This window comes from Dermacentor albipictus, chromosome 2 (genome assembly GCF_038994185.2).
Source record: "Dermacentor albipictus isolate Rhodes 1998 colony chromosome 2, USDA_Dalb.pri_finalv2, whole genome shotgun sequence".
NCBI lineage: Eukaryota > Metazoa > Arthropoda > Arachnida > Ixodida > Ixodidae > Dermacentor > Dermacentor albipictus.
The window spans coordinates 113,705,937-113,778,025 of NC_091822.1; the positions used below are offsets into that span (position 1 = coordinate 113,705,937).

General features: G+C 44.9%; 2 protein-coding genes across 4 annotated transcripts; one reads left to right on the forward strand and one right to left on the reverse strand.

The window, feature by feature from the left end:
• Positions 1-344: 344 nt before the first annotated feature.
• Positions 345-20,580, reverse strand: LOC135910931 (uncharacterized). 3 transcript variants are annotated; one of them, XR_010567169.1, is made up of 3 exons: positions 20,527-20,580; positions 836-1,322; positions 345-497 (listed from the first exon to the last, which is right to left on the reverse strand). XR_010567169.1 is itself a non-coding variant. In XM_065443003.2 (3 exons), coding segments are annotated over exons 1-3 (678 nt in total). In that variant the 5' UTR covers positions 20,074-20,195; the 3' UTR covers positions 345-495. The 3 variants fall into 3 exon arrangements, 1 of the variants encoding a protein (XP_065299075.1); XR_010567168.2 differs by lacking the exon at positions 20,527-20,580 and adding an exon at positions 20,206-20,259; XM_065443003.2 differs by lacking the exon at positions 20,527-20,580 and adding an exon at positions 19,885-20,195.
• Positions 20,581-41,125: 20,545 nt separating this feature from the next.
• On the forward strand, positions 41,126-43,459 carry LOC135910930 (uncharacterized). Its single transcript, XM_065443002.1, has 3 exons — positions 41,126-41,161; positions 42,473-42,935; positions 43,311-43,459. Exons 1-2 carry the CDS (start codon positions 41,153-41,155, stop codon positions 42,875-42,877), a joined length of 414 nt encoding a protein of 137 aa, XP_065299074.1. The 5' UTR covers positions 41,126-41,152; the 3' UTR covers positions 42,878-42,935; positions 43,311-43,459.
• Positions 43,460-72,089: the final 28,630 nt, after the last annotated feature.

The following is a 72,089-nucleotide window of genomic DNA, read 5'->3' on the forward strand; positions in this document are numbered from 1 at the left end:
CTATCTGATTCATATCCAGGAATTATACAGTTACTCTTGTTCACCTTCTTGTGATCACCCATTTGCCGCTACTCAATAAAGACCACTCACGCCTGAAATGGAAATGGTGGAGCTACTTCTATGTGTACAGAAAAATCGCGGGCCCACACATCAAAGCGTCGCTTGTGTATATTAAGGAGACGCAATTTCTCTTTTTTTTTCATTGCTTGAGTAGTCTTTGATTACTTCGACGCAAGTATCAGCGGTTGGCTGCGCGAGGCAAAGTGTTAATTGATCGTCAGCAAGGACGGAGGCCAAAAATGCTCAAGGTTGGCTGATCCGAAAGGCAGATGGTTGAGGAAATATTGTTTATTTTTCTGAGGAACTCATCCCTACGACAGAAACACAGAACGACAAACTGTACAGGGACTTTCACCACATCAGTAGCAGTCGCTTCTCGAGTTTCGCATCTGTTCCACGGAAGGTGACGTTGTCGCTAGGTGCTGGCTTTGGCGTTTCTGTAAAGAAGACAACAATGACATCGTTCTCAATAAACAACATGTTGAACTCCCTTAACGTTACCTGCAGGCCTAATATTTTTTTTAGTGTTAGGAGAAAATGATATTTACAGGTTCTTGCAAGCGGCCGCACTGCGCACCATCTATATTTATTCGACGGCCTATTCTTTGCAGGCAACGACTAACGATAGTAGCATAGAAAATGCTCTGTTTCAATCCTTGCTGCCCTTACAAATCCAAGTTTATACAAAGAACTGGCAAGCAGAATACATTACAGGCAGTAATCAAGATGTTTTAAAGCTTAATGTGTGGTGAGAAGCAAAAAGTAGTGCTCTCACATTTCTTGACAGGGGAGACGTAGCCGAATGCGTGCAATCCGTAGCCATAGTTGAGACCATATGGGGTAAGGCCGTGGACGTAGCCGTAGCGAAGCGGTTGGTAGCCGTAGCGGTGGGCGTAGCTGTAGCGTGCAGGATAGTAGCCATACGTGTAGGCTGGAGCATGATGAACAACACCGGTCACCACAGTGGGTACCGAAACATGGACAGTATGAACGGCCGTGGCAGCGGGGGTGTAAGTGGATACCTTGGCCACTTTGTGTGGCACTCCCGGCTGTGTAGTCTGGTAGCTGGTCACTCGAGTGGCTTTGGACACGGCTGGAGTGTGTTGGACGGTGGTGGACACGGCGGGAACTGCGGCGGCTACGTAAGCCGGTGCCGCGACGATGGAGTGATGGTACGTTGTGGCGAGAGATGCCACCGGCACCGCGTGTGTTGGAATGTGTCCGGCGAAGGCCGTGCCGACCATAGCAATGACGAGGAAGAGCTGACAGTGCAAAAAAAAAGGTAAAATAGGAATGTCAATCGACGCAGTGACTAGGGGACTGCGCTCATTGTGGGCACTAAGGTTTGGAGAAAGGAGTAAGGGTAAGATAAAGTGTTTTTTACCTCGACATAACTTAATTCAACACACCTTTGAGTGAACATGTTCAAATGCCGCTGGATTTTTTTTAAACACTCCTTCAGAGAATCCCCGTTTCGCAATTTCGGGAGGCTTGCTAAACGCCTCTCTTAAATATCTTAACTTTAAGAAGAAATTCCAATGAATATGGTGTGCCTGCAAGCATCAAATGATTACTGGATGTGACGTACTGGCGTTGTAATTCTAAGAGAAGAAGCAATTGCGCTAAAAGGCTGACATATACTCAGTCATAAAAAACCCTTAATGCTGAATGCCTCTTCGGGTTTGCAAAAGAAGAATTTTACCATTTGTCGCTGAATTTGACCAACGAACGAGAAAGGCAGAATCAAAGCTAGAACGAGATTGAACTTACGGTGGTCATGGCGGTTGCTTTGGTGTGCTACTGGAGAGTCCGTAAAAGGATGAATTGCTGTCGTAGATACGGTCGATAGACCTTTATATACCAGCCGAGCGCCGCGATTCGTAAGTATTTTCGGGTGAAGTTGGGGAAGAAGCAAAACAACTTGAAAAAGTGAACAGCGAGCAGAAAGATTCATATAGGGAGCGGATACAAATATCACAAACGAAAAAGAAGTAAGGGGAGCAGCTTCATGAAATTGAACTGCAACGAGGCCCCAAGATGCAAGCTCTCTTGAATTAACTTGTGCAGGTCGACTTTCCGAAAGAAATGTACAAATAAGCAAACAGCCACTTCAGCCGCAACCACGCAAAGGCGAGCGTCGGCACTTTCGGGCCAAATGTTGTGCTCTTCGTGTTCAGTGACCTCTACGGTGTCTCTGCTAAGGGACAAGGACGCTTGCAAATTAGATTTTATGAGGCACAGCTGGTAATTTATATACTCTGGGTGAGTGAGTGGCTGCGGACACAACAACCGCAGCTCATCCATTAAGAGCGATCACTATCGCAACGTGGGCACTCAGCGGCTGTCTAGCGTTCGTGCATGTTTGAGGCTCTCGGCGTTCGCCTCTTATCTACCTCATTTTATGCGAAGCATATTAACGTAGGTTTCGGGCCTTCGTGCGAAGCCCGGCGGTGGCCACCATTGACCCTAAAGTGGGGTCACGTGACATGACATCACGTGATGACGCCACACAGGCTGCAGATGGGGCCTCATATCGCGCCGTCGGTCGCCTCCTGGCGGTGGCCACCATTGACCCTGAAGTGAGATCCCATGATGTGACGTCACCTGATGACGTCACACCGGCTGCAGATGGGACCTCATATCGCGCTGTCGGACGTCGCCCGGCGGAGGCCTCCACGCTTCGGTTCGCGCCGTCGCACGCAACGCGGCGGCGGCGCCACCATCGCTGAATCACGGGATATGTGACGTCACGCCAGGGATGAAGCGGCGCGCGCCCGCCGTCGCGTCAGTCTCTGTGCCCGCAACCGCGCCAGCGTCTTTGCGCCGGGCGTGTAAGGGGTCAAGATGCCTCCAAACGCAAAGGATACGCTAAGGTTAAGCCCAGTGGATGCTTCGCATCTACTGGGCTTAACCTTGATAAGCCTCCAATTTTTTTTACCTCGACTCCAGCGTTCGTCTACTTTTAGCTCGCCGTCACTCCTCTTTAACACAAACGGAAACAAATCTTCAGCTTAGTTTGTTTGTCTACTTAAACTTTATTTTCTACTTTAACATTTTGCTTCTAAAGCCCACGCAACGACATTGCCTTGTTTCAAGACGAGAAGAAGAATCTCGTATCGTAGGACATAACAGAAATTTCCTCTGCTACTTTTGAGCGATCTCAATGAACTTGTGAGGCGAATAAATATTTTAGGAAATCTAAGAAAATGAATATGAATATATTTGGCTTGTTTATTGGAACTTCAGAACTGGATATACGGATCTCCTTTGTCTGCATTGCGGGTCATAAAGCCTGGGGTTCAGATGTTGTGTAGGAGGAAAAAAGATTTTTGATGTTTTTAAACTAAAAGACCATAGCAGCAATGATGTATTACTCCTCGCATCAGTTACTATTCGCCGTTTGTAGCAAGACTTTATATAATTGGCTTTGACGGTGTCCTCGCCAACCACATTGAATACCACCGCTGAATAGATTGCTAGTGATGCACAGTTTATTTTTTCCCGCTTGTTGTGTAGACAAATCTGCTCGAGAAATAACACAATATTTTGAAGGCAGCCTCTCCTTGTCTGTCGTTGGCACAAATTCAAGTGTAATCGGTGCCACCCTAAATGATACATTTTTGGAAGCCAGTTCATAGCGAGTGTACACACTAACAGCTAGCTGTGTCTATAAAACCGTGAATTAGCGTAATTACCCATCACGATTACAACAGAAATACCTTGCGAAGGTTTGCTGTACAGATGGAAAGCCGACGCACAAAGATATGCACATACGCTGTAACGTGATACATAGTGATGCAAGAGGTGGCCTTGGCTCCTCACACTCAACTTCACATTACCCGCAGTCTAAAGTAAGAAATGCCTGTCTAGAATAATCGTAAACACTATAGTTGCCTTTAAATTGTGCTATGAAGTTTTCGGCTGTCTAACGAGTGACATACCGCAAACAAGCATGAGTGCCTGATAAAGAAAGGTGTAAAATAAAACTAGGTACAGCTCTGTCTTACGGTAGCGGTGAGTCTACTTTAGCTGCGTATGAGAAACAGCTTGCAATGAAATTCAACTTTTATTTGGCGGGCTCACCACGACGGGCTGAACTGCTACAAATGGAACGGCTTTATACGGCGTCTCGGAGCGAGGCATTTATTGGTAGTGATGGTGCGTTGCCATGCAATGTCGCGCAATGTCATCTAGAGTATTTGTTGCTCTACGATTGAGATGACTGGAGAAAACACTATGTTTGTTACTTCGTGAATTATAGGATTAACTGCAGCTGCACACTGACGAGCGCAAAAGAAAGAAAAGGGCGATGACACGGACATTATGTCCATGCAACTTTATTGGTTCAACCTTTTCTATAAGTCTTTGGAGCGGTAAATAGGTTCCTATTGATAACACACATTTCCATTGAATATTGACAAGCTTATTTCTTTTCTTGTTCAGGGTTCTTTATGTGTGTTCATGTGGTCTCTGTATCACGTGACTTTACTGTCGCTGTTTCTTGTAGCATATAAGTTTGCAACTTTTTCGAAACTATTCTTTTTGATAGCCAGCATTCTGTGTTTTTTCTTCGTCTTAAGTGGCGCTGTTTAATTAATTTCGCACTCTATCCCCAAGCCCAAATGTTTACTCATTCGTATACAGCAACTAGGCCAAGAATATTTACCTGCAGTTGCCGCAAGCCGTGAACGAACTTTTCCTCCAAAATGTGGAGGCTTAATACTGGCTTAACATTTCCCCACTTCACTTTGTGGTGACAAGGTATGACACACTCTGTAACACTTTTTCTTGCATTCTTTATAGCAAAGGCCTATTTCTGGTACCACTCCAATTATTTTATCTCGTCGACTGTAGCTGTTACATCCATGTAGACACAGACATATTTGATATTATAGAGCACGCTGCTGACACAAAGTCAACTGAGAAGATATTCAAATCCGACAACCAAACATGTCATCTTTCTTGACTTTCTACATTGCATTGGAATACCCTTATGATGTACATTTCGGACTATTACTCCGAAAATTACTGCCAGAATTTTTAGAATTTTTGTGGTTGGAAACTGCAAGATTTCTTCCTGATCCTACAGCGCTAGTCTGAAAATATGGAGCCTAATGATGACACGGACGCTAAATTGCTAAGCCGCCTAGAATTGTTTTGTTACATATACGCAAATAGTTTGTACAATACGTAAAAAATACAGCCTTAGGTGCGCTTGTTTTACCCGTCTCTTCCTCAAAAAAAAAGACAACACTGTGGGACATGCCATCATGAGCAAATATAGGACCAAGAAAAAGAGTGGAAACGATCTTTAAGAATGTTTTAATATATGCATGAATTCATGAATCTTGATTAAGGCGTGGAACACGTAATACATCTTCAACATGATTACCAATGTTTTTGAGTTGTCTGGTTGTGCACATGTGGCCTGTTGCAGCGATTTCCTTGTCATTGGATGCTGTCGCAATATTCACAGCTATTGCATGGTATGACATCTACGTGTACGCCGATCACTCTCCTTGCGATGAAAGCCTCAAGCTCTTCCTACGTGTGCACACGGAAATGTTACATCTACGACAGCTCCCTGTTTATGTAGATTTAATTATAACTCAGTATTGTGGTTCTGGCCTGTGCTTTTGCATCTCTAAGCCATCTTGTCACACACACACACACACACGCACACACGCACACACGCACACACACACACACACACACACACACACACACACACACACAGAGAGAGATTCTTTATTAGGAAAACAGAGATTTTTGCCGGCGCGTATACAACCGATGGCATGCTACTCTGTGTAGGGACGGGGAATGGGATTAAAAGATTCCAGAGGAGAGCGGGAAAAAGACAATCAAAATATATATGAAACGCGCATGTGGACCTGATACTAATATTTACAGGTGACATAGTGGGTAAATTTAGGCTTTTGTAAATGAAATATTCAATGTTGAAAGCTTTCCTAATATTAGACTAATTTCTGACAGGTACCTGAACAATAAATACAAAAACCGCCACTGTATTGAAGGGCCGGGCATTTGACCTAAGATGCTGGGTAAAGTTAACGGATCTCGTCAAATAATGTCCATATTTTGGTCAAAAAATTGTCTCTTCGCGGTACGCAGGGCATTCTAGTAATCTGTGCTTCGTTGTCTCTAAGTCGCCACAGTTATCACAGTAGCGGTTAGTGGTAAGCCCTATGCGCTACTATTGTTCGTGCATGCCACGTTCAGTCGAAGATCATGGGAGAATGTCTCTAAGCGTCGAGGAAGTGATCGTGTAATTTTGTTTTGTCACACTACATTTGGTACTAATTCTGACTAGTTCCCACCTAATCTAGTCTTTGCACGTTGACGTTATCTTTTATTCCATATCAGAACGTACTGCGAAGTGCCATAATTTTGCCTTTTTCCCTGAAATGACGACCGACTACTAAACAACTAGTAAGGCGACTGATGCAATAGAAAAATTGCGGCGAAAAAAAAAACGCAACCTTTCTTGACGAGATGAGTGGTCAGCATGTGGCTAGATCGTAAACAATACGGAAATGCTTAAAAATTTTCCGATGGGAGAATAACGAAAGGCACAAAAATCGGCAAATGTCTCCATCCTACTGAATCTTTCAAAAGGCTGGACTCGACTTGATAACCATCTAAAGGACTTAAGGGGAGATTTTCATCTCTCAGGGTGGCGACCCACTACGGATGTCGGCAAGAATTAACTGGGCGCTCCCGGATTGCAATTCTATTCATTAAGAATGCGCTGCCATGTAGGGGACAGAAGAATTTCTTTTTTCGCTAACACGAATGGACGTCTCATCGGAAATGAGGAATGAATAGTTCATTGCAATACAGAGACACTCGAAGTGCCTTCTATGTTAAGTTCGCTGCGCTGATAAGTCGCCAGGAAAGACCGGCAAGTGATGCAGAGTGTAATGCGCTTGAAATTCCACATGGAAACAGTCTCGTTCCCAGGCCAGTGTTCTACTTCAGGGATTATGGGCTGGCTTTGCAAAATTTTGGTGGTGACATCCCGCGTTCTTTTTTATTTCTTTTCGTTTATTTGCTGAAGGGGCAAGCAAGAACAAGAAAAGAGCTCGTTAGTCGTGCCTTAGGCAGGTATATAAGAGGCCAGCCACCACCTCACCATCACTCGAGTCATTTCTGCAGAGGCAACTTCAGCCAACCAACAAAATGGTCACTGTAAGCAAGCTTTCTCTGTTCTTAGAAGTTATTAGCGGAGCCGTGGTCGCATCCTTTTCCTCTTAGCAGGGCTTGAGCAACAAATGGAGTTTCCTACAAATACTATTTAGAAAAACTACGACGTTAATGTCTACAAGAGCTGCTAGTATCGCAGTTCCGCCAGCGTAGGAATGATAGCGCATGTAGTTGGCTAACTTAATGCTTCTGGCCTAAAACAACTTTACCGTTTTTCAAATTGAGTTACACTTGACAAAGATTGCGCACGTGTGCTCATAAATGAGTGCTTCGAAATTTCGAAAGATAAAAGTAAGAAGAAACAATTATGTCACATGAGTGTTTAAAATGACAAGCACGTAGGTTTATCTAAGTGCTAATCATAAATCCTATCATTGTTGAACGATGGCCGCGTTGGAATTCCCTATAGAGATCTTTCTAGGAACCTGTAGGGCACAAAGGACACTCTGGACACAGGATTTGAGAAAACGTCGAAGCGCGGAGCACCTTGTGACCACACCAGTAAAATCGTACAACGTTATGTTATTTTCATATACCAGTAAAAACTGGCGATACGAATTTTAGGCTCGGTACTTTGGCTGTGGAAGTCTTCAGATGCTTCTCAGCTCCCGCTGCTCGCGAACATTTCACGCCGAATGTACTCCATGTAATCTTGAACAGAAAAGAAAGTGTCTTCGATACTCTATGGCGTTCGATTTCAAGAACACTATTTAAAGCCACGCACATATTTCTTGCAGTCAGTCATCGAAGTTAAAAGCTTTTTTGTTTATTATACATGTAAAATATCCTGACGCTCTCTTGCAAATAGCCAATCTTTCGGCTGCTACATCCGACACCAATTCTACGAATATTGTGTACTACGATTCAGGCATTGTAACTTTTTTTGTAAGCAATTATGCAGCTTACACAGGTCTCAAATTTCTCTGCTCATCACGCGTTTGGTGCATGGTACGACCACCAGAAGTTCACTTCAAATATTTTTATAAACATATAACTACTTCTTTACGCCAGTAAATTTTGACAGCCACATTTTCTTAAGCCAATGTCAGCAATTTCCAAACAGACACTGTGCAGGAACCGTTTGACGTGGTGGTTGCCAACTTGAACGCGATCTTTTGCAGGTTCACTCGTACCTGCTCCTGGCCTTGGCCAGCACTGCTTTTGCCGGGTTTGTAGCCATGCCCGCATTTCCCACATCCACAAAAGTTTTCGCGACACGGACAGTGGTGGCGGCTCCTGCGGTAGTGGCGGCTCCGGCCGTGGCCACTACCATCCACCACACTCCTGCCGTTTCCAAGGCCACCCGAGTGACAAGCTACCAGACCACGAATCCCGGTGTGCCTCATACTGTTGCCAAGGTTTCAACCTACACTCCCGCTGCGACGGCTGTTCATACTGTCCACGCTTCCGTGCCCACAGCAGTGACCGGTGTCGTTCATCACGTTCCCGCCTACAGACACGGTTACTATCCAACCCGCTAGACCTATAGCCACCGGTACAACTACAATCCTCTACGGTACGTCTATGGCCTCAGCCCATACGGACTGAATCACGGCTACGGATTGGAAGCCTTCGGCTACGTCGGTCACGTCAAAAATGTGAGTCGCCTGCAATATGTCCTGGACGGAGATGAACGTGAACATAACGCAAGGTTATATTCCCGTTGGACGAGAGACGAACCTTTTTTCTTCGTGAGGAACTTCGCGCAACGATGTATGGAATCTGTGCACGTACATTACAAAAAAGAAGTGTGTCTTCAAACGGCGTATATTCTGCGGTTGCGCATAAGCTATTGAATTTTGTCAACGCTATAATAGACAAAGTGTTCCACACATTCTTCTAGTGATAACGTTCATAAGGGTTTGAGGTCTCCGTCTACTTACCTAACCTCACCTACTGATATGCAATGTAGACTTAGTGCTTGCTCGCATTGAAGGTGTGGCAGATCGCAAAACTTGTTTGTGATTATGTTTATTTTGCTCTTACAGAGATGATCGGAGCTTGTCCTCCCCCCCTGGGACATCATGGGTACCAGAAGGTACAGCAAAAGTAGCATCGTGCAGCACTTCTCTGGTCAAAGCGACACGACGAAGAAGGCTGAAGAATTCCTCGCAGAAATAAAACACTATTTCTTAAAATTTGTGGTGTAATATTCAATAATCTAGAAACAAGAGGCACTTGCTGACCGCACACGGCGAAAATTCAGGCGCTAGTACGTGTCTAAGAGAGCTGCCAGTATCGCTGTTCAGCGAGCATGGTAGCGGCAGGATACGTTGCGAAAACTCTACGCCATTCTGTTACGCGGTTAACCGGTAACATGCGCGTGTCATAACACCTCAATTAAGAGGGCTACTATGATTATCCAGACGAGTGTTTTCGAGTCTGAACAGGTACTGCACCATGGCTTCTTCATAGACTTATGTTTGTCAGCAATGCAGTGCAGAACTCAAGGGAGCGTCGAGTGGCTAGGTCAAGAAAATATTGTTGCCTTTGGTTGTTTGTACTACGATTGAGCGTCAATCTACTTCGTCACTCATTTGATCGGCTCACCTGAAATACTTGCTTTTGTTGTGGTAGTTGTGAATTTCAACAAAAGTAGTCGTCGAAGTAATCATAGCCCACATTCTACATCAAATTTCCCAGGTCTCTTGCTGTCACAGGCCCTCTTTGTTGAAATATATACCTCAGGCCACATTTACGAATATAATTCACCCGCATCGAGGTGGTTTTTTTTTTGCTCTTGTATGCAAACCGCTTTCATAAAATAGTGCTTGTGACCTTCATGAAACTTTGCCACAAAAGTCACACAATTGTAATAATCGCGCATCGTTGTGCACACTATAGATCAGGTTTATCTAATACTATTATAGTCTAGAGGCGCGACAGCATTGCAAATGAAGTACAGTGTTAGCGGACTCAATTTGAAGTCATAGAAAATAGCCTTATTAGGAAACTTCAGGGTCTTTTATGTTGATTGTTGCCGTCCAAAGTAGTTCGCGACACTGAAATCAAGGCAAAGATTTGGTGTGTTGCGAGGTGTTCCACAGTGGCGAATTCGCGGCTCAGCAACACTGTAAATATCTATTCCGCATGCTTCAAAACTAGACATATGAGAGGAAAACACTTAAGAAAAGCTGAATGGATGTAGCTCCTTTAACGAGCCTTCATGCGGCAGAGTAATTGCTAAATAATATCTGCCGCCACAGGAAAATGGAAGATAATAAGTGGCCGCCATTGGAAGCACATGAGCACCGAAATGCGAATGAAAAACAGGATGCGTCGCTGTTCCTTGTTAATGGCTTTCGTAGCATGTCGAGCAGATTGTAGGTACAAAATATTACCAAGTGCCCCGTTTTGAAGCCCTAGTCTTCGTCTTTCGTGCTACTACAGGCAGTATGAAGTTATAAATGCAGAGCGGCATATCGGCTTAGAAAAAATAAGCACATATATTGATATCAAGAATTTTTTTCATTAAGACTGATTTTTGAAGGAGCTAGGAGGTATGGTATGATTCATCGCCTCAGGAGGTGGCTCACTGTCAGTACTTTACGTTCTATTTGCTGTGCATTTAATTAGTGTTTGCATGCTTCTTTCTTTTTACAATCGACATGCCATGGATCGAAAGCTACCGGGTGCGTACGGCAATCAGAGGAGCCAACGTGCTGCAGACTGTGTAGGTCCGTGATGTATTGCTCTACAGCTGTAACGCATTCTCTGCGGAGACAGTCGGCATAACTAATGCGGAGTACAGACCCTTCAGAGTGGCCCTTGCCGGTGAGTCTGTCGACGCTCTCTATGACCGAAATTCAGTGAAAGGTGCAAAAGGCCGGTGGCGGTGCTACGAGTGCACTGTAAAGCGACACACGAGAAATATAGGACGTCAGAATTCATTCGTTGTACAGGTGAATTGGTTGTACTAATTACTTGGTTATTGTAACGTCTCTTGGCACTTGAGACGTTGCTCTACACGAGGAAGATAGGAATTTGGCCGGAACATACAGAATTCTGGTGAAATATCCGTAATTTTCTTGTAAAGGCGTTCGTTGAAGATGCGTATAACTGAAGATGCCTGTGCGGTGTTACACTCATGCAATGTATTACCACGTAACAAAAAAATTCGTTGTTGATATGACCAGAGAGACTAGTTCAAATTAGCTTGAGCAGGTTGGGCTTTCCGATTGCGTCTCCTCGCTCGTAAAATTCTGGAAACGCCTTTTCACGGTTTTCGCGTGGGCGGTCAACACATCTTGACACACTCAACAAAATGAAATAATGAATGAACGAAATAATAAATTAGAAATTACATGAATGCATTTTTGATACTTATTGCTTTACTGGCGAGCACTTCACGTGACCAAATCTCAAAGTCACCTTGAGGTAAATGCTTTTTCACATCCCGACTCGTAAAAAAACAGGTAAAAGTTTATTGCAGTAATTGTCTAAGAGAAAAAAGAAGTTGAAGGAATCCCAGCGACGGCTTTACGATGAGTATCGCTTTGAACAAACTTAGTTATTTCCCAAAATGTCTAAATGCACGGCGGTGGTGATGTGATGAAAATTAATTTTTTTTAGGTTCAGGAGGAAAGGGAACTGAGCGGCTGAGTTTTTGTCAGTAGCCGCCACATAAAGCCAACAGACAACGACAACAAGGAAAACATATGCGGAACACTTGCTTGTTTAAGTGAAGCGTAGAAATGATACATACATTAAATGAAAATCAAAGTGGAGGAAAAAACAAAAACAACTGGCTGCGGGTTGGACAGGTACCCACGCTTTCGAAATACATGCGAGATACTCTTACGAATTCAGCTGCCACGGCCCTGTTTTCCCAACCAATATCTTGGGTATTTATCTATTTTTACCAGAGTTAACCCTGGGAGCATTAGCGATCGCCACCACACATGGTGTAGGCGGTTCTTGTATGTTTGCGGTTTTGGATCTTCTACGTCCGCTGACGAGGCTGAAGTGGTGAATCTGGCTAATACTCGTGGGATTAATTCTAGTACACGTACATCAACACCCAAGAAAAAGGACGAGAAACGGCATCGTGCTAGTTCAGTTTTATTTATTTATTTATTTATTTATACAATACTGCAGGCCCAAATGAGGGCCCAAGCAGGAGGGGCAGAAAACAAATATTTGCGTATGCACGTACTTGTATATACATACAGACATGAAAAGAAAATACAGAAGCAATGCAACATATGTAAATATTATAAGAAAACAAAAAATGAAAGCGACGACTAATAAGATTAAGAGAGTGTACACTGAAGGAAGGCAACTTGACAAACACTAGAACAGTATCACACGCATATATGAGCACTGGCAACCACTATCGAGAGAGGGAAAAAAGTACCAGAAGTTGAACGAGCGCTCATTGCAAAATACTGAATAGAATAAGGACGATGTGGAAAGTATTATACAATATTCACGTGTAAAAAAAGACGAACAGTAACAAGGTTTGCCCATATGGCAATACCCTCAGTATCAAAGACAAGCGATCAATAGAATCGGTGTTTATCAATTGTGATAATGGCAGGCTGTTCCAATCTGTCACAGTGCGAGGGAAGAATGAAAACTTGAAAAGGTTAGTTCGGGTGTTATAAGGCGTCAAAGAATCAGCGTGACGATGCCGTGTTCGGCGCGCTGTAAGTGGTTTAACATAAGCCTGCGGCTGGAGGGACAAACAGTTGTTTTTAAGCAAGAAAAGAAATTTCAGTCGTTGTATTTTCCTGCGTAGTTGTAGCGTTTGGATATTATGTTGAATCATTAGGCTAGTAGGAGAGTCACTCAGTCTATATTTAGAAAAAATAAACCTGACAGCTTTACGTTGGACCATCTCTAAAGTGTTAATGTTAATTTTCTTATAGGGATCCCACACAATGCATGCATATTCCAGTTTCGGTCGGATGAGTGAAGTGTAAGCCAGTAATGTAGTACTAGAGGGAGCGTGCTTTAGTTTGTGCCTGAGAAGACAAAGTTTCCTGAAAGACGAGTTACATACGTTAGAAATGTGCCTATTCCAGCTGAGGTCACTGGTTATTGTGATTCCAAGATAGTTATATTGGTTGACCTTGGTCAGTGGTTCCGTGCCGAGGTTATAGACTAATGACATTTTATTTATTTTTTTGTTATGGACATATAAACAGTTTTTTCTCTGTTCAATTCCATGTCCCACCGACTGCACCAGGAAATAATGTTTTGAAGGTCAGAGTTAAGCATTAATTGATCATCGTGGCAAGTAACCTCATTAAACAACACACAATCGTCAGCAAATAGTCTAACTTGAACGGGATGAGAAATTTCGTTAGTGATGTCGTTTATGTAAATTAGAAATAGTAAAGGTCCTAGCACGCTACCTTGAGGTACTCCAGAGGTTACTGAAAGTTCGTTAGAAGAGTAATTATCAATTGAAACGAACTGCTTGCGATTAGACAGATAAGCCGCCACCCAGTTAATAATATTGGCTGGAAGATCTATTGACTAATTTTTCTATGAGTTTATTGTGAGGTACAAGGTCAAACGCTTTCTTAAAGTCTAAAAATATTACGTCAATTTGGCTTGACTTGTCAAGAGCACTTGCAATGTTGTGAATAATTGTGGTTAATTGTGTCACAGTAGAAAAACCCTTCCGGAAACCATGCTGATGAGGAGACAGTACGTTGTTGTCACTTAGGAATTTGGTTATTTCATTAGCTATAATATGTTCGATTAACTTGCAACATGATGAAGTTAATGAGATAGGACGATAACTAGTTACTAGGGTTCTGTCACCTTTTTTTGGTATGGGAACGACACGTGCAGTAAGCCAGTCTGTAGGAAGATTAGCCGTAGATAACGAGGAACGGAAGATAACAACAAGAAAAGGGGCTAACGCTTCAGCATATCTGCGCAGAAAAGCGTTCGGTATGTTGTCTGGACCTGGAGATGATTTAGCTTTGAGGTTCAGCAGCATCGACACTACACCAGGTTGCGATACAATATCAGAGGTCCAGTTGCATGACATGCGGTTAACGTTTATACCACCATCAAAATGGGAAAAAACACTCTGAAAATAATTATTGAAGTGCTCCGCGATGCGTTGTTTTTCGACAACGACATGGCCCTCGTGTCCAGGGCTACAGGGCCGTGTCGGGCCTGCCCGGGGGGCGAGGGATTTGCACCTTGATTGATAAAAGGCTGACTCATCTCACCCACGACCTCAAGCTTGCGAGGGGTAGAATTGAATACGTCATGGTTGAGATCCTGCTCAACGTACCACAGCAGAATCAGCGCAGAAACAGCATGTTCGTCCTCAATATCTACAGTAGCCCCAGGGACTCGCGCCAGCAGTTCAAGACCATCCTCAAGAAAGCGACCGACTTGGCCGGCCCTCGACCCTTAGTCGTCGTCGGTGACTTCAACGCACCGTACGGCATCTGGGGTTACGTCTACGACACTACCAAGGGGCGCAACCTGTGGCAAGACGCCAACGAGATGGACCTCACTCTGGTCACTGACAAGAATTTTCCTTCGCGCATCGGCAACTCCGTCACCCGGGACTCGACACCCGACCTCGCGTTCGTCAGGAACGTTGAGGACGTGGGCTGGGAGAACACCGCCATGGAGTTCGGCAGCGACCACTACATTCTCGAGACCAACTTCAAGGTGTCTCGGAGTAGGATCAAGGAATTCACGTTCGTCGATTGGGACCGCTTTCGCAAGATTCGCGAAGAACCCGGCAAAGACAGGGCACCCGCCACCCTCGAAGAATGGTGCGAAGGCGTCCGGAACGACGCTTCCGCGGCTACCAAGAAAGTAGAAACCGATCTCGACGTCGAGCGGATGGACAGCAGACTTGCCCACCTGATCGAGGCCAAAAACGCCCTGCTCCGCCGATGGAAGGGCCAAAGGCTCAATCACAGACTCAGAAAAAAGATCTCAGAGCTCAACAAGGTCATCGATGAACACTGCAAGGCGCTATGCCAGCAGCAGTGGGACGAGCTCTGCGAATCCGTCGACGGACAGATGCGCAACGGCAAATCCTGGGGTATGCTGAAGCACCTTCTCGACGAGAGCGGTTCAAAGTCAAATCAGAGGCATACGTTGGCCCGGGCCCTTCACGAAGCCACCAGGACTCACACGGTTGATGAGCTCGTCTCAAACCTCGTACAGAAGTACTTGCCCGTCTGTCGCGATGGAGATCCAGTGACCCAACTCCTGGACTACCGAGGCCCTCCACGCACCGAGCTCGACGAAGACTTCTCCGTTGCCGAGGTCAGACAGGCCATCTTCGCACTCAACCGCAAGTCTGCGCCTGGTCCAGACGGAGTCACCAACAGAATGTTGAGAAACCTCGAGGACACGTCGATCGTCTTCCTGACCGACAAAATCAACGAGTGCTGGAATAGCGGCGTTGTTCCTGCAGAGTGGAAGATGGCCTGTACGGTGCTCATTCCCAAGCCCGGCAAGGCCCCGAACATCGAGAACCTCAGGCCGATTTCTCTAACCTCCTGCGTCGGCAAGGTCATGGAGCGCGTCGTCCTCAACAGGGTCAACGGGTACCTCGAAGACAACGAGGTTTACACCTACAACATGATCGGCTTCCGCGCCGGACTCTCGACGCAGGATGCAATGAAACTAATAAAGCATCAGATTGTGGATGGCCGTTCCAGAGACGTCAAGGCTTTGCTCGGTCTGGACCTCGAGAAAGCTTTCGACAACGTGCTCCACAGCTTCATCGTAAAGACCATTTCAGACCTGGGTCTCCGTTACAGATTCCATAGCTACGTCAGCTCTTTCCTAACGGACAGGAAGGCCAAGCTTCGCATTGGGGACTTCCGCTCCAACGATGTGCCCCTCGGAGGGCGGGGCACTCCTCAGGGCGCCGTCATCTCACCCACCCTGTTCAACATCTGTATGATTGGTCTTTCCGAGAGGTTGGCACGCGTAGAGGGCGTCAAGCACACCATATACGCCGACGACATCACCTTATGGTGCCCCGGCGGCTGCGAGGGCAGAGTCGAAGAATCCATGCAGGAGGCGATCGATGTGATCGAGGAGTATCTCCGCCCCACCGGACTTCGATGCTCCCCCGCCAAGTCGGAGCTTCTGCTTTACAGAAAAGAGAAGGGAGGGAGACCCAAAGATTGGAAGCCAGTTTCCGAAAGCAGCATCAGTCTTCGTACTTGTGACGGGGGGGTGATACCCAGGGTCGACGTTATTCGGGTCCTCGGCATGTTTGTCGAATTCAACGGCGGGAACGGAACGGCTCTCCGCAAGATCATCGCAAAGACGGACAACGCTTTCCGCCTCGTTCGCAGAATAGCAAACCGGCACCGAGGAATGAAGGAAAACAATCTCCTCAGGCTTATCAATGCCTTCGTGCTATGTCACTTTACGTACACAATTTCTATGCACAACTGGCTCAGAGCGGAGCGAGACAAGCTCAATGCTCTCATCCGCAAAGTGGTCAAGAGGGCTCTCGGGCTACCCATCAGGACCCATACCGAGGATCTCCTCAAGCTGGGGGTGCATAACACTGCCGAGGAGATTGCCGAGGCCCAAGAACGTGCGCAACTCACTCGCCTGAGCACCACAGCGGCAGGTAAACACATCCTCGAAGAGTTGGGTTACCACCCTGCGGGATTCCCGATGGTCAGTACCCCGATCCCTAGGTGCATTCGAGAGAAGTTCGAAGTGGCCCCTGTGCCCCGAAACGTCCATCCCGTCCATAACGAGGGCAGACGCAAGGCCAGAGCAGCAGCCATCCTCAAACAGATAAAGCAGCGAGACATTAGAGCAAGCTTCGTCGACGCCGCGGAGTACAGCGATGGGAAGACCTTTGTCATCGTTGTGGTCGACTCCAGCGGCAAGATTTCTAATTGCGCCTCCATTCGCACTTCAGACCCCGGAGTCGCCGAGCAAGCCGCCATCGCCCTCGCCCTGCTAGACGGTCGTGGGTCCGAGATATATAGCGATTCTAAAACGGCAGTTAGGGCTTTTCAGAAGGGTTGCATCGCCAAGCAAGCTGCTCGTCTTCTTAGCAACTCGAATCGATATGCTCTCACGCATCATTCAATCCACTGGTTTCCAGCTTACGTAGGGTCGGTCGAGGGTGCTCCCCAGAACCTGAATGAGTCTGCTCACGAGGCTGCGCGTGACCTCACCGACCGCGCTTCCTCTGCAAGAAGCACCGACTCCCCTCCTCCCTACGGCCACAGGGACGCTCCCGCTACTCATAACGAGATTATTAAATTCTTCTACATGTCTAGAAGGGTCTTTCCACCCCCTCACCCCAGGTTGAATAGGGCGCAAGCCGTTTCTCTTAGGCTTCTGCAGACTAGTACGTATCCGTGTCTGTCCGTTCTCCACGAGGCTTACCCGGACGTGTATCGCGACGACGCCTGCCCCTCCTGCGGGCAGACCTCTACTCTAGCGCACATGCTGTGGGAGTGCGGGTCGACATACCCTAAGTTCATCAAGGAGGAGTGGGACTCGCTTCTGCGTAGCCCCGCTCTGGAAAAGCAAATCCTGGCTGTCCGGCGTGCCCGCGACCGGGCCGGTGGGCTAGACCTGCCGGTCCCGACGTGGGACTAGCCGGGTGGCCGACGAGTTCGCGTCCTCGCCGGACCTACAATAAATGTTTCTTCACCATGGCCCTCGTGAACAATTTGATTAATTGGCTTGGTTTTTGAGCTTAGAAAAGCCCAAAATTTTTGGGGTGCCGTTTGAATGAAATTTGGCAATATATGGTGAAAATACCAGCGCTTAGCTAGCCGCACTTCTTGGTTTAGCTTATTTTGGATTTCATGAATTGAAGCACGTGAGGCACATCGTCGTCTTAAGCGCTTAACTTTTCTATTAAGGTGCAAGATCTTTCTCGTTATCCAGGGAGTAGTCTTGGAAGTTTTTTTAGTTCTATTAGGAATAAAGTTGCTAAGGCAGTGAGCGATAATTTCTTTAAATTTATCGCAAAGCATAGTAGTATTGTTACTGCGAAAGTTATCAAAGCATTGCTCAAGACAATCCAAGACACTTTCGTCTCTGGCACGAGAAAAATCTTTAACAGTGGTTGTTTTACATTTTTTAGTGTTAAGCACTCCCAAAGAACAAGAAAAATATACCAGACTGTGGTCAGAAATTCCAGGCTCAACCGAAACAAAAAGTTTTCTAATGAACGACTTACAAAAACGAGGTCAAGTATGGTTGCTGACGTACCATAGGTGCGCGTTGGCTGTCTCACAACCTGGTGAAGATTGTGAGACAGAATGATGTCATGTAAGTAATCTAAGTGTGAATTAATCCCGGTGCAGAGAAACCCATTCTCCCAATCAATATCTGGTAGGTTAACGTCGCCTATAAGTAGTACTTTATCGCTTGTGAATGAAACCATGTGTTCAAAAAGATCATGAAAAAATTCTGGGCGCGAGTCAGGTGCTCGATAAACTGCAAATAGCAAAAATGATTTATCCCAGCAAGTAAGCTTCATTGTAACAGATTCCAGGTTATCGGCCTGACATAACAGAGTACCGGATATAGTTTCTTTTGTCAAAACTGCTACCCCGCCCCCTCTAGTACACCTGTCACGGCGATATGCTTGATAAGATGGAGGAAACACAACAGCATCTTCAATATTGTCATGCAACCATGTTTCTGTTATCATAACTACATGTGGATTGTAACCCATGATAGTTGCCTCAAGGCTTTCCGATTTATTAACGACACTGCGGGCGTTGATGTTTAAAATTCTCAGTTCTTTAACACCAGGGGAAGTATCAGCGAAGGCAAGTCAATCATTTTTGGAAGTATTTACATAGTCGTCAGTCTTGATCCTCAAGTTCTTACTGTCATCCCATGTGAAAAGCTCATTGTTAATACGCATCTTATCATTAATTAAGCGAACTTTCTTGCCTTGTTCTCTTTCACTTATAGCACTATCCCACAAGAGTTTACGTTTCCTTAGTGTGCTGCGCGAGTAATCGTTTTGAATCGATATTCGACTACCCTTTAGTTTGTACGCACTTTTTAAGACAAGCTGTTTTTCGGTAAAATCCTGGAAATAAATGATGACTGGTCTCTTGTTACCTTTGTTACCAAGACGATGAATTCGGCCGACAGATTTGCGAGGAACAGCAAGCTTTGCAGAAAACACCTCGTCAAGAACTTTATTTTTAAGAATAGGTTCAGTTTCGCCGGCATCCTCCGGAATGCCAAAGACTACGAGATTGGATCTCCTGCTCCTATCCTCTAGATCAGTCAACTTCGCCTCCAGTGACCTTACTGTACGTTCAAGGTCATCTACACGCGAGGCTCGTTTTTCTAATTCAACGAATCTGGCTCCCCAGTCAGCTATAACGTTTTTTCCACCTTATTCTGTTGCTCCCTGAGCGCAGTCACGTCAGCTGCCAACTTGCTCTGACCAGACAGCAACTCTTTCAGCATGGATTCGATAGAGGCCCCACTACCGTCAGTGGGGCCGGGATTTAACTCAATGTCGCCGCACATCAGCAGCAAGCATACGCAGTACACATCATGGACAATAGAAGCACACCGTAGGGGGCACGGCAAGACCAAAAGACCACGACAATCACTTCTAATCGTGCTATAGCAGTTACTAACCTGCACAAGGTAGCAGAACTGTTTAAGCCACATGCTTGTCGATGGTCCGCCGTGCCCACTGAAAGTGTAGGCCTGGAGCTGTTCCTTTATAAAGCGATGCGTCGACGTCACGTGAAGAATAGGTGGCGCCTCAAGTGACGCATCCCAAAACAGCGAAGGGTTGGCGTCATGAAAGCACTGACGTGGCATCGGTGTTGTAGTTGTGGTCCAAGTGCGCGTGGCGAAGTTTGGTAGATGGGGACGGTCGATTTCATTTCTTGAAGACTGGTAATGCTGCGGCAATTGTGGTAACGTTGGTCCGACCAGGCCATGAGCAAGCACCTGCACAAGGTAGCAGAACGGTTTAAGCCACATGCTTGTCGATGGTCCACCGTGCCCACTGAAATTGTAGGCCTGGAGCTGTTCCTTTATAAAGCGATGCGTCGACGTCACGTGAAGAATAGGTGGCGCCTCAAGTGACGCATCCCAAAACAGCGAAGGGTTGGCGTCATGAAAGCAGTGACGTGGCATCGGTGTTGTAGTTGTGGTCCAAGTGCACGTGGCGAAGTTTGGTAGATGGGGACGGTCGATTTCATTTCTTGAAGACTGGTCATGCTGCGGCAATTGTGGTAACGTTGGTCCGGCCAGGCCATGAGCAAGCACCTGCACAAGGTAGCAGAACGGTTTAAGCCACATGCTTGTCGATGGTCCGCCGTGGTAAGAGCATCGCACGCGTATTGAGAAAACGTGGCTTCGAATCCCACTTGCAGCCAGCTATACCTGCGTACGCTTTCATTTATTTAAAAATTCGATATTTCAATTGAAAGAACCAGTAATTATCCCATTGCTTTGCTTGTCATTTTTAAGGTTGTATGATTCCGCTTGTCCGCGCTATCTTTGATTAAGGTGGGCTGTTTATGGGGGCTTCTCATTACCTGGAAGTAGCCTTGGTTTACCTAGCATAGCCTGCTTTCACACTATAGCACGGAAGAGGACTAGGCATGAACATATACACTGGACATGCGAAGCGCTGCCTTTAGAGCGGGATTGGTTACTTGGTCGGGATTCACAGGTGAACTTCGACTTTACGGAAATCACACCTCTAGGTGAGTGGGAAAATTGTGGGAATGAATGCTCTCAGAGGTAGGTCCGTTTGGTCGGATAGCTTTACAGGTCTCTTGCGATGTTTAAGACAAAATTATTGTCATCAGTGCGATCACTTTGAGGAAGCTGAATCGCTTTGGAGCGCTATAACAAATATTATTGTGCCATTTCGTATCCCAAATTTTGTCTACCATGCACTACTATGCACTACCACAATCGGAACTGGCTGCCAAAGATTTCATCCTTCATTAACGGCTGAGGGCAAGACCATACCTCTTCAATATGTTGTTTGCTCACCCACAACTGGGCCGGATGCGAGCTTCAATCGTATTCCTATAGCTCACGTCGCATTGTTAATCATCGCAGTACGTCCCTGCAGCTTGGCATCGGCACCGTTGGGATAACTACGTTCACATCGAGTACACGCTAGCATTCTCGGCATCAAGGAGAAGGCACAATTGCCTTCAGTACCTCTGAAATTGTTAACATTGTTGTTACTGCACGAAGTCCACAGTGACCGCTAACGTGTTTACACCGATCGATCAGTCATGAATTTGTTCAGCTGCTGTAGTATTCTCCATTGTTGAAATTATTTAGATCTAATCCATAACGTCACATTTGACGTCGACAATGGCAGTCGAACTTGCAGCCCTGCGTGCAGCCCTTCAATGAACTGAGCAAAACACCCCCCCTCCCCCCCCCCCCTCCACGTAGCGCTATACCTTTTGTGATTCCAATTAAAGCAACCCTCCAGTTTTTACGCTCTGCGTCTCCGTCTGGTAGCTGGGAAGTACACGACATTGCCTTTCACTTGCAGCCAATTCGCTGTGGTGTCGTAGGAAGTGACTGAGCAGATGCAACCGCTAGAATTACAGCCCAAACAGTTTCGACTGCGTTGCCATACTGATGTCATAGCGGATGCAGCGGGAAAGTTCGGCGCTTTTGCATGTGAGCTTATGTCGACCCAATACTATTCGGTAGACGTTACATATCAGCAACTTTGTTCCTTAAATCCCGACGTAAAGCTACCCTTGGGATAGGCTCACCACCAGGTGACGCTAGTTTCCTATGTCGTCTTAAGCTTGCAGTAGCGTGGAATGATCTGCGAGTGGGCATGTTGGTAATCCATGAGTGAAGGTAGGCAGCGCACAGGGGAAATGATACGTGAAATAACAAGACATGACGAAGCACTGATTTTAATGAAAGTTAAATGATATGCGATGTAAATATATACACAGGGCAGTGGGCAAGTGCACGCACCGAAATCTGAAGGCTACGAGAAAACCGAATGAGCCCACGATCTGATGATAAGGCAAACTAACAGAGGCTAGCAAATGTAAACAAGCTGACAAAAACGCGCGTGAGCTTAAAAGTTGCCGCGTCGAATGCGCTTCGTCCCGTCTCGTCTTGTGCCTGTAGCTTCCCCTGTGCATTGTATATCTTAAATCTTGTACTATATCACTCGTAAGTGCATACTCCTTCGTCATCTTAATGGCGAGAGGTGCAGAATGTGGTTTTTGTTGCGTTACCTGTTAGTATTATGTTGTTAAACTGCGGCACCACGTCTGTGTTCTCCTCGTTTGAATGCATAATAAAAAGCATTGTGCACAACCATCGACAAGCTCGACCACCGTCTCCTAAGGGAAGAAGGGCCTGAATTCACAAAGCTTTACGTCCGTCAATGCTTTTTTTTTCATTGGCCTGCCACCTTAGCTAATAATACGTCCTGCACCAGGACTGGCTGGAACTTTCTGTTGCGAACAATAATAGTGTAGGAGCTTTTTGGGAGTACGTGCCCAGAAATCAAGGGCCCTTTTACCAGCGCAAATGCGTCGATTGCCCATGTTGCTCTAAAACGTTAGTGTGCCCTTTAAGGGCATCGGAGTTAATTGAAAAACAACAATCACTGTAACTTGCTTTCGTTTTGTTTATGCGGACAGTTTACCATCTCTTCTTTCATCCATTTCTTTTAAACCTTTTTATGTTCCCCTATTGCGAAGTAGCCAACTCTACAGTTAGATTGCTCAACTTGGCTGCCTCCCGTGTCCTTTACTCTTTCTTTCTCTTTACTAGAACCCACGTGCTGTCAGTTTCATCATGCCCGTTTACTGTTACGCTGCGTCCTCCACAGCAGAGCGGAGAATCGTTCATTAGGTAGCACAAAAATGATAATATTAAACAAATGTCAAGGTCCTGAGCGCATCTACAGATTATATTAGGTAACCTGGTCTACTATTGTATGCACTCGTACATTGCGAAGGCATCGAGTTAACAAAACAAGCAGGGGCTAATTTCACAAACCTTCCCATTTGTAAATTACATTTGTGATTGACTGGACGACTTCTCCAATAATATATCCAACATCACGTTACGCTAAAATCTGCTCCAATGCAGGCATGTATGGGGCGTGTTGGGCTCAATTTTGGGGCATGTTTGGACGCAGGCATGTACCCCGGGAGGGGGGGCTCCCTCCCGGGTACATGCCTGCGTCCAAACATGCCCCAAGATTAGGCGGCATAACCATCCCCTCACCCGCTTACACCACAAGCTCTCACACACATACCTAAAGCGCCACCCAGTGACTTGACAGGTATTCGGCGGTCAACATTTTGCTGCCTTTTTCCACTCCTTTCAGTTGGCGGTAGTTATCGGCATCTCCTATGGTTCGAAGGCCAGTTTTCTGGCCAAAGTTCGAGTTCGAACTTCGAAGTTCGAAGGCCAGAAGTTCGAAGGCCAGAAGTTCGAAGGCCAGTCTGTATGCTCGTGGAACGAATTGCGGTCGGAGAAAACGCCATTTGCGTTTAACTTTTCATTTTGCTTCATTATTTCCTCGAGTGACGCATCGCCGTGACGCTTGCAGATCGTCGGAACCATATACATGCGATGTGGATGGAAAATCAGATCATGTGATACAGCGTCCTGCAATAACTGTGAAACTCATGATCCATACTAATGTCACCCATTAACTCGTCTGGTTTTTCGCTCACTCTACAGCTTTTTTCGCGCAAAATCAGCAGCTGGAAACAAGCGTTGCAAGGAGTTGAGGAATTAAGCGATCTTATAAGGGCGAGAGCCGAGGCAACAGCGAAACAGGAAGCAAAAGCGAAAATTAGCACATATAACCGGTGTTTGTGTTGGGAAACCTCGTTGAAGCATCCAGTGTACAACCTAATCCAGAAAAAGATCGCTCCATTCGCAGTTTCCGTGTGCCACGTTCTCCTTCTGACGTGCGCCGCTTCGTCGGCCTGTGTCCACACTTTCACCGTTTCATCGAAAACTTCACCGATGTTGCTCGGCAATTTACAGGTCATCTAATGAAGAGCACGTCATTCACATGGGAACATGTCATCCACGATGTGGCGATGTGTACATATATACCGAGTGAAATGCGGTGAGCCTTTCTTTTTTTAACGTGTTCTTGCTTGAGTACCCATTTCTGTTCGTAGTACCATGCAGGCGATTGTGCCAGAAACAAGTCTGCCTATCAAAAAGTACATATTCTGGCGGTCCTTCTCTTGGGCCTTCGTCCTGGCCTCGAAAACAGTATTGCCATAAGATCTGCGGTTTGATCAGCGTTAGAAGCAATGTTTCTTGATTAGCTTCGATATTCCCCTTCAATACCATAATTTTTTGCGTGCCGACGAAGCCAGTGCCATCATTAGTGTAAATTACTTAAATTTAAACTACGGACGAGCTGCTTGTATTTCTTTACTGAGCGGTAAGCCACAGTTCATCGCAAACGCACAGCTTTAGGTAATCTTTTTCTTAGGTTTTCTCAAGTACTTGTGCTAAGAAGCCCTTAGAAATTTCTTGGTGACATCCCTCACATTCATGTTCACTGTATTTCTTGAGTTTTGCAATGATGCAGTGTGCAATGTGGAAAAGTGTGATTGCAGTAAATGCAATGTCACTCTTTCTATGCACTCCAAGGAGGTTGCATACCTTTGTTATTAAACGGGGAATATAACATTTTAGTGTAAATATCTTTCTGTATTCAAGACGTCTTCGTTTAGCTTTTTCAATACGGTCTTATTCAAGTGAAATCTTGGAGGCGGATGCAAACGCTTGAAAAGAAGGAATGTAGCTTGAAAGAAGGTGTTCCATCTGCAGTATTTCGCATATACATATAAGCAGCCTCTATCTTTTCCAGCACCATTAACAAAGGGGCTTCATCAACAGCTCCACCCCACTTAAGTGTGCTCAGCCACTCGATGTAGGACAGTAAACTGGGCTAGTTGACTGCAATCTTATCGCAACCACGTATCTGGAACAAGAAAAGAGCCGCGAAAACAAGGGGGGATGACTGTTTATAATCTCGACTTTCCACACGTGTTATACCATAAACTACCGAACTGCACAAAACATGCCATTTTGCCGCGAAATACATGGTATCAATGGGTAAAGGCATGAAAGGAGCTAAGGAAATTTCAGCTACTCGCGAAATTGTGGGTAGCGGGAAAGCCGATGACAAGTAAAATGTGACCCGCTTGTGTTCACATGACAAACAGTCCGTGAAGCGAAAGTATATTTTTGTCGAGGAAAGTGTCCAGAAACATCGCCTGCTTCTGCTGTGCATCCAGCCAAACGCCACGTACGAGAGATTGACATCTCGAACGCTCTTGGATTATCAATAAGCTAAGACGGACTGACGACCCACTGCGATTGTCAAAAGAAATTAGCGCGGCACTATTTGAGCGCGCTTTTAAGCTGGACTCCAAAGTGCAGCTTAAAAGCGCACTTTGAGTTCATAGCGCATTTGAGTTCATAGTCCCCATGACTCAGTTAAACTCCGTGTTTCTCCTCACCACGGCGCTCAGGTGCGACCATTCGCGTACGCAAAAGATCATTCGTTACTTCAATCTGAGCGATTTGTAGTCGATAGCAGGGCAGGACGATTAATGTCACTCAGGATCAGCATAACGAGTGCTAGGTGCCTGGTACAAAGGTCAATCTACGATTATGACGTGATTGAGCTGGTTTTGCAAAGTAAAGCTAGTAACCTCTCATTTTTTTCTGAGCGAAACATGAGAAAGAGGGAAAGGGATGACACTACAGCGAAGTTAACCTCGATAAGGCAGACTATATAAGGAACTGGTGGCCCCATCGCAGTCAGGCTGGTCAGTCGTTCGCAAGCCGCACCCACCAGTAACCGACCATGATCGCTGTAAGCATGTGTTGAACTGTATTTAGCGAGCAGGACTGTCTTACGGCTCTCTTTTCGTTTATGGAGCTTCGTGTACCAGTAGCGCGAAATATTGCAGTATTCTTCAGGGAGTAGTAAGAGACGTATGGGAGTTTGCTAGAGACACTGTTATTCTTATTATTACTGGCTTTTCTACTATTGTTATTGTTCGCCTTCTTTTCAGCACCATGCGTAAAAAGTCTATTGACGAATGTGTAACCAAATGGAGAGGAAATTCATGGTAGCTTGAAATGAAACATTTCCGACATCATCCAGCTCATTATTGTCCCCGCTTTGGTCAGGCAGATTTTTTTTTTAGTTCATGTGAAGCATAACATTAAAAAAAATATATTCTCGTATATGTGCACATTCTTGAAGCAATACTTTTTGTGATGTTCAATGTTGTTTAATTTGATGTTGTGAAGTTTAATAGAAATAAAAAAACGTAATGGCAGTGTTTGGTATCTACATTCTTTTAATTTTAGTGAATTTATCGAGTATGTGTTGCCATTTCACATAAACCAATCCATAACTAGGGTAATCTTACTTAACGTGTCAACCAGTAAACACGTTATTCTGAAGGTAGTGTCAAGCATGCGAGAGGTCTGGTGCGCCGAGGTCGAGGCACCGATAAAATGTCACTGATTCTTTGCAGGGGACTAAAATGCTTTCGTGCGAATTAGTTCTCGTAAATTATTTTGAGAGTGTACACTTAGGATGAGCTCCTTGCATGTGCGCATTCTTTCTCAGTGCCTCTTATCGAGTTTAACCTTAGTATATGAAGTAGTATAGGTGTAGTCAAAGCTAGTCAACACAGCTCTTCAATGTTGTAGCCGTGGCTCCGACGCACGTATATCCTAATTAGATACACGATCATGTTAGTGGAAATCTCTGTATTCACGTATCTTCAAAAAGCGCTGCGATTCAAGGCGTGCTGCTTTTTGTGAGACAACTGCCCTTTTTTTCATCCTTTCAAAGCCCACATACGTTTCAAGAAGGTATTTTTACTCTGATACCGTTCAACTGTCCTTCTAGCAGTTCTACTCCTGTATCGTTCTGGCCGTGGCCAGTGGTGCCTTCGGTGCCCGCAGTGCCCACAGTCACAAAGGTGTTCACTGCACCCGTGGTGGCGGTGCCGGCCGTGTCCACCACAGTCCACCACGCTCCGGCCGTTTCCAAGGCTAGCCGGGTGGTCAGCTACCAGTCAACCCACCCTGGCGTACCACGCACCTTAGCCAAGGTGTCCACCTACACACCCGCGGCCACGGCCGTGCACACCGTCCACGCTTCGGTGCCAACCGCGGTGACCGGTCTTGTCCACCACGTTCCAGCCTACAGCTACGGCTACTACCCGGCTCGCTACAGCTACGGCCACCGCTACGACTACCACCCGCACCCAGTGCGTTACGTGTACGGGGTAACCGCATAGGATCGTCACCACGGCCTTAGATTTGAAGACTACTGATTTTCTGTAAACATGAAGAAATGTGAGTCCTTGTTTTTAATATGCCACTAGTGTATGGCTTACCATGACAACTCTAGGCCTGTAAATTATTTCGGATGGCTCTTTTACTTGTTTGCCTCAATACACTTTGAATTTATGCTCTGAAACAGATATATATATATATATATATATATATATATATATATATATATATATATATATATATATATATATATATATATATATATATATATGTATATATATAGGTATATATACCAACGTTAGATTTTAGGCAAATAGAGAGATCGTAAGTGGCAACCTTCATGAAAATTTTAATGTGTCCGTGTCAGTTATCGGGAAACGAAAATTTCTGGACCCTTGTTTTTTGCTGCTTTGTGGAGTTGAAAAAACGCTTAGAAATTTATTCCCCTTTCGTGGGAAGACCAGACATGGGAAATATTTTATATTTGTAGGAGATGATGGCCGCTGTATGTGCGTCGTGTACGGAAAGCTTTAAATGTACACCATGACCGTTAACTTTCAAAACAAATACCGAATTATATTTTTCATTCCATTTTGATTTTCAATAGCAGGCATGTAATTACATTCTCCGGGTTCCTTGGTGAACTATGGGAGGTACAGTGTCTGTCTTTCTTTAAAAAAATGAAGCTGACTTTGAGTGTCAAGCAATAAATGTTAAAAATTTTAGGTTAAAGATAGGCTTTGTATAAGGTTATTTATTTATATGTTCCACAATGTTCCCAGAGGCATAAAACAAGACTACACGATGCCAACTTCACGTTCATTGAACATAGGGGAAACGTTAACTTTAATGCACGGAAATGTTTTCGTGCTACCTGCCTGATTCAAAGTGTTGCAAATATTTGCTGAACTCTCCTGTATTCCTTATTTTTGCGCGTCATAGAAGGTCAGTAGTTGCATCATAAGAAGTTCATGGTTGCATGCCCTTGGCGAAATAAACTAGAAACGTAACATAGCAGGCATCTTTATTGGGCCAGTTCGCATGCATTCATGGTGACAGGACCCGCAAGATTAATGGCGATAGAGGAACAACAAAACACAAAAGATGTTGTTCAACACGAAGCACAGGCGCAGTTTCTGTGTCCCTCTTTACCTTGCGCTAACCCCACCCCGACGAAAACTGTATATACTTGGAGAAAATATAGGGGGAATTTTATGTGTGATTTTCACTTGTAGTCAACAGCCTGTTAGGAATAAATTACCTTTATTGACAACGAACCGTGTTTTGCTTTCTAAACTTAACATTATGTTTCACCATATAGCACTTAATTCGCTTTGTGTATATTTCTCTGTTTAATGATGTTCCAATGAAGTTATGTATTCTCGTTGTTTAATTTATCTTTGCTAATACTGTTTCACTGATCTGCAACACCACTGCCTGTCTGTATTTGATTATTTTTTTTACTTTGCACAGGAGGTTCCCTCGGCAGTTCAAATTTTGGGACCTCCTTCTGTACTAATATTTACAATATACGGTCCTGAAGCCAAATATGTTTCAAAAAAACCTTCAAACCTCTAAGAGTTCAACGAAAACTGGTCGGAATTGTTCATATTTAAAGGTAAACGGAAGCCGACAAGAACATGAAAAGAAAACGAGACGTTTCGGTTCCCGAACTTGTTCACATTGTGAACAAGACCCCAAGATGGCAGCTGAATCTAGTAGTTTTCTTTCCTTTTTATGTTTTTTGTGGGCTTCCGTTTTACCTTTCACCATTTTTTGAGTAATATGTAGAAAATCAATCCGACACACTGGGAATCAATATAAGCGAGCTTTCTCTGCAGTTTGCGTTGATTGATGATAGTCAGTTGTAATTTTCACGGCGACTGCTTGATTTCTTCCGCGTTTAATGCAAAACGGCAGATATGGGTGGATGTTAAACTTTGCCTTGCGTACACCACTGCTGTTGGTGTGAGGAGTACATAGGACACACGCCTAAACGTGTTTGCTTGCTGGAATGTGGTTCGCCATTGTCGGTAACTTCAAATCACATCGTATTTGAAGTGTTAAACTTTATATGAATAATGGGGTTCTATGTGGCCTAACCAGAACTGAATTATGAGGCACGCTGTAGTGGTGGACTCGGGCTTCATTCTTACAATTCGGAGCTGTCTCCTCTGTATATAAATCAAAGTGCCTCAGTGTTTTTGTATTTTGGCCCCACCGAAACATGGCTGCGGTGGTCTAGATCGAACCTGCGACCTCGAGCAACGAAATGACCGTGTATTGTTTCAGACTGTTTGGCCCTTTTTGCCAGTGCGCAGTGATGAGCAAGACCGATAGAGAGTCATTTGGGAACCGTGTTCTATTGGGAACATTTAAAGGAAATCGATGAACCACAAAAAAGCACAAAGAAAGTTAATGAGCTGTGTAATGGCTGTCAGTACCTGCACACGAGAATAAACGGGTTAAAGAAGTCCCGCACTGAGATGCTCATGGTTCCGTCGCCATGGCACTCTAGAGTCCCGTGCTTGAGTCTGCTGCGACGACGACACGTTCAGGCCCTGTCCAGCAAGGTTTGTCGGGAGGCACGGCATCCTCAAGAGCAGCAGCGGCAGCCTGGAAACGCCATGTCCGGCACGGCCTTGTCGCCCGGTTCTTACGCCGTTCGCAATTCCCGTGAGGCGGTTGCACCTGAAGGTCCCGTCTAGCACAGCCACCTCCGGCACACGCATAAAGTGCCTTTACCAGAGCTTTGTAACCCACATAATTTGAGCTTTCTTTTTACTGTCGGTGACCTTTTCACTTGAAATTTCACTGGGCTAATAGCTTACTGCATGGTTGTTGGTGCAGATATGCACGGCTTAAATTCATACTTTCGGCTTATTTCTGCAAATCCTGACAGTAGGAGGACACGTGCATTAGAAGTACTAGCGGCGGCTGCCTCATGCGTATCTTCTTACTTCAACGTCGTTTGAAATTCGCAATGTATATATAATTTTATATTTCTGAAGGACATAGAGGTAGCCAATTAAAAATTATTTCTAAAGGTACGGATAGCCAATGCCCAGAGAATGAATATGTTGCTGTATGTTCACCACGCTTCAAATTGTTTGCGTGCTTTTTTCACCATGAAAAAAACCTATACACTTCAGTGACCCCTTCGGCAGTCATTTATTGATGACGTGTGAAATGCCCGTAAATGTGTGTGTCTCAGTATTGCTTCTCTTTCCAGTATAGCAATGCTAACGACTCGTGTAAAAAAAACCATTTCAAATGGTTCACAACAACTATTAGGGATGAAACTTCGTCAGTTGCATGCATGCAGAGGTCATAAAGATATACAGGTTGTCCCAATTAGCAATCATGCACCAAGATTAAAAAAGAAAAGCGTTAATCGAAGAAAACCTAGTGCATATTGCTTACAGTACAGTGGAGTGGCTGCCAGTAGTGTTTTCGTTACTGCTATATAATTTGATAATTAAAAATAATTATCTGACTCGAGACGTACTATCCTAATTATCAAGGTGTCAATGAGGCATTTGAAGGAACAGCCTAGAGACATATAACTTCGGTATTTTCAGCGACGTACTAATCGCGTACTAATTTTCTTTCCGACTGATAAATGGGCCCCGCGAAATACGGAGAACACCATGTGACTGCGCTCCCACCCGGATCATAAGGCAGCAACCTCGAACAGGCTACCTCTGAGTTATCCAGAACGAAATAAATGAAATAAAGAAAAACATCGTGATCGAGCTAGTGTCTTATTTGCCGCGCCGAATCCGAAGTAGCACGTCGCGTTTGGCACTAGTTGGAAACCAACTGTGGCAGCTCTTGTCTTAGCGTGCATAAAGTGCTCGATTTTTTTTTTGGGGGGGGGGGGGGTCACAATGCCTATAAAAAAAAAGCGAATTGACAACGTTAGTGCAAATGTTTAATGGTGCGTTTTGCTTCGTCCCAGTCGCCATCTCTCTCTCTAATGAGCAAAAGGTAAACATGATCCTGGCCTTGGGATCTGCAAATGGCAACAAGAAGCAGGTCACAAAGAAACATATCGGTCATGGAAGGGTGGCGGTGGATCAAACGCATCGACTATGATCAGAAGTTATTAAAACCTGATACCAACCAGCAGCTTCAAGTAGAAGCGGCGGGGTACTATCTTTGAGTCCGTGGCCGCCCCGGTACCAATTTCCACATCATCAGTGTGGAGGATTCTAAAAGGCGGCGTTTCACGCGTACCGCCTTAACCAGCACCAATACTTAGAAGTTAGGGACCTGTAGAATCGTCTAGATTTCTCGAACGGGATCCTCAGAAAAGCCGAAGAGTCACCAGACTTCTTGAGAAGCACCATGTGCACAGATAAAGCCAATTTTCGCACAAACGCTTATGTAAATTTGCATAATGCATACTATTGGACGGACTACGATCTATACTGGGTAAAGCGCATTTGGCACCAGTACCAGTGGTCCTTCAATGTCTGGTTCGGAATTTACGCTGGTGCTGTAATAGGTCCAGTCTTCTTCCATCACACATGGACTGGACAATGTTACGTGAATGAAATACTTGAAGGAAGTGGTGGATGAGTTTCTCAGCGATGTCCCGGGGTCACGTCTTCCACTTCTGTGGCATCAGCCAGATGGGGCACCAGCACACAGCAGCAGCCGAGCACGAAACTGGCTGTGTGCGACTTTCATGTGCAATAGCTTGGAAAGAACAGGCCTGTAAATTGGTCAGCTAAGTCACCTGACCTCTCACCGCTCGATTTATTTCTTTGGGGTTGTGTAAAATATTGTGCTTACATGATCAAGACGGACGTTAGATTAGCTCAAGGCAAGGATAACGGATGCCTGCCGTAGAATTCGAGCGTCGGTCATCAGGAAAGCCATTGCAGATGTGATCAAACGGACTCAGTACTGCATGACTGCAGGAGGAGACCTATTTGAACACATTCTCTAGGCAGCAGCTGGTGTTCAATAGGGCGTACGAATTCATGGATGATAAGGGCAAACTGGATTCTGATGTGTTTTTTTTTACTTTTCGTGCAGGAATCCCGATTGCCAATTCGGCTTGTTTAGAAGTGGTATATGTTTTCTTCTTGAACGCCTCGGTTTTGCAATTTCCCTACACGTAAGTCGCTTGTCGGCCTGTTTGTTTCGGTTTTATTTGTTGTTACACACATGCTTTTGCAGCGTGCATACACTTTCATGAAAAATAAAACGGTCACATTAATTTGGTTTCTGGCGCGTAAACAAGTTTTTGGCGCGAAATATAACTGCGCGCGCAATCTTTCGAAGCGGTGCTAGCAGAGCCGGGATATTGAAACTTTCCATGCCTATTCCATTATTTTTCGCGTTTCGTGTGTAGTAAGCGCGGCGCTTCAGCCACTTTATCAAGGGGCTTTTGTTATCAATGTGGGAAGTCGGCCTTAAGAGACGGACAATAAGTGTGTCTTAGAAATGAGAGGAAGGAATACCTGCGAAACGCGAAACCTACTGTTGGTGCTCCTGCCTTACCATTATCAATGTCATGCGCTGTCTCTTCGGGTTTGCGACAGGCAATGCAGTTGCTTTCAATAAGCATATTTAAGGGCGCTGCTTTCTGGATGCGGACAGGAGCGCCGACACATGGTATTTTTTTATATTTGGTGATATTCCTTTGCTCATCAGAAAAAAATTGTACGTAATTAGTACGTCGCTGAGAACGCCCAAATTAGATGTCATTTGGAGGTGCCTACAAATGTCCCATTGACACTTTGATAATTAGGACTGTACTTCTCGAGTTAGAAAAATAATTGAACATACTGAAATAAATATCACTAACAAAAAAATTACTGGCGGTTGGAGCAACGCTACTGCTCTTTTTCTTTAAGTCTTGGTGCATGATAGTAGGAGCAGCCTGTATAAATCAATCAGTAACCAAAATGAAGCCAAGGTGGATTTATTCGAAATCAGAATCAACAGCAGCCATGCGCAGCAGCCCCTATACTCGGACTCACAGAAAATCAAGAGTGCGAGAGAGAGGCGGCAGTTCCGCCGGAAAGGCGAAGCAATACTACTGTTGATCAGGTATACGACAATCACGCGAAGGAAGGTTAAACCGAGAGACGCCAGATTCGTGGTGGTGCGGGAAGTCTCAGGCTATGAAATTAAACTGTCTCCTACTAAGAGTAACTTCCTCTATTCTTCGACAGGATATATATATATATATATATATATATATATATATATATATATATATATATATATATATATATCGGTTTCGGAAAGCTGGTCACTCCGCCCCCTCCCCCCTCAGAAAATGGAAACTTACCGTTACCGTCTGTGGGTGTGCCAGTCAATGGTACGGGGCAAACGAGTATCGCGCATCCCTTATCCTCTCTGCCACGTTCATACACAATCTGAAACACGCTCCAACGCGGCGTGCAAGAGCGCGACAGCAGCAGCATCAGTGAAAAAGTGAGAGGCAAAAAAAGTGTCACTTTAAAAATTTGAAGTGTGTGGGGTAATTGCGGTTTTTGCAATATATTGTGTACGCGTGTGCTCCATAGCCTTAGGAGTGTATTTAACCAACGGGGCAAAATTAAGTAGGCTGCCCTGGCATAACTAAATTGCCAGTAAGACCAAACTGAAAAAAAATCAGAGGACACCTCAGCACTTACGTGTTGTCAATGCTAAAGTATTAATGTCGAATTGAACGCTGCTGAAAGGCCCTTCGAGTTATGAACTGCTCGCGGGCAAGCGAGCATGTTGACATGCTTGGCCACAAGGCCGGTACACTTCATTCCCTACGTCAAACTTTGCCCGACTGCCATAAAATCTAAGGGAGACACTTCCGAATAAGTCGTTGTGATTTTGAACTTAACGCTTTCTTCAAACTGAGCTTGGGAAAGGAAATTTTGATCCAAGTAGCATTATGCAATAAAGCACAGTAAGAGGGTTTCCTACATATATAGGGGCCACCGCTTAAGCCGCGTGGGTAAGACACTCGGCTTCCGACTGTGGGCTCGTGCTTTCGAAATTCAATATTATGGATGTTGTTTCATTTCAAGTATATTGTGTTTTATACATTCCTTTGTTTACGGCGATTACCGAAGCGAAGTTAGAACGCAGACGAGAGCTTACGCGGTCAAGGAACAAGCGGATAACAGAGAGAGAGAGAAGAGAAGAAGGAAAGGCCGGGAGTTTAACTAGACTGAGTCCAGTTTGCTACCCCACATGTTTGGAGGGGAATAGGGAGAGAAAGAGAGAGAGAGAGAGAAAACGTGTCTGTACTGCACTTTCCCATGCACTAAGTTGGGACCAGTATGTTCATAGTCGGGCACTCAAGTCTGTTCCCTTCAGGTAGTCAAGACGCACTCGAAGTGCTGTCTGGGCTAATGATCTGTGAGGCCAGGCTCCCAAGCGCTTTGCTTCTGTAAACGGCCAGAGGTTTTCGAGAGTGAGGTTGACGTGGCGTCGGGACGATGCCGTCTCCCCTCACGCAACACATGGTGCGCCAGTGAGGTAGCAGGTGTTGCCTTTCACCCGCTTTGCTTTATCGAGGCTCGCATGTCACGTGGAGTCACTGCCAATGGCAGAAGTGCCGTTTCCCTGCTTGAGAAGCCGGCTTTTTCTCTCCATGGGCCATTCCATGCTTTCACATATAATAAAACATGCTGCTTATTACTACCGAGAGTTTACGTGCAAATTTGGATGCCTGTGGATGCCTGTAGATGCCTGTCTGCCTCGCAATATTTTGCCCCGTCTGTTCCACTTCACCGTATTCCAATATGAACTACAGTATTTGCCGAAAATTGCTTAACAAGGGTTAGAATATTTCACACGGCTGTTATACCAGCGAAGTTTCTTAACATCATGAAAGAAGTATGTTGCCTTACACAAATCGTTAAGTTCACTTGAAATGGAATCACTCTTAAGCGCAACGTATCGCGAAATTTCCACGTTCCCAGCGCTGACATAGCACTAAAAATATTTATTGAACTCTTGTTTCCTTTTTTGCATTCGTTTTATCGGCTCACCCCGGTATCTACGGGGAAATTAGAGAAATATCTTGTTTACCTTTGGTGAAAGTAAGTAGCAGGTAACGAGCGACGATAGGGGCAAAATTTGAAGTTTGCGGGTCTAAGATACCTCGACGTAACATCCAGCTGATATCACCTAGAAATTTGGTAGCGGTATATGCATTGTGCGGCGAAACGGTAGCGTTCCTGGCCTAATTAGAAGCGTTGAAAGTAATTATCGATCATTGGCTCTCTTTATGATCTACAAGATGCACGTAGAGGATTTCCCGGTGTCCTCAATGAATGGAACATGGCGCATTGAATGTATTTGTTTAAAATCATGCGAAGGCTGTGCGTAATGTGTAACCGAAGTTGCAGGTGTGTCGACTGCTTACAACATTCACAGTAAACTACGTATGGAAGAAATTGGGAGTGCTTCAGGTGCGATTTACGAGCAATGCAGAATTTACTTGCTGCCCTGGTATAACTGCGATCGTAATGAAGATTTAACTTATCGGGCAAGAAAGGGAGGGGGGGAGCTGAAGCTTGGATCTATGGCCCATCTTTCGGCGATGTAAAATGTGTGGGGATGTATTACTGCGTTTGTAAAGATTCCTACAAAAGGGGCCGAAATAATTCAATGTCGTCATGGTTACCAGCGGACCGGTCAGGGGCAACGTTTTAACATAAGGTATTTAATTACAGGCAACTGAAATTCTCTTTCCAAACGTAAAAAAAAATAACTGCTGGAAATCTGACTGTGAATATGCGAGATTGCACCAGGCGTCTACATTCACTCGAATTAGCCATTTGTTATGCGCCTCTAGGTGTGTGCCCGTTATTTGTCTATTCCCCGAGATCGCTTTGTGCCATTGTTACACCGAAGGCAAACAATCTTTAGATGTGGTTAGATACACGTACGTGTTGTACATCTCGGTACCTAACCCGTCATCGCCAGTGTTCCCTCAACAATCACCTTACCTCGCTGTCGTACTCGAGACATCAGAGCGTATACGTCTCACACTGTATATTCACCTGAATTGGCGCTTGCATGTCAGTATAGCTTCTGAGTGGTTTGGTGAATGTGCAGAAAAAGTGGAATTTTATTTAATTATGTCTTCTACAAACTATATATCTCCTGGTCCATCAACGTAACATTTGCAAATCTCTTTTAAGATTATTTTCCTACAGCACTTTTGTACTTATGTACTTTTCTTTGGTTACGTAAATGAGACTTGAGGAGAAAATATGCCCTTGGCATTGCAAAATAAAGACTATGGTATATTATGGTAGCTGCCTCAATAGGAGCATACAGAGATCTTTGTCAAGTTATTGGTACTATAATAAACAGGAAGTCGCATCTAGCTGAGAGCAATACAAAGTGGTACGGACAACAGCATGAGCTTGGCGGATGGTACATGAAAAATGCAAACAGACGCTTTAACAGCACTCTCCTTTACAGCGCTCTGTTAGTGACTGTTTCAGGCGTGTATAAAAGTCGCTGTGCCACATAACTGTAGGCAAAATAACGCAGAGTATTCATCCGCCATCTGAGTAAACTTTTTTCATACTATTGTAAGTTACTAATTTTGCGAATATTCTACTGGCTGAGGATAAATGTGATCCCTTACGTTAGAGCCTGCACTGTGAGCAGTGGTGGAGGCCGTTAGCAGAATGCATATGTCCCTTTAGTTCTTAAAATTGAAACCAGGATTTCAGCCAGCAATCGTTTATTGCCAAGAATGACAGTCATGTAGTTGCTAATTTTGAAGACGAGGTGCAACAATCCATTTAATTTTCGAGGGCTGTCGATGGTCTTCGTAGAATGGAGTTACGAAGTGTGAACATGACGGCATTTTCTGGAAAAAAAGGCATATACGAGAAATTTGGCAATCGACCATTCTCACACTGAGAATGTCAATATTCATGAACAGTATGCGTGGCTCTTCATGCAAGTCCATCGAACGACTACTTTTAAGCTTTAAATTTTGCAAGAACTTCAGCTAGCTCGTGCAAGAACATATTGTGATTTAAATGTATGCATGACGTTTATTTTAACTGCTTGCTTTTAAACGTTGACGTGAGTTGTGGGCGAGTTGAGGGTTTGACGTGATTGCCCCTCCCTCACGAAATACGCAAAAGACGCCCTACTTCAATACTAAGTAAGAGAGTGCGAATAGTGCGTTTCTGACCGAATCAAATAGTCCTTAAAGCGAATCGAATTGAATATCGAATACATTTTAAATAGTTTTCGAATAGTGTACAGCTGTTATTACAATTAATACAACAATACGTTCACGTCCCAGATTTCTTAAAGTTGGCAAGTTTCTGTCATTACGTAGTACGGCATGAAGCTTTGTTTATTAAAAGTCAAATGGGGCATTAGCAGCATATACGTTGTCTATTCGCATGTGCGCGTCTCTTACTTGTTTACTTATTTACTGTCTCTTATTTACTGTCTGTAAAGTATGCCTATCTATGTGACGTAGCTTGATCTACTGCGCAGGTTCTCATGTTTTCTTTCATTTGTTTACATCATGATGCAGGCCCTGTGGCCTGCACTTTGATGCACGTACAAAAGTGAACGTACAGAACGTAGAATTGCACTATATAAAACTTAATAAAACAAACACAATAGCGCAAAACAACAATGTTACTTAGGTAGTTCTGATAATACGAGTTTTAATTGATTCAGTGGAGTTAAGATGATGTGAGGGTATGAGGTTACGTTGTCCTATAGTACGAGAAAAGAAAGAAAATTCAAAGAGATTTGTCCTGGCAACGCAAGGGGAGAGGGTGAGTGGTGAGAATGACGTGTTTTCCTACATTCAGAAAGAGTGCATGGACTAGGATCTAAGGGAAATGTATGGTTTACTAAGGGGTAAAGGATCTCGAGTCGCATTATTTTTCGTCTCGTTTGAAGTGTGTGAGAATTATGTCGTCCCTATGACCAGGGGGATGAAAAGTTAACGCATTTTTGTTCCAATCTTATGTTTATTTGGGCGCCGTCGACGTTTTGAAGTATTGGAACAGTATTCTAAAAATATTCGAATTTACGAAGAGTAACTATGCGATTCGAAGAATAATTGCAATAAGACACTATTCGATTCGTAATGCGAATGTTTCGAATATTCGCACAGCTGTAATATTAAGGCCAGTAGGCACATTTTTTTATTTGGACAGCGCAATAAAAAAATACGTCTACTTCTATTTCCGGATAGTGGTGACATATCCCAGAGTGTTCAGCTCGTAGCCGTAGTATAGCCCGTACGGCACGAGCCCGTGACCCTAGCCGGAACTCCGTGGGTGGTAGCCGTACGAATGGCCATGACTGTACCGGGCAGGGTAGTGACCCTATCCACGGGCGGCAACGGCGTGGACAATGCCGGCCCCCGTTGTCTTGGTGCTTCGGTTGCTTTGTTCTCGACCGGTGCGTTGCGGACGGTGGGCTCTGCTAGAGCGGCCGCAAAGTAAGGCGTGGGTGCCCCGTGGACGTGGATGTATACGGGCAACGCTTGCGAGCCGCCCACAGGTAATAACCCTGCTGAGGCGCTGGTGGCCAGGGCAACAAGGACGGATACGTAGATCCGCGTGCAATGTGCGTACGGAATACGTTTAAAGAGTGAGAATAGCTTCTAGAATAGAATAGTGAGAATCAGGGGTTAATATTACTTATGGAAAAATTTTGTTCGATGGCGTCGACTTTCATTAAGGTATAACATAAACGTTCGTTGCGTGTTCATTTAAAGGACGATAGAAGCAGTGCGAATTCACTTAATATGCAGATGCCATGCACAACGACTGAATCATATGCTTATTGCACGTTGATATTCTGAAATTGGAGGTTTTTTTTTTCTGTCGATCGACGTCACCGCTTAGTAGCATTTATGTCTGCGCTGCTCTAATTTTCCTGCAATATCCTGGTGCGAATGCGCAAGTAATGTAGAATAGGCGATCAGAAAGTGAAGTGACTGTGTAAAGAACCCAAGCTTAAAGATATGGCGCATGAGACCAGAGTTCACAGCGATTGGTGTGACTTGTAGCATTACTTCTACGTTTTAAAACATATTGGATTGCATCTAAGAGACTCCATAGTTGATAAGGCGAACGAAGATGCTTTAGCTTCACCATAACTTGGAATCTTTCTTGCTAAATCAAAAAAAATACGAAGGTCAAATAAGCATTTTCTCTTTCATCTTACACCAACACTTTATTATTGTGCTAAGCAATTGTGTTAACAATGCCTTAGCAACATCTAAATGACATGGCAGATAACTATGTTCACTATATTTCTTGAGGTTTGCAATGATGCCACGTGCAATGCGAAAAAGTTTCCCTGCAATAAATGCATTGCTACATTTTGAATATCTGCATTAGAGGCCACATCCCTTTCTTGTTCGATCTGGAAATGGCATTTTAGTGTACATTTCTTGCTGTATATAAGACGTGTTCGTTTGGCCTTTTCAAAATTCTCTTGTTCGAGTGTACCCTGTAAGCGGATACAAACGCTTGAAAAGAAGGAGTGTCGCTTGAAAGAAGGTGTTCCGTCCGCAGTATTTCGCATATGCATATAAGCAGCCTCTTTTTTTTTTTTCGACCACCATTAACAAAGGCTACTTCACTTACCAGCTGCACTCTATTTAAGTGTGCTCAGCCGGCCGATGTAAGACTGTAAGCTGTGCTAGTTGACTACAATGTCATCACAACCACGAATCTGAATTAAGAAAAAAACAGAGAGAAATAGGGGGGATGACTCTTTATATTCTCAACTTTTCACGCGTGCGATACCTTAGACAATCGAACTGCACAAAACATGACATGTTACCGCGAAATAAATCGTATCAACCGGTACAACTATGAAAGGAGCTAAGGCCATTCCAGCTACTCGCGAAAACGAAGGTCGCGGGAAAGCCGATGACAAGTAAAATGTGACCCGCCTGTGTTCACATGACAAACTGTCTGCAAAGCGAAAGGATATTTTTGTCGCGGAAAGTGTCCAGAGACATCACCCACCTCTGCTGTGCTTTCAGTCAAGCGCCACGTACGAGAGATTGGCATCTCGAACGCTCTTGGATCATCAATAAGCTAAGACGGGGTGACGACCCACTGCGATCGTCAAAAGAAATTAGCGCGGCACCATTTGAGTGCGCTTTTAAGCTGTACTCCATAGTGCAGAACGTAGTTCATAGTCCCCATGACTCAGTTAAACTGCCGCGTTTGTCCTCACCACGGCGCTCAGGTGCGACTATTGGCGTGCGCAAAAGATCATTCGTTACTTCGATCTGAGCGATTTGTAGTCGATAGCACTGTAGGAAGATCAATGACACGCACGGTCAGCGTCCCGCCTGCTAGGTGCCTGGTACAAAGGTCAATCTACGATTATGACGTGTTTGAGCTGGTTTTGCAAATTATAGGTGGTGACCCCTCATTTTTTTCTGAGCAAAACATGAGCAAGAGGGAAAGGAAAAACAGTACTGCGATGAACACCTCGATAAAGTAGAGTATTTAAGGAACTGGTGGTGCCTTCACAGTCAGTCTGCTCAGCCATTCGCAAGCAACGCCTCCACAAACCGACAATGATCACCGTAAGCACGTTTTCAACTGTACTTATCAAAAAGCCTGTAGACGGCCTCTGTTCTGCTCTGTTTCCGTCCATAGAGGTTTGTTTAGCAGTACCGGGACATCTTGATTAATTTTTGGAGGATCAATAATAGATATTGGCGATTTTGATAGACACACTATTATTGTTACATATTACAGTTATTATTACTGGCTTCACTGCTATCGCTATCACTCACTTTCTTTCACGCAGCGTGCGTAAAACGTGTTTTAATGATGGTGTAACTAAATGGGGACGGATATTCTTCATAGCTAGAAATCAAATATTTGGGCTAGGATCTACGTAATTAGTGTCTCCACTTTCATCGTGTGGAATTTTTTTAGTTCATATACACCATAACATTCAAAAATAAATAAAGCAGATTATTAGGGTAAGCTGACATTCTACAAACTACGCCATGTTGTGATGCTGGAAAGTTAAATAGAGAAAAAACGTAAAGTCAGTGTTCAGTCTCCACAATGTTGTGATATTGAGTGCATTTACTAAGTATATGCTACCATTTTATGATGAACCACCCCATAACCAGGTAAATCTAACTTATCCTATTGACCAGTCACCATATTTATCTGAAGGCAATGTCAAGTATGCGAGACAGCCAATGTGTCAGGTTGGTGACGGAGAAATAACCCTCATGCGTTGCAGAAAACGAAAGTGCTCTGATGGCAGTCTGAATATTATTGTATTAACGGATTCTCATGAATAGTTCTGAGTGAGGACGCTTCGTATTGGTTCGATGCATGTGCGCATTTTCGCTCAGTGTAGTTTGTCAATTTTTACGTCACTGTGTGACATAGTACAAATGTTGTCAAGCCTTTAGGAAACACAGCTCTGTAATATTGGCTCCGTGTCTCAGGTGCACGTAAACGGCTCTATAGCTTTTCCTGTCTCCATTCATAGACGCGATCACGCTAGTGCAAATGTGTGCATTGACGTATCTTCATAGGCACCCGCCGTGGTTGCTCAGTGGCTACGGTGTTAGGCTGCTGAGCACGAGGTCGCGAGATCGACTCTCAGCCATGGCGGCCGCATTTCGATGGGGACGAAATGCGAACACCCGTCTACGTTAAAGAAACCCAGGTGGTCGAAATTTCCGGAGTCCTCCACTACGGCGTGCCTCATAACCAGAAAGTGGTTTTGGCACGTAAAACCCCATAATTTAATTTTAATCTTCATAGGCGCTACGATTCGTGGCCTGCTGCTTTTTGTGGGACAACTGCCTTTTCTTCATCCTTTCTGAGGTTTTTACGCGAATACCGTTCAACTCTCCCTCTCGCAGTTCTATTCCTGCATCATTCTGGCCGTTGCCAGTGGTGCCTTCGGTGGATACGTAGCAGTGCCCGCAGTGCCGGCAGTCACAAAGGTCTACAGTGCACCCGTGGTCGCGGTGCCGGCCTTGTCCACCACCGTCCACCACACTCCGGCCGTTTCCAAGGCTAGCCGGGTGGTCAGCTACCAGTCAACCCATCCTGGGGTGCCACACACCTTAGCCAAGGTGTCCGCCTACACGCCCGCGGCCACGGCCGTGCACACCGTCCACGCTTCGGTGCCCACCGCGGTGACCGGTCTTGTCCATCACGTTCCGGCCTACAGCTACGGCTACTACCCGGCTGGCTACAGCTACGGCCACCGCTACGACTACCACCCGCATCCGGTGCGTTACGTGTACGGGGTCACCGCATAGGATCGTCACCACGGCCCTAGATTAGAAGACTACTGATACTCAGTAAACATGAAGAAATGTGAGTCTTTGTTTTCTTTATACCAAAGGCTTATGGCTTAGCATGAGAACTAAAAACCTGTAAATCATTTCTGTTAGTTCCATTATTTATTTGTCTGGAAACACTTTGATGTCATGTTCCGAAACAATAAATATTGGTGTGCTTGAGCTATCTTTTCTTTTGCGTTGGAATTATTATAATTTATTCCGTTTGATTTTATTTAGAATCATTATTAAAAATCAATTCACACTTTGGTGACCTTATAACAGCTACTGCGACTCATAAAACTCATGCGCGTGCTTCACATAGAAGCTATCAGCAAAATCAGCATCTTCGTCATAATTCTGTTCCCGCGTAACTAATTGATATCCTCTGATTTTTTTCTTTTTTTTGCAGATGCAATTCTAATGGCGCAAACCAACGGCTTCCCTCATCACAGGTGTCAATGGGCAAAGGCGACATCGACATAGTGTATGTTGATGCTTCTCTGGAAGTGAAAAGAACGATGTCATACGGATTGCACGAATAAAATATTTTGTTTCCCAGGTTCTCACTTTTGTGTTTTTGATCTGTAACTAAAGGCGCCTTGCACTGGAAAGACGCAGAGTGAAAGTTAATGCGACAATAGAAGCAGCTCAAAAACGTTACGCACCAGTCGTATGGTTTTTGTCAGAGTATATAATTTACGAAGTTTATATTTTAAGCAAACGTGTGTAATTGGCTGGCACAATTTGTAAAAAAGATTTGAAGAGTATTTATCAATTGTTTGGTAAATGAAAATTGTTAAGCCCTCATTTAGAAACGCTTAGAAACGTCTGCCCCTTCATTGCGAGGATAAAAAGTGGCAGGGATTTCATACTGGCAGTAAATGGGGACCACTGTATGAGCGACGTGTACTGAAACCTTTATGTGCATGCCTGAATTATTTGCATTCAAAATTGTAACACAATTTGGGTATTCTTTCAATTTTCATGTTTTATGACAGGCATTTAGTTGTTTTACCTCAGGTGCCTCGGTGTGAACTGCGCAAGGTACTGTGTTTGTTTCATTCAAAAATGATGCTTGTTACTATTGGCGAACAATAAATGTTCAAACTGTGTAGGGAAAAATATGCTTTGTAGAAGGTAACTTATTCTTGTATTGCACAGTGTTATACCGCCGTCGTCGGTAATGTTTCCCAGAGTCATAAAACAACACTGCAAGATACCAAATTCAAGTTCAGTGAAAATAGGAGAAATGCTAACTTTATTTTCTGGCAAAATTTTCATGTTACCGGCATAATTTAAAGCGTTGCAAAGAATTTATGAAACCTCTTTATTTTTCCTTTTTTTTGTGGTGCGTCAAAGGAAGTTCGTAGTTACGTCATAAGAGCTCCGTAGTTGCGTGTCTTTGGTGAATTGAACTAGAAATATAACTTAACAGGCAAATTTTTAGGACCAGTTCTTACGAATTCATGGTGCCAGGTAGCGCAATATTAACGGGGACAGGGGAACAACGAAGCACAAGCGTGGCTGTTCAACACGAAGCACAACCGTTGTTACTGGGTCCCCGTTTAGCACGTGCTACCGGCCACCATGAAGAAAATTAGGCACCTTGTTTAAACTTGGCAACCACAAAAGGGGCATTTTATTAGTTGTATGTAGAAAACATCACACTGCTGTCACTCACTGTGCGAATCGATGTAAGAGAAGCTTTGTGTGCTGTTTTCTTTGATTGATCAGAAAAATAGCGGTGATGTTCACTACGGATGTTTAATTTCTTCAGTATTTTGTGCAATATGGGAGTGATGAATGGATGCAAAACGTAACGTTACCTGAACCACTGATGTTCATTGCGTGTAGTGCAGAGAACGCAGATGGAGACGTGTTTATAGGAGGCGTTGCTGAATTCCAGTGCCCGTAAACTCCAAGAAGTTAGCACTGTCATTGGCTCACTTTGTACATTGCATCGTGGCAGAAGTGTCACATTTTATTTGTATAATGTAGTTGTTTTTAGCCAAAACCGCAATCGAATTATGAATCACGCCGTAGCGGTGGACTCCAGATAATTTGTGACCCTCTGGGTTTCTATAACGTGCACATAAATCTAACTAGAGTGGCGTCTTTGTATTTCTGCCCCGTATAAATGTGGCTGCTGCGGTCGGAATCGAACCCACTACCTCGAGCAACGCCGTAACCGAATATGTACCGCGGCTCGCACAGAAGTATTGAGTTGACCTGCGGCTGCTTCGGTAGGGTCAACTAGAAACCGCGGTGCTTTTATGCGGCTGTGGGTATGCACACGCTGTGCCAGTAGTCCGCCTGACAAGCTTGCGCGGTGTTTATTTTTCAGAAATAGTAGGAAGGTACCATACCGTACATGGAAGTAAATTTTATCCCGTTTGTCCATGGTGCCCTTTGCAAGAAAAACGTTTGGCGGTGCTCCAGAGAGTTACGAACGTGTCTTACATGCAGCGTAGAATTTAGAACGTTGCCCTAGCAGAGCGACAAATGCTACCGAAGTAAAATTTAGCGGAAATGAAGCGAAACATTACTGAAAATGTCTTTGCGAAGATAAACGTGCATAGACCAACGGCCGATTTCGCAGAAAATTCTTCGTCAGGTCTTCAAAAGTGTTATACAGCGGTTTCCAACAATACTTGCCAATGTCTCACGGTAATTCTATGTTACACGAAGCTGCTATTTTCTAGAAATCGGGTCATGTTATGTGCATTGTGGGCTGAACTGCAGCGCTCCTGGCCTAATTAGAAGCTTTGCAACTTATTACTGAACCCTCGCTTTTTTGTAAGTTTCATAAGGAACATAGTAGTTCTGCTGGTGTCTTGAGGGAACTGAACAGGGTGCCTTGTTAATATTTGTTCTAAATCCCGGGAAGTTAAGGGATAATGCGTAAGTAAAGTTCAAAGTGCCTGGGATATTCACGGCGTTGGCAGTAAATTACGCATGCACGAGAAGGCAGTAAATTACGCATGCACGAGAACGCTAGGGCTGCAGGTGTGTATCACGAGCAACGCAGAATTTATACTAGCTGCCTTGGGAGAACTGTCATCGAAACGGAGACCAAATTTATCATAAAAAAGAAATGCTGCGCGCTTGATATATGGCCAATGTTCCGGCGAAGTAAAACATGTGTGGATAAATTACTGCCTTTGTAGAAATTCTTCCAGAAGGGGCTGAAAGAATCGTATGCGGCCATGGTTTCCGATGAACCGGTCAGGGGCACATATTAAGGTATGCGACCTAATTAGAAGCAACTGAAATTCTTATTACACTGTACAAAAGGAGCAGCGTTGGTGGAAATCGGATTTCCACTCCACAAGTTTGCAATAAATCTGCTACGTTCCTTTGATTTAGCCATTCGTAATGCGCCACTGCATGCGTGTCCGTGAATTGCCCATTCCCCGAGATCGCTTTGTGCCACTGATACGCCGAAGGCAGTGAATCTTGCAGTGCAGCTAGATAGACGTATGTGTTGTAAATCTAGGTAACTAACCCGTCATCACCAGTGTTCCCACGACAAGCGGCACACCTCGCTGTCGTACCCGTGATGTCAGTGCGTATACGCCTCAGAATCTGCATTCACCTGAATTAGCGCATTGCATTTCATCCCAGCTTGTGAGCGGTCTCGTGCATGAACCCCAAAAATGAAACTTTATTTAATTATGTCTTCTATAAACAGTATGTCTTCTGGTCATTACCGAAACAACACTCGCAAGGCTCTCTTGATATCATTTCTCTACAGCATGTATTTTTCTTTAGTTCAGTAAAGGACACCCGAGAAGAAGATATGCCTGTGGCATTGCGAAAATGGCTCTGGTATATTTTGGTAAAAGTCCTAATAAGATCATACAGAGAGATTTGTTAAATTGTTGTTGCCGTATTAAACAGGGAGCCTCATTTAGCCGAGCGCAACACAAAGGTGTACGGACAACAATATGATCATGGTGGATTGTACACGAGGAACGCAAATGTACGCCTTAATAGTACTGGCCTTTACAGCGGTGGGTTAGTGGCTGTTTCAGACGGGTATAAAAGCCGCTGTGGCACCTAATTGTATGTGAAACAACATGGAATATTCATCCGCCTTCTGAAACAAAATTTATTTTGATATATGAAGTTACTATATTTGCGAATATTCTGCTGGCTAAAGATTAGTGGTAATCGCTTATATTAGAGCACGCACTGTGAGCAGTGGTGGCGGCCGTTAGCAGTACGTATATGTCCCCGGGGTTGCTAAAAAACGATACCAGGGGCGCTATAACGTAAAACTATTCCAAACTTTTTTATTCCAATTCTGCTATCAGCCCTCCACGATTGGTCAAAAACTTTTTTCGACCACTCCCACTTCACCTGTCTGTCACGCGACGTCACGAAAACCGCGATACCCCCCCATCTGATATGATGTGTACACACTGATTATGCATGATTTGACAGAAAAAAGAAAAACAGTTATTTCTGATTCGACTCCTTTTCGCCATTAGCCTTCGGCAATTGGTAAAACGTTTTCGTGCTGCACCCACCTCACCTGCCTGTCAGGCGACGTCACAAAACCGCGAAAACTCACCGCGTCAAAGTGACGTGTATGCGATAAAGATGCATTAATATGCCGAACAAAACTGAATTTTCTTCGGAATAGCCGCAGGCTGCCCCGTTCCGAAAGGAATAGAAGATGGCTGCCGCCGATCACTCAGACGCTGGATACTCGTACCTGCCGGAGAGCATGGGTGTATTTGCGTATAATAAAACTTCTTGCGTGGCCATGTAACGTTTTCGAGCACTTTCGGCACGTTTACCCCGTCATTCTGCCAACTCTTCTTTGCTGAGGGTCCGTTTTAGCGTCATTCTTGAGCTTCCGTTGCATGCCGCCGCGATTTTCGACGAGCCACCGCAAGCTAAGTAAGGGAAAGCCGACCAATCGTAGACGCCGGCACCACCCTCTTCATCCGGTTATCGACTTTCAGTGCAGTGGCTCTGCCCCATCGAAGCCCTCTCCACTTGAGCGTTCTCCTCGCCTCTTGTCAGCCAATTAGATACGACAAGCCGCTCAGTGTAGGCAATGTTATTCGTTTTTCAAGCGAACAAAAGTGACCTCCTATGAACGAGCAGATCGTTTGATTGGTCTGTTCAGACAACCCTGCGGGTGACCGCCTGGTGCTTGCGTTGGCTGCTACGCAAATTTGACGTCAGAAGATTGGAATAGAAACATATTGGAATAGTTTTACGTTATACGGCCCCAGAATTGCAGTAAGCAATCGTTTATTGCCGAAAATAACTTTGTCACGTAGTAGTGTTAGATATGGAGCTGTTTCCTGCGATTACTTCGAGTTCCCCAGACCACATCGGATTGCAGCACAGCTAGTTGAGGAATGCAGAAGCAGGAACGCGCATTCCAGAGGAGCGGCCGAGGAAACAAGTTTAAGGCAACAAGTTCACGTGCCAACAAGTTCGCGCGCCGCCGGGATTAGCAGGTGGGCCTCCGACAATGGAGCATGAGCAGCCCTCCCCTTCTCCTCGTTAGAAGTGCATTGCCAGTCTGCGAGGCAAGACCGCAGAGAGCCGCCAGGTGTGACACCGCGACACGGGCGCCTACCATTGGCTGAAAGTGGCGTCATCGGAGCGGACTCTCCCATTGGTCAAACATGACGTGACTTACAGTGCTCGAAGGGTTTATAAGAAGCCTTCCAGAGAGACCTGAGCATTCTGGGACAGGCCCTGATTCCCTGATTCACCTCTCTCGAACTTCTTGCCGCGGGCCGCAGCGTCCGAGTTGCTGCTGGCCCGTAATGACTGTACGTCTGGTAATTGACGCTCACGCCTCCTTGTACATAATGTAGAATAAATACTCCCAAGTTTTGGTTCTTCATCCCGACGTCCGTCCTCCAACCCCTACATCTGGTGGCAGCGGTGGGATCGCCTCCGAATGCATCAGCTGGTGGCAGCGCTACGGATAAACCTTCGTCGAGAGAGATCCTAAGGAACCGGGAAGAGCGACGAAGAGAGAGCCTTCGTCGAAAGAGGTCCGAAGAAACTGGGAGTAGCGAAGAAGGAGCGAGCCTTCGACCCAGGAAGTCCGGAGGAACCGGGAACAGCGGACGAACGAACCGGATGGCAGAGTGCTGCAACCGTAAGTGAGCGCGTGGTTTTTTTCCTTATGATTCGCCAGACTCAAAGGTTGTGTGTTCAATTTTGATAGTTCTGGGAATCGGGAGTTTGATGCATTGTGTGTTTGCACAAATTAATTAAGGAAAACAGTTTTAACCACCTGTCGGGGCAGCTGCCATGGATCTTAGAAGGTTGACGAGGTTAGACTTGTTGTTGGTGTGCGATGATTTGGGAGTTGAGGCGGACGAACGGATGGAAACGCCAGCTATCATAAAGGCGATTCAAGATAGTGGCAATGATGAGAAAAGCATTGAGCTTGCTTGGGAGGTGATACAGGAGCCACGGCAGCGTGAGCGTCGTGTACGTTTGCGACAGCGTCGTGAACTTAGGAGTAAGCGTCAGCGTGAAGAACGCGAGAATGAACGGAAGCATGAGCTTCAAGAACTTACTCTTAGGTGTGAGCTTCACGATCGTGAGAATCAACGTAAGCTTGAGCGTGAGCAAAAGTATGAGAGAGAGAAGGCAGCACTGATCAAAGAGATACAGTATTGTGATCAGTTATTGGCACAGAGACAACGGCTGTCTGAGAATTCTGTACGTAGTACAGAGCGAAAGAGTGAGGCAGCATCGAGCGGATTTTCGCCAGAAGCCGACGAGGAGAGTAGTGCCTGTGAGATTAGCTGCAGATTCATAAGTGAAGGGAAAAGGCTAGCTGCTAACGATGCCTTAGTGGCAACAGAGGCCGTTAAAGGCCGCAAGGAGAGCGACGAGGTGCTGTGCCAACAGATGACTGTAGAGACAGCTAGGCCAGCTGCGAACAAATTGGCACAGTTACCGCGTGTGTGCGTCGCTGGTAAGGTTAGCGAGGTTGCTAGCGAGGAAAAGGGTACTGTTGACGCGACAGACGCGAGCACCCATGTAGAGCCAGATCTGCGTGCAGAAGTGAAGTGCGAGCTGGACGATGCAGTTGAGAATAGCTCTCGGGGTGGCGAGCTCCGTAGCTCATGAGAGAACAACTGCATTGTTCAGGGATCGGTGCGGCTCTCCGACAGTCTAGATGGCCTAGATAGGGATGATTCAGTTAATCATTCGGACTGTGCGCGTGAGACAGCGATCGATACCGACGGGCTGTGTGTCGATGCACAGCGTGCGCTGGGCAATGTAGTAGAGGGCAGTTCGCAAGAGTGCGAGTTGTCTAACTCGAGTAAAGCCTGCTGCATTGTGCCAGAGTCGGTTGAGGTGTCCGCCAGTCGAGGCAGAGAGAATGTTGATTTAAATGAAAATCAATTAGACTGTGCGGGTAAGAGACCGATCCGGGCCGACGAAATGTGTACCGGCCAGCACGAGGCACGAGAAGGCGACATGAAAGTGAGTGCGAAGAGAAAGCGCCGTAAAAAGAAGCGCAGTAAAGACCGGAAGACGGTAATTAATGTAGCGCGGCCAAAGATGGCAAGAACCCCAAATGGGCAGGGCGCGAGGAGAAGAAAGGTGCGGTCGTCATTGACGATGTTGACGCATCGAAAACGTTCGAGCCACCGGTCAAAGGGGGACCGCGAAGCATGTTCTGCACGGACGCGGACAAAGGGCACGAGGCAGTTAAGCTCCTCGTCGTTCCGTAGTTCTTTTCACAGCTCAGCGTGCAGTTCGAAGAAACGCAAGGTGGCAGGACGAGACCAGGTGGGGAGTAGCGACGCGGTCAATCGAGTTTGTGTTGAAAGCGGGGCGCGAGGACGCAAATTGGCAGGAGACCGTAACGTCTTGGGGGAGCTGATAGTTAGTCAGCCCTTTTGTTGTCTCTCGGCAGCCAGAGTAGCTTTCATGCCGCGACCACCGCGAGGACGGCTCAGAGTACGAGTCAGACATAAGCGTTTGGAAAGGGAGGCGAAGAGCCCTTCCGTAGAAATGGAGTGTCTTGTTTTTTTTTTTTTTGAGCATCGGAAAGTTTTCGCGATTTGAGACTAGGATTTCTTTCAATATGTAAACGTATGAGCTTTGTGTTTTCGTTTGAGAAGCTCCGTGATCTGAAAGATGAGGTTTATGTAAACATGCAGTCTCGCGAGATGCTCATTAATAAGTAGATAGGTTTTTTTTGTGTGTGTGTGAGTAACCTGAGGGTCAAGGTCACTGTTGAGAGGCCTATCGTAACGCGCGTGTGTTTTATTTAAACTTCTTTCTTTTTAAGTGTTTTTTGAATTTTCTAAGGTTAAGCGCGTAGATTTTCAGTAAGTGCATGATTTGCACGGAGAAGCGTTCTTAGTTCCATTAGCGCGTGTCCTGTGTGGACGGAAGGAAGCAGACTTTATGACTGGGTTGCTAGTGTGTGTGGAGGGCAGCCGTATTCTGACTTCTCTGATAAGTACGCGTGGAACGAGTTATTAAAAGACGTATCATTTTAAGGGTTCTGCGGAGTGTGTAAGTCCCGCAAGTTTAATTGTCCGTTTATGTCACGTGTCCTGTAGGACTTTCAGGGAAGAAACGTGAGTAAGCGTAAATGAAAAGTTTGCCTACAACACAAGTATGCATTCTGAATAGTGACCACAAGGCTAGCGCGCTTGTGATTACGTACTTGTGAGGTTGACCAGATTATTCAGTGGCACCATTACGTGCGATAAGTACGCCACTGCGATAGATTGGAAACATGCTGTTCGTGTGGTTAGGCCACTTAAGTTATGTTCGGCTGTTTTCATTTGTTGTTTGCATCGTCAACGACCCTTTTGTTTTGCAACAACAATAGTACTCTGGTCTTGTCGGCAATCGAGGAGAAATGGATAGCTGTTTGGAGGGGTGGTTGGAACTGCTTTGTCAAAATTGGGGAACTAAAAGATCAGGGTTGATTTTGACTCAGTAATAGCCTGGCGAGTCAGGGGTGAAGAGCCTGCGCTTACGCGTGGTGCAGCGCTGTGTTGTTTGGTTTGTTTGACGTATGTTCTCCAGGGCCCAGGATCCCGAGGGTTGTCAAACGAGGCTCGACCCCAGTACCCAGCAGCTTCTTTCAGCGTTCCTCATGGCCAGCGAATTGAGTTCACCGGCCATTCAGAACAACCGGGGCGAGGACGAGCTGTTAGATATGGAGCTGTTTCCTGCGATTACTTCGAGTTCCCCAGACCACATCGGATTGCAGCACAGCTAATTGAGGAATGCAGAAGCAGGAACGCGCATTCCAGAGGAGCGGCCGAGCAAACAAGTTTAAGGCAACAAGTTCACGTGCCAACAAGTTCGCGCGCCGCCGGGATTAGCAGGTGGGCCTCCGACAATGGAGCATGAGCAGCCCTCCCCTTCTCCTCGTTAGAAGTGCATTGCCAGTCTGCGAGGCAAGACCGCAGAGAGCCGCCAGGTGTGACACCGCGACACGGGCGCCTACCATTGGCTGAAAGTGGCGTCATCGGAGCGGACTCTCCCATTGGTCAAACATGACGTGACTTACAGTGCTCGAAGGGTTTATAAGAAGCCTTCCAGAGAGACCTGAGCATTCTGGGACAGGCCCTGATTCCCTGATTCACCTCTCTCGAACTTCTTGCCGCGGGCCGCAGCGTCCGAATTGCTGCTGGCCCGTAATGACTGTACGTCTGGTACTTGACGCTCACGCCTCCTTGTACATAATGTAGAATAAATACTCCCAAGTTTTGGTTCTTCATCCCGACGTCCGTCCTCCAACCCCTACAGTAGCTAATCTTGCAGAAGCGAGGTCTGATGATCGATTTTATTTTTCGAGTACTTTCCATCGCCTTCGCAGACTGGCTTTACGAATTGTGACCTTGACGGGATTTCCTGAAAAAAAAATATTCGAGAAATTTCACATTTGGCCATTCTCACAGAGAGAATGTCAATGTTCATGAACAGTATCCGTGGTTTTTCATGCAAGGCTCTTGAATGACTTATCTTAAGCCTTAAATTATGCAATAACTCCAGCCATTTCGTGGAAGAATCTAGTGAGACTTAAACGCATGCATGAAACTTCATTTAATCACTTGCATGGAAACGTTCACGTAAGGTATGGACGAGTTGAGGATTTGAGTTCAGTGCGCCTCCGTCACAAAATACTCCAAGGATGTTCTACTTCGGTAATTAGGCCACTGGGCACATTTTTGACTTTGCCAAAACAATAAAAATGCGCATACGTACATTTCTTGACAGGGGTGACGTAGCCGAAGGGGTTGAGTTCGTAGCCGTAGCTGAACCCGTGTGGCACGAGGCCATGCACGTAACTGTAACCAAGTGGGCGGTAACCGTACGGATGTCCATAGCTGTACCGTGCGGGATAGTGACCGTATCCATAGGAGGGAACCGGGTGGACAACGCCTCCCACCGCGGTTGGCACGGAAGCGTGGACGCTGTGGACAGCCGTGGCGGCAGGCGTGTAGGTGGACACCTTGGCCACGGTGTGGGGTACTCCGGGATAGTTGGTGCTGTAGCTGGTTACCCTGGTGGCTTTGGACACGGCCGGTGTATGTTGGACCGTGGACACAGCTGGAGCGGCCGCAACGTAAGTCGTGGGCACTCCTTGGTAGCCGCCCGCAGGTACGAACCCTGCTGAGGTGATGTTGACCAGCGCCGCAAGGACCGAGACGTAGATCTGTGTGCAATGCGCGCGTGAAATATGTATGCAAAGCTCAGGATACCAGGTTATTGGTAAATAATATGCAAAGCAAAATTTGCCCTGTAAAGAGTAATGAAAACATATATAATATAAAGGTCTGTTGCGCATTTATTGAAAATAACCTAATGCGGTCTATGCAATGAGAGTGCGAAGCGATTGTCTAAAAAACCCGCACTAAAAGATGCGGTGCTTGAGTCAAAGTTGAATGCGATTGCGGTAATTTGTAACATTTCTCATAAGAATTACAACATATTGCATTGTAAGCATGGCGCTATATGAGCTGATTAGTTAAACAAAGAGGCGAATGACTGCGTTAGCTCTCAGCATCTCGGTAAGATTCACAGTAAATATTAAAGAATGCGCAGATCAAACAAAATTTTTTCCTTTAATCTCACACGTACAATTTATTACAGACTTCTCAGTGTGCAATTCTGTTCGTTCTTCTAATGATGTGGCATTCTATTGTAAGTGCGTAGAAGAAAGTGTCAATACACAGACATATCTTGCAAATAATTGTCCTAATGAATACACAGCTTTCTAGTATTAAAATCCTTGAATGAATGAATAGCTTCTGCACTATATTATCGCAATGTCACTGCAGTGGAAACGAAAGTAATTTGAAATGTTCTCCTTTTTTCCGTACGTTTTCGCAAATAAATTGAAAACATATTTACAGGAATCATTGTGCACGGAAGTTCTGCTGCCTTCTCTCGAGGATGTTGCTTCGAGTGACAGCGCTGAGGCCTTAGCAACCTTATATAGGACGTCCACTGTTGGCAAGGTGTGCACCGAGGCATGATCATGGTTCAGGTTTTCCCTCTCCTAAAGTGGCATGAGAACATGCATTAGCACTGTGAGGAGTTACAGGAGTTTAAGTGCCTTCGTGAGGCCACCGAGGTCGTTGGGACGTCGGTCGAGAGATGTAACGATTCTCTCAGTTGGCTGATATGTTTTCATCTGCAGGCGCTCTCATTCTTTTATGAGAGTTCGGTAACCCAAGGCGCGGTAAATGGTGGGGTATTGAGCACGAGCGAGCAGAGGGGTTAAAGGCGCCGCCAAAAAAAAAGTAAATACATTAAATAGTTGACAGCAATGTTTGATGGCCGAAGAGAATACCTTGGGCAGTAAAAAAACTGTTTTCCCCCGAATTTCAAAACAGTGCACTGATTGCCGCTCTTGTAGTGAGCATTGGCGTATTCCTAAGATGGCTATCGCTAGAACTAACCCCTCAGCGGGGGGTATTGGATGGGGCTTCGTATCTGGCATAGGATCTTCTGTCGGATTGCGTTTCCTAAAGTTCGACTAGCTCTTCAACAGATGTGCGCACACAGCCGGGTTTGACGGTGATAGATGGCTATTGGTTGCCTTCATCTCGTCCAGAAGACGTCAGCAAACACTAAGCATGCACTCCAATTCGACAAGGCAACGCACGTTTGTGTAGTTATTCCTACTACAGCAACCCGTTTGAGAGTGTCTCTGGAAATCGACATTATCTGCAATTTTTGACATGCCGTATTTATATTTTACTGGCTGTAGCGGTCGATCAGTTAATCTGATCTTTGGATATACCTCTCTATGTTTTACGTCGGCATAATCGGCAGAGGATGCGGGAAACGAAAATTAGCTGACTCTTGTTATGTGTGTTTCTTTTGAAATTGGTATTTCCGGCATTTATCAAATGATCTTTTGGCATCACATTGGCTTTAAAGTATATGGACTAGGAAGACGTGCGGTCACATTCTATTTTGGAACATGCATAGTCAGCTCATAGACGGCGTAAATACTGCCGTTCGATCTCGGTGACAGCGTGGGCGGTAAGCTGATCGAACCATAGATGAAACGCGAAAAGGAATGGTATTGAAATAAAATAATTGCAATATTTTGGCGGAGTAGGGTATTGACATTCTACCACAATACAATACACGAAATGTAATCCCATGTAATTTATACAGGAGCTATGCGGCATGGGCATTGAATAGTTGAAAATTCCCCATGTGTGTGAAATTGGGCTCAGTAATGAAATCTGACGAAACATATTAGATTACTTAAATGTATGCTGAAGCATTTACGAAATCTTCCTTTCTTTCCTCGTCACCAAATTGAGCCCGTGCTTTGCATATTAGCCCCTAACAACGGTCCAAATTACTGCCCTTCAGCATGTAATAATCTAACACTTGGTAGTTTTAAATAATCGCAAGTTCCAGCGATGAAATGCTCTATCAATGTAGCTTATGGCACGTGTTTCTCAGTATAGGTGGGTATATTGGAGAAAACTTCTGCAAAGAAAATGAAGGATACTGGAACGCTGTACAAATAACACGCAGGAAACTACGGCAGACCTAGTTTCCTGCGTTCGAGATGCTATTGGGACATCCGGTCGGGTGGTCGGTGTAGGCTGATCTGGCTCCGTTTTGAAGCACACGAGTATTTCGACACGTCGGGATCGTTCGAACGAGCCAATCATTCAGCCCATTCCAAAAACCATGCGACAACAAGGAATTGAGTCCTGTTAATGCGGTCACTGATTTGCGCTTTTTTTGGTCGAGCCAAAATAGAACTTGATAATAACGTTATCCGAAGAAACGTTCTAGCTCTTGTTTCTTTTTTGCACAGGCACAGGTGTCTTGGTTTAAGTGGTGCGAAAATAATTTGCCATACATGTAGCTCTCTTCGTTTCCTCACTGTGGTTATCTCAATAACACTACATTGTTGAAGTGGAGTTCCGGATAGATAAAGACGATTGGTTGTTCCAGAGAGTTTACGCCGGCCCCAGCGATTGGCGACTGACATGTAAGCAGATTTGGTGACGGAAAGCCTAAGGCCGACCGAAGTTCAACAATGTTCAGCTTTAAAAATTCTGGGACTGATGGTCCGCGTGTCGGGAACCGGTACTTCTTGGCTCACCCGCGCTAAAAAGCAGGAGATTCAGACCTTGGGTCTGATTAGGCGCATTGCTCCTAAAACGGGCGGCCCCCACTCATATGTTGCGCGAGAGTTGGTGAAAGCGGTAGTGCAACCACGCCTTGTTTATCAAGCCCAATTCCAGCATTTGACGAGGGCGGGATCGCTTTGAGGCTGTTAATCGCGAGGCAATGAGGGTCATCACTTGCCTTCCCCGCATCACCCCCATTCTGGCTCTCCAAGAAAACGCACAGCTGAAGATACTAGATGAGCTGGTGCAGTAGCCACGTGATGCTCGTAGGCTTAAGGCCGGCCAGCCTTTCACATGCAACGTGTGCTCGCAGTGCTTACGCGTTCTCATACTCCCTTCTACCACTACCATCGAGAGTTCTTACTCCCTGGAGTTTTGTACAGCTGAGCGATAACATGCCAACTGATATACGTCGCCCGACATCAACTTACACGGCAGCGTCGCTTTGTGACCGAATTATAGCTCAAGATGCCAACCTGCCGTTTGGCTCCATCGTGCTTTACGTTGATGGAAGCATTCAGGGCTGTGAAATGACCACTACAATTTATTGCCCTTGCACACCTGCCCTTAATAAGGCGACCCGGTTTCAAATCCAAGAGCCTCCTTCCTCCTTTTGTGCTGAGCTCCTTGCTGTTCTAGAAGCGTTGTGCTCTGTGGCCGCCTTTCCCATCGTCCCAACGGCCCGCATCGTCATCCGCACTGATGCCCTCCAGGTGACGTGGCTTCTGCGACGCGTCAGTGACAGCCCTAAAATATATCAACAGATAGATCGACTGGTGGCACGCATTCTGCAGCCAATATCTGTCGAGTGGATCCCGCGCGAGCTTCTAAGTTTCCAAAGGTGAGCGGCTTCTGTGACCCGTCTAGCGACCTCTCCAGCGTCACTGCCTCAGCTCTTTCACCTACATGATGCCACCCTCCTTTTAACAAGAAAGGAGCACCTCCGGCGCCGCACACGTGCTCTCATACCTCTGTGTGCGCTAAACCTGCCCCGTGGTCTTACCGGTGCAGATGAGGTTGTGCTTCGGAGGATCCCGGTCGGGGTTGCCCTCACTCCTGCCGTGACTTGTAAGTGGCCGCACTTTCGCCCGTTATATCTGGGTGTCCACTTTACAAGTCGCGAAATGCTGAAGCCGACATCCACCACCTGCTGTGGGTTTGCCCGGCACTGAAACTGATGAGGCTCGGGCACTTTGGAGAAGCGGAACTTTCGCCGCATAAACCGAGCGATTACACTGCTTGGATGCAGGGACCACATTATCGATCCCTATTGGACTTCATTAGATCAGTCAATCTGTTTTCATTCATTTAATTCTCCTTATTCACCTCCAAACCAAAGCCCTGTGGGCCCTGAGACATTTACCCTCGTATTAAAAAATAAGGCTACCTTGAGGCAAATAATTATTATTCTCTCTTTCTACATGACATCAAAAAGCGTGAGCTTGCCTGATGCACATATAGAATTCCATAGTTTTTGATGTAACAATTAGCAGAAATGGTTGCTTAGAAGGTCAGAAATTCTTTGTCTATAAGGTCGCCTCTGTCGAAATGCCCTATATATCATGCCGTACCCATGCTGCAATGTAGTGATTTATCAATTCAGAAAAAAATAAACGTATTCAAAGGTATTTGCTGCGTCCTAAACATACTTCGTTGTTGTACAGAAACGTCGTGACGCCAGCACACAATATATTTTAGCCCATCAATTAAACAAAATTACATGGCCGCCTTCTGTAACGAAACTGTTTAGTGTAGCAGTAATAATTTTTATTATGCGATTCACTTGGTTGTCGTTGACTGCAGTTTCATATTGTTTTGCTGTAACATTATAACGACATGAAACCCTATTTATTGCCCTAATGTAACCTCTGTTACGTGGTTTTACATTACACTTTTGCGTTATATACAAGTACCTGTGCTGCAGCTTCACATCCTGGCCCTAACGTCCTTACCGATTACGGGCTCATCCAAATTTCATTTCAGACCAGAACGTGTTTGCCTAACATATAATAATTATTTGCAGCATACGCTGTGGGAAAAGGTTGTATGTGTTTCAAATGACTAAGAGAGAGAAAGAGAGAAAGTATGTACGGGCTATTGACTAGATGTTCATTATTTTATTTAGGTGCCTGCCTACAGCTTTAAGGCCATGCAGATAGGTCACTAACACGCACAAGAGTATGAACACAATAAAATATGAACACGGAACAACCGTTCCACCAATATCGCATGCTAAAGTAAATATAGAAGGCAAAGAAATTGAAGTATAAGAAACTGGGTCCAAATTCACAAAGCTTTCCGTTCCTAAGGGCTGTTTTTGATTGGTCGACCGGCTTCGCTAATAATATGTGCAACACCACAATTGGCCGGCGCGAACGCTGTTTGCGTAAGAACTTTTGTGAATACGGCCCTTGAAGAATAACATGTACCTGCTAAACTAACTTGCGTCATGCAACTCGTCCACCAACTCTACACAGACAGTTAATTGAAAACAGTTATGTCAATTGAAGTGGCATTGTGAACGTTCTGCCGCCGTGTCATGAAGCAACTTAAAAAGAGATTAGGGTAAAACATGTGAGAACGCCCGCTGCTTTCCAGTTACGGAACCCGAAACTTCAACTATGCCAGTAAGACATGACAATCAATCAGCCCACGCGCCACCGGCCGCAAGAACCCGAGGGCAAGTCTCCTGTCACGGAAAGAAAACATGCTTAAGTGAACTAACAGGCTTGAGTAGTCATTGTATCGGCGTCGTCTCATGCATCACTCGTAATAAGTGCGAACAAATTGACGCTTGGTGGTTTCTATTAGGTTACTTGGATGGGTACTAATAGAATTCCCAGAAGCAGAAGCAAACTCTAATCGCGGTCTGACTAATATGCTGAAATATTTATTCAAACATTTTGGACGCCGGAACTTTTCCGTAAGTCTAGAAATTAAGCCTTAGTGCCTCATGGCTAGACTGACTATAGAGGATGCATGCTGGAGAACATTCAGCCTTGAATTTACGTAAACCCCAAGGTCAAGAACATAAAGCACACGACGAATAGTATCACCTGACGAAGCGTTATTAAAATTTGTCTGCATGCGCCTTTTGCTAAAGACATCAAACTCATGCTCTTCACGTTACTCTTTAGTCTATTGGACTCGCTATCCCTGCGCAGAGAGCATAGGTAAAGGGAGAGAAAGGGAAAACTGACAAGAGCAGTATCTGACTCAGGACCTTATTTGACTGAGGACCTTAATTAATTGAATAAGGCTGTGGGGAAAATTAGTACAAAAAATTAGAAAATAAATTGTGGGGTTTTACGTGCAAAAATAAAAATCTCATTAAAAGGCACGCCATAGAGGGGACCTCCGAAATAATTTGGACTACCTGGGATTCATTAACCTGCACATAAGTCTAAGTACATGGGTGTTTTCGCACTTAGAGCCCATCGAAAAGCAGTCGCCGTGGTCAGGATCCGATCTCGCAAGCTCGGGTTTAGCAGCCCGACACCATAGCCACTAAGCACCCATGGCGGACGAGGAATATTATGCAGGAGGCAAAGGTAATATTGAATAGCCTGACAAGGCAACAAGAATTCATGATCGCCAGTCAACCATACTGAGCAGTTGCGCTTTATGAACGAAGAACTCCGTCAAAAAATGGACGCAGCTAAGAACTTTTATTATCAGTTCACTCTACCTAATTTAGTTGAAAATAACCCACGAAAATTTTGGAGCTCAATTGCGCCAATCAAGAACGCCACCCAGACATTTCTATTTGATGATTCCGAAATAAGCGATCCTGGACCTATTGCTAAAGCATTCAATGAATATTTTCACTCTGTATTCACACAGGACAATGGCGTAATTCCTCCCTACTCCGCGACAACTAACATGTCCCGTGCAATTAACAATGCTACAATATGTAAGCAAGGCGTCCTGGGGTGCTATGCAGGATGCGCCGAGTTTGGCGAAACTCGGGATCTTCACGAGCTCTGGCGACACCCCAAGATGAAAGCACGAATGGTACCGAGACACAGTTTATCTTTCGACAAGCCTGCAGTTTCATTGGTTTATCTAGATTCACTCTGGCTGGCTATCATTCCTTGGGCGTTGCCTTCTGGGCGGTCGACAAACTGGGGCTCACGTGATCATACCGTCGGTGCATGGTCGTGCCTTCTTTCACTTGTTTGTCGTTCCACCGAGTGCATTACATGCAGGAGCGAGTTGTAAAACAAATGCATTTAGTACAATATTATTAGTTACTTTAACATGGTTTAGAAGCATTTTGAAGCTTACGAGATGTGCACTGAATGCGTCTTAGACTAATTTGTAATTTAGTACGCTTCGCATTATACCACGAGGGAGCGCTGTAGTGGCGTCATCACATCCATTCACCGGGCAAGCATGGCGGCTAAGCATCAGAGAGGCCCAGTGTAAACAAACCCTTACAACGAGCTTGCAGTGCGCGACGTAGTGATCAGGCTCGACGAAGGCCACTATTGGATAGTTCTGTTCCTCCGTGGGCAATCTTCCCGTGCACACGGTAAGACTGCCAATAGCTTCGGCGATTTTACAGATCGCAACGCGCACCTACTGTTCACGGCGAAGTGCTGAAGAAACAACTTGTCCGGTGCTGCTTCTGCGAGTGCGCTGAGTTCCTCCACTCTGCGTGACTGCGAGCGTCACGAACATTACATAGTGTGGGCAAAAGGCAGACATCCTATATAGCTACGATGCGACAAGGAGGTGGTACCGACGATGGATCTCGCTACCAACACCGTGAAGGAGACATCGACAAACTGCAGATAAGTATATTTCTACTGTTTCATATTTTGCATAATAAGAGTGCACGGATTAAGTCACTTTCGTAGTAACGAACTGAATGTCCAGCAGTTTAAAGAAGGCAGTGAGAACCAATGAGTGTTCGTGCTTTTACGTGCAAGTGGGCCCGCGAAAAGATGGTATAGATGAAGGTAACCTTCACTAACTTGGTGAGGCAACAGAAATTCATGAGTGACATGAAGCTAGCAAAATTTATGGAAGAGTATCTTTATCCAAGTGAAATATCAATAGCAAGTACTGATATAAAGCAGGAAACTTATAAAAAAATTTCATGGGTTGAACAGCACATGGAAGGCATTACCGAATCGTGATCGCCACGTTACCGATATCCTTGAAAAAAGTCTAGAATCATTGCATTTCACCGGTTATGCAATATGGGACATAAACCTGGAGGTTAACAAAGAAACTTGAGATGTCAAGGACTGTGTAGAAAGCAAAGTAACAAAAATTGTTGCAGATAGCCTTAAGGCAGGAAGACAGTGGCGTAGTAAACCGTGGCAACTGATATGCTAGTTGAGATTAAAAAAGAAAGGAATCGGCAGGCAGGCCATGCACGTATTCGATCACTTGTTGCCAATTCATATCAGGTGATTACATAAGCATTACAGAATGAATGTCAAGGAGAGAGAACTACAGCCAAGGATGGTAGAAAATTGCGTAATGGGACAAGAATATGATGTTTGTAGGCATAGGATGCAATTAGCTCGTATAAGACGGGATTGTAGGGTGAGGCATTTGTTTTGCAGCGAACAAAAATAGGTTTGTGGTGCTGACAGTAGAGACTCGTGAAGGTGCGGGGCCACCTCAGCTGCAGGCACACTAATCAACATGACAATTGGCTGTGAAAAAGAAAACCCCAGTTTTGAAAAATAAAGCAACGTTGTCCCAACGCATTGTTTTACTATGCATACTACACTAGAGGCTTCCACATTTAAGGGCACTTAGTACTAATAGTGCAACGAGCATTTTTCTTTGTAAATAATGGTTTGTACGTGGCTGATTCATTCCAATACACTTTTTTGCAGCAGCACATTCTGTTGCTGGAGCTACTCAACCGCCTGGTGGCAGTAGGCGAGCGCCAGGCACGTGCTCTTGAGAGCGTGGCAAAGGTCCAGAGGGCTGCTCCGCAACAGTAATATCGGTGCCCTCACTGCTCTCCTGTCGAGCCCACAGAAGGCACCTTATAAAGGAGCTTTCAGTTTAATATTTTGTTTATTATTCAAGAACATGAATAAAATTATTGCAGTAAACATTGTGCTGTGCATATTAGGAGACGTAACATGCACTTGGTGTCCCTTCAAAATAGGCAAAAACGCAAGACAACCTGTGCCACTCTTGGACCATGTAAATAAAAAATACACTAATGCAGCATACACGTCATCATGCTGTTTGTTCTTTCTATGTGCAAGAATACAGTGCGTGTTCATTAGCCACAAGATGAACGGTGTGTGTAATTCACAATGAAGAAAGGAAACAGCAGGAGCTTAATAATGCTATCACCTATAGACTGTGCATATGACTGCAACACTCCCCGATTCAAATGTGCCATTACATGCATGTTCGATACCACATATTCTTTAACATTGTCTTATAATTGCATGTACCATATTTCACACATCTTAAGCCCTTGCATAGCACACTTCTGATCTATCCATTTCATAGGCCAAATAATTGTACACTTTGTCCTTTTGTGTTGTATGAAAAGCAGCATCTTTTACAGTCGGATAAAACTTCAGAAGACAGCAGAGGCCCCACCCAGATGACCAAAGCGCAGCAGCCGATTGCCTACACGTCTAAAGAAATAGTCCCTCTCCAACGAGCAATATTAGTCTGTCCAGCGGCACGATATCAGTCTCGAGTGCGTGCCCATTGGTGCAGGCTTGTGTTCACCTGCCTTAAAGTGCAGATTGCGCAGCCTCCTAAAGTTGTATCCGACTATAGAAACACGTAATGCCTTGCACCAGTTGCATAGACTTCTGCAATTTGATAGCCCACAATGAGCAGGAGCAGAAATCTATAAAGGCATCCAAGCAAAGCTGGCTGGCCACACTTCCATTATGAGGGGCTGAAAAAAGTCTCGCCAAATATTCCCATGACGTCCTTGAAAAAGAGGTCGTGTTTGGCACTTCTTTAGAATCAAAAACAGATTACACTGAATGTTGTGTAGCACGTCAAAACAAACTGAGCTTGGTTATTTGCACAGCATGTAATGGGTGGTTGAGCTTCACATAGGAAACAAACTGCTCTGTCCAGTACAATTTTGAGGACTGTATTGCACCTATTATGGCACCGGTATGGCACCTATTATGTCAAAAGTGTCTATATACAAATTACACTTTTCACAGGCCATTGATTTCACCATTATTTTTGTGTGATGGTTCTTTCAATCAGCGCTTGTATTACATGAGCAGGTGGATTTGAAAGCAAAGCTTTGTTTGCAAACCTTCCGACTTCCATAAGTGTGTGGCAAGGCACTGGCATGTTGTCGAATAGCTCACACTTCCTCGGTCCTGCACCAAAGAAGCCCAATGCTCTATTTTAAGTTGGATCGCACAAACATTCAACGGCACACAAAGAAGTGTAACACACACAGCAAAGCATTCTGCTGTGTGTATTTCTCTTTGTGTCCCGTCGAATTGTTGTGCAATTAAACTTCAAGCTTCTATACCAATACACAGTCTTCAACCTCACCAATGCTCTAGTTATTAGGCTACAATGGTGCACATCTTTGAAATTTCCCAACACAAATTAGCTCTCCGAAAACTCAGAAATGTTAAATTTTTCAGCACAGCTGTATGTATGAACGTGCCATATTCTTCACCACTAAACTCACAGGAATCAAAGAGGCAAGCATTAACCAGCCTTGCTGCTGCCGTTACCATTATCATGACACCAATGGAAAAACAGTGCCACGTTTCAGGAAAGGGAGTGCTGTAGGGAAAGGTGTGACAGCGAGGGCTTACAATAAAAATAACGGTTACGAGACATGTTCAGTGCCAATATATGCTGCATGTCGCTCAGCCTACTTTGGCAATGCGGCAAGTGTTTACTCATTTGGGCATATCACGTTTTGTGTAATCATTGCTCTAAAGCTGTACAAATGGTCTATTTGCTCTGCAAGTTTTATTTTTATCATGGTAGGTTAAAGACCCACTTTTCATTGGCATCTGTACCACATTTCTCCCGATATGTAATAATGCCTTGGTGGTTCATGACATCTTCACGTACAGAGAGTTCTGCAGAGTATCGGATGTGCATTGTTCTAATGCTTAAGAATTAGAGCCCCATTATGAGACGAAAATATACAATTTATCCATCCAGAATAACGCCGCCCCCCCCCCCCCAAAAAAAAAAAGAAGATGCACTGAACCTCTGGCACATGCATCGACAGTGAACAGAGCAAACAATCTGAAGTATTTTCTTCATGCAAGCCAACACACTAAGATTCTCAATGCATTTTCATTTCGCCACAAATGCATAGGCACAACCGGCTTGGCGCAACATCCACATCTCGCGCTGCAACAAATTGTGCAATGCCTCGCTGCTTCATAGTGCGGCCGATAGATTACGCATGACCAAAATTCAGCATTGTGCATACTTAGTAACTTCACCAATGAAAAACCCCAAGTTCTTTATGAGATTAGGATTCATAGGTTACTTCACACAATTAGGGATATCCATTTATCTATTTATACTTAACCCCTTTCCCAAGAAAGTGAGCCATTTGGAAGGCACCCTGACAGATAAGTAGAACAATCGACAAAAAGTGATCAACCAGCGAAAAAGTCTGTTAATCACAGTAACGCTGACATTGAAGGCGCCTTAATTCCTACGTACGTTCCGTCGATACACCCGACTACGTTCGTAATGTTCCCACGAAGTGGGAAGCATTCTTTTATATATGCCCGCTCCGCCGCAGTATTCTGGAAAGCTAGCCACCGCTTACGCACTGCCGCATCGATAAGCGCGTCAGACACATCTCTGACACAGTTGCTAACAGTAGTTTGATGGCGTCCGATGTAACGCTCGGCGCCGACGCTTCCCTGAAAACTCCCAGTCCCGTAGAAACGGAGGGCACTGATGACTTGCTCTACGACGGTGAGCGAATGAAGCCCGCCACGCTGTCTCCGCAGACGAGAGTCTTCGCCTAGCTCGTCACACAGCCAGCACACTGATGTCTTCGACAGGCGAAAATGACGCTGAAACTCCCTGTCGGTCATGCAGGTGAACGGTTCCGGACGGTCATAATGACGCTTGCTGCCGCTGGATGCAATGAAACAGGCTGCTGCTGCCGCCGCCATGTTCCCGAGTTGAACTCTGAGGGGGTTTCGCGATGTACGAGTTTAGCACGAGTTGGCCTGTCAATCAAAACCAGAGGTCACGCCCCGCGCGAGGCATGTAACTATTGCGCGCGCACCCACTACAGTTGGGCCACGCCCAACTTATCTTCCGGCAACAGCGACGCGGTGTCGAGCTGAGAGGCATCAACAATTTGACCGCCGACATAAAACACGCACAACGCACTGTCATCGGTGATGTACTGAGCACCACTATCAAAAACAAAGCGTTGACTGTCACTGGCATACATCTTCTCGGGCTGAGATGGCCGCACAACACGGTTTATTTATTTATTTATTTATTTATTTATTTACAGATACTGCTGTCTCAATACATGAGACATAGCAGGAGTGGATACATCAGAGATTCGATCAACACAACATACAATGAACTTGAAACGTAATTACAAAATACGGTTAGACAATTCTTCGCAAACTCACAAACTCTTCACAAACTCTTCATTAGATTTTTCCCGCAAGGAACCAGCTAGGTTGTTCCAAATTTCAACAGTGCTTGGAAAAAACGAATACTTAAAACAATTTACAAAAGACTGGAAAGGAACAATATTAAGTGGGTGTGAACGGCGCGTGGCACGCCCAGTGGGATGACTGAAGGAAATCGGGGCATCAATGCAACTTTGGCCGTGTACAATCTTGTGTAGCAAAGTGATACGTTCAAGTGTGCGTCGATGAGCCAAGGGTTCTATTGATAATGCGCATGCGTGAGATGAGGGAGAAAAGTTGCGGTCATATCGGCTAAAAATGAACCTGCATTGCGGCGCGTACACAGCAATCTCGTTGCAAGGCGTGGAGAGGGACGACGATGCTGAGGAGTGCTTATTGCAGCAGTCGTTTCAGATGGCTGCTCTGTCATCGGTGATGAAACGGAGCCACAACGTCGTAAACACGATCAGCGTCCGAGAATCGCTCGCTCTTCTAGGCCCAGTGCAATGGCATTTCTTCATCACAAGCACTGCGCACTCAACAGTTCCAACACCTCCCTCCGTTCGAAATCTGATTTCATAACTGCACACAAGAGCCCTCACCTGCCAAAATGCGAGTGCTGCGGTGTCGTTACGATATCCATCTGCGATCGCTGCTGGCTCCAGCAGAGGTAATCCGCAAGCACCTTCGACTGCACAACACACTCATATACTGCGTACATGCGCTCAGAGGCGCCTTCACTGGGCAAGCGATGACAAGCGATGAATTCTGTCGCTGGGGAAGCACGCACGTTTCGCAATGTATCGCAGAGGCTTCGCGCACAAAGATAAACTGGTACATTTTCACTGAACTGCGTCACTACGCACTCTAAAATAACATACCGCCATTTTACCGCGACAGCTGTTGTGTCGTTTTTAGTTGGTGAAGCGGGGGCCTTAATAGCCTAGTGAAGCGCCTGCGATGAACAGCCGTACCGCGGCGCTGCGTTTCTATTCCCCTAATAGAGAAAGAGTGGCCATGACCCTCCATGGATCATGACCGACTTTATTGAGAATAGCACTGCAGCGCCCCTAGGCGACTTATCACCGTATGAATGCCCTCGTGCGTGTGACACGCTTCAATGTACCGCTTCTAAGCTTTCGCCTCCCTGTCGCCACTCACGGCAAGAAGTGCAAAATTTAATAATTTGCTTGATCTCCGTTTGTCATCACAAATTTCTAGCATTGAAAACGAAAAACAGATACCTAAAGAAATAAAAATGTGCGTTACTTTATTTGTCGTATTTTAACGTATTCGTTTGAGTGGAAGTGTAGGTGCAAGAATGCGCCGCATGTACCCCGTTCGCATTCGATGGAATTGAATTTATTGTTATTATTAGACCATACAATTACAAAGAAAATGTAATACAGAAGGAGGTCCCAAAGTGAAAACTGTCAGGGGGACCTCCTGTTACAACATGCACAAAATATGTAATATAGGATTAGCAACGAGGGTCAGAACAGCGTGAAAATACAATCAACATATTAGAAGTAATTACTGAAACATTGGGTAGTTGAAGATTATACAAAAATTAGCAAGAATAATTCCATGTTGAAATACACTTGAAGGTACTATCATCACAGTAATTGAATAGAAATATAATGATTATGAACAAAAGTGGGCAATCCAACAGTGCAACAAAATTAATTTACAAACGACTGATAATCTACCAACATAAATTGAGAAAAATAATGAAACATGGCTACACAGTAATAAATGTATACACACACGCACGCATAGATACACACCTATATATAGACACACATATAAAAGTAGGTACACTTGTCGAATAATCAGGTAAGGTATGTTGTTAATAAGAACTGTTTTAGAAGCCGCCGGAAACAGTGTAATGAAGAGCATGATTTAATATTTGATGGCAGTGAATTCCAAAATGAAATTGCGGAAAAGAAGGCTGTCATTTTACCGTAGTTAGTGTTGACTTTAGGAAGCAAGAGATTATTATTTTCAGAAAACCGCGTGTTATTTGTATTGAAAAGTTGCGTTGAGGGAAGTAACTCAGCTGGAATGTCACTGTTTCTACTTCTATACAATATAAGACATAGTTTCAGTTGAAATGTGCAAGTTAAGGGTAGAATCTCAAGAGTGCGAAAAATGGGCGCTGCTGATGTGATGTATGAACTGTGGGTAATTATTCGAACCGCCCGGTTCTGAAGGTGAATGAGGGTTGTCAGATGTGCAGGATATGTGTTGCCCCATGATGAAATGCAGTAAGTGAGGTGACTGTTAATGAAAGCGTAGTAAAGTGATTTTAGTATATGTTGCTGAAAACAGTGTCTTGTTCGAATGAGCACGCGGATGCCGAAAGCAGTCTTCTTAGTGACAGAGTTTACGTGAATGTTATACTTAAGTTGGGGGTCTAATGTAACACCAAGGAAAGTTACAAAATTAGATGGGGTAATGACGTAGTTATCAATGTATAGTTCAGGGGTTCTTGTAGGCGTCTTTTGGGACGAGTGAAATAACATAAACTTTGTTTTAACAGGGTTTACGTTTAGCAAGTTATTTTTACACCAAGACACAAGATTCGTGACATCGGTGTATAACTTTCTGAGTAGACTGTTAATGTCTTTATCACTAGTGAATATCGTTGTGTCGTCAGCGTAGAGGATGCACTCAGAACTGTTAAGCGATGATGATAAGTCATTAATGTAAATGAGGAATAACAGAGGACCCAAAATTGATCCTTGTGGAACGCCCTGGTTCGTTGTTATTGGGGTGGATAAGACGCTTCCATATCTAACAACCTGGGTTCTATTAGTAAGGTAGCTTTGCAAAAGAGCTAAAGCAGGTCCACAAATTCCAAATGATTCAAGTTTAGCGTACAAAATGGAGTGGTTAATAGTGTCAAAAGCTTTAGTTAAATCAACAAATACCGCTCCCGCCCATAGCCCATTGTCGATAAACTGCTTTAGGCTGTCAGTTAGTTTTATCAGTGCTAATTCAGTTGATAAGTTAGCACGAAAACCAAACTGCTTAGAAGTCAAAAGGTTAAATTTTGTTAGGTAGTTCGTTAGGCGATTAACAAGGAGCTTCTCAATTACTTTACTAAAAATGGCAGTATCGTTATAGGGCGATAATTAGAAAAGATATTTCGATCCCCTTTTTTAAATACTGGAGTGACTTTTCCTTGTTTGAGACTCGTTGGAAAAATGCCGGTACGAAATGCAGTGTTAATAATATCAGAGAGGACAAAAGATAACTCACGAGCAACAAGTTTGATTTTTGATGGATGAATTGAATCTAGGCCACAGCCTGTTGTCTTGAGCCCTGTTATAGTGCGATGAACTTCATTTGGCGATGTGGGTTTTAAGAAAAAGGAGTGAGGCACGCGGGGCAACTTGGGCAAGTCAGGGACACCGGCTGCAGAGCTCTTGAAAAATGATTCATTAAATGAATTTGCGACATCTATAGGATCAGTTAGAGTGCTGGTGCCGTCAGTAAACCCTGTCGCAGGTGTGTCTTGTTGATTAAGATTTAAAAATTCTTTAATTACATTCCAATTCTTTCTCCAGTCATTCCCATTTTCGAGCACTTTATTTTCATAGTAGGTTCTCTTAGCCTGTTTAAGTAAGACGGTGAGAGTTTGTGAATATAATTTGAATCGAGCCTTAAGGGCGAGGTTAAATGGTTGGAGTTTTAATTTTTTGAAGAGGTTATCTTTTTTATTTATAGAGCGCAGTAGTCCTCTAGTGATCCACGGATGCCTGGGGGTGGAATACCAACGTGATATGGAGGATACAGACGTACAAGTATTTATAATATCTGTTAGTTTCTCATTTAAAGTGCTGAATGCTTTGTTAACACAAGATTCCTCGGATAATAGGCCCCAGTCAGAGCCGGACACCAAATCCACAAATTTTCCTGAATCAAAAGAACTTTTAATCACCATTTTATTTTTATAAGTAGTTTGAGTATTTAATAAGAGAAAAATTGGATAATGGTCTGTCAGATTAAAATGGACCACACCAGCTTTTTGATTAGTCATGATGTTACTGAGTACATGGTCAATAAGCGTATTTTGACCGGAAGAAGCACATCGTGTTGGAGAATCTAGCAAAGATTCCAAACCATGTCCAATGAAGCACTTGGTGTACTGGACACAAGAACTATCGTTAATATTTGTAATGTTAATGTTAATGTCGCCGACAATGATTACATTATAATTTTTGGTAATGAACGAGTTTAATAAACTATCAAGTTCACCACAAAAATCATCGTAAGATGACGATGGGGAACGGTAAATTGAACCAATGATAGTTCTTTTGTTGGTTGGTAGAAAGTGATTGTCAAATTCAAGCCAAACTGATTCGCATTTGGCCATGGAAAATGAGATATCTGCACGCCGTTTATAAGATAATGTGTTGGAAATAAATATTCCCGATCCACCGTGGCGATCAGCCAGACGGTGAAAATATTCCGCATGATAGCCCGGTATGGAAAATAAGGTATCGTCAGCTGCAGATAGCCACGTTTCCGATAAACATATGAGCGAAAAGTGGTGATTGGTTAAAGTAAGAAAGTTAACCATATGATCAAAGTTTTTGGGTAAGCTTCGGACGTTAAAATGTATGATAGAAATCTGAGAAGTGGACGAAGAACTAAGTAGTTGCTTCAGCTCATGAACAGTGTGTGACGCCATGGTGATTCTCAGTCATTAAGGCACAGGAATAGTGCTTTTCAGGTAAAAATGGATAGATCATCGACTCCAGAGATGCGGTACACCCTACTGTCTGTAGACTTTCTTGCTTTGATACGGCAGTTGTCAACCCAAAGGAACTGCCACTGCTTGATGGAGGATAGAGGATAGATGGAGGATAGATAGATAGCGCCCGAAAGATGAGGCACGCCCTGGACGCGCCCGGGAAAGGCGTGGTAAACGGCTCACCGCAAGTGTGCTGACAGACAGCGGGACAGTCACGGTATCGCTAAGTTGGGATAATCCGTTGATAACAATACGCGGCGCTGGCGCGTTTCGTTGTGCAGCCTTCTGCGCGTGAAACGTGGAAGCAGCGTGCCGGGCAGGGTGCGCTCATGTTGTCATACGCGACTTTTTGTCTACATATTTTTTTGCCTGCACCTTCGGCCCGTTCCGCGCTATCTCCGTTCACTTACTGCCGTCGAGCAAACTCGGGCAAAACTCGGGTGAACGAGAAACTCGGCGCATCCTCCATAGCACCCCTGAACCTTATTTTAAATCTTGACACCAAAAAAGGCTGCAGTCCAGACAATGTCAACAATGTGTTCCTTCATCGTTATGCGCTTTGAACGTGTCAATACCTCACATTGATTTTTGAGAAATCTGTACCTACTTGTACAGTTCCTTCTTCATGGAAATGGGCTAGAGTCATTCCATTGTTCAAATCTGGGCAGAAACAATCTCTTTTAAATTATAGACCTATTTCGTTAACTTCTCATGCATGCAAACTCCTTGAACACATAATTTATAAACACATTAACACTTTTCTCGAGTCTAATAACATTTTATGCAGCGCTCAGCATGGATTTCGTAGTGGTTTTAGCACAGTGACTCAATTACCTGAATTTACACATCACATCGCTTCTGCTCTTGATTTAGGTCATCAATTAGATGCACTCTTCATTGATTTCTCCAAAGCATTTGATACTGTACTGCATCCTAAACTATTAAATTAACTAAGCTTTATCCTTAATAACCCTCTTCTCGTTGACTGGATCCGCAGTTTTTTCTTTATGATCGTTCACAGTATGTTTTTTTTTTAATTCATTCAACTCTCCTGACGCATCAGTATCTTCCGGTGTGCCCCAAGGTTCTATTTTAGGGCCATTGCTTTTTTGCTTTACATTAATGACATTCCAAGCTCTGTTTCAGTAAAAATTCGGCTTTACGCTGAC

Coding starts and splice junctions, on each gene's coding strand:
- LOC135910931 (XM_065443003.2), bottom strand. CDS start 20,073: ATGCCACGTCAGTGCTTTCATGACGCCAACCCTTCGCTGTTTTGGGAT. Junction 1,323..19,884: donor AGTTCTGCTACCTTGTGCAG/GTTAGTAACTGC, acceptor TTGCACTGTCAG/CTCTTCCTCGTCATTGCTAT.